The sequence below is a fragment of the Suricata suricatta genome, chromosome 7 (assembly GCF_006229205.1).
Source record: "Suricata suricatta isolate VVHF042 chromosome 7, meerkat_22Aug2017_6uvM2_HiC, whole genome shotgun sequence".
Taxonomy (NCBI): domain Eukaryota; kingdom Metazoa; phylum Chordata; class Mammalia; order Carnivora; family Herpestidae; genus Suricata; species Suricata suricatta.
The window spans coordinates 75,715,742-75,787,830 of NC_043706.1; the positions used below are offsets into that span (position 1 = coordinate 75,715,742).

The following is a 72,089-nucleotide window of genomic DNA, read 5'->3' on the forward strand; positions in this document are numbered from 1 at the left end:
GAGCCTGCTTCTGATTCTGTGTCTCCCTCTCCCTCTGTTCCTCTCCTACTTGCATTCTCTCTCTCTCTCTCTCTCTCTTTCTCTCTCTCTCTCTCTCTCTCTCTGTCTCAGTCTCTCTGTCAAAAATAAATAAACCTTTTTTAAAAAATTAAAAAAAATTGCAGAGTTCTAGAATCTCATTTTTCTATTAATCTAAGACTACATTTGTATTATTTTAATTAATTCCTCACCCCATTCCATTCCTTCCTGCCATTCTCTTTTTCCTTCGATATGTTACAGGGAACTATGTAACCTATAAACCTATATACTCACTCCTTAATATTACCAGAAACTCCTGAAGAACTTAAGACAGTAGCCCAATGACCTGTTCTTTTAGATGTTCAGAGACACACTTTCTTCACATTTCATCACCTCCTAAACTGATCAGATATGTACACTCCAAATTTCCCTCACCAGCATTCAGGGACAGGGAGTTGAAGAACACTGATAATGTGTATTGTTCACTTTCTATGTTCCAGTATGGAGCCAAAAACTTCACCTGTGTCACTTTCAATCCAGAAGAAACTCTTCTAGAATATTTTAGAGATACACGTGGAGTTTTTCCAATGGGAACCATCTCTCAGGAACACGGTGGAGCTTCATACATACTTCAATTGATTTTATGATTCTATATCATTCTAAATGTGTATTTCACTATAGATAGTAACACATATTGATGGAAGATCAGTGTTCAATTTTGCTACATGAAGATGCTGAAATAAGTATCTTGTTCCTATCAAGTACCAATGTAAAATTTAAGAAAAAAGAACGTATTCATTTGCTTTTTGTTAGAAGCATTCAGCTTATGCAGTTCACAGTGTTTATTAAAATAGAATGATAAATTTTTATTTTGTCATGAAAATAATATTTTCAAATATTTGCCAATTTGTCATTTAATAAAACTTTATTTCAAAATTAACTGCAAACATACTTTCACATAATAATAATGTATGCACTTCATTATAATGTTTTTTACTTCATCATAAAATTTTCAAACTATTTTTTCTTATTGTTCAAATAAAAATTATGTGTTTTTATAAGTTATGTTAAAAAGTAATTTTAACATAAATTCACATGGTTCAGACTATGTGTTTATAAATTCTTCAGATTTATATATTTTGCTAAATCTGCTAAGTTCCAATTTCATTAACATATTATGAACAGCATACTTATTTTAATTTACTGTAAAATCACTAAATCCTTTAATGAAATAATGCTTTTAAAAGGTATGGCAGGCTTTTGCTCTTTATTATGTAAATGATGGCTTTATGCATTTTTTTCCTATGTTAAAAATGACTACATTAATCCAATCTGTCCTCATTTCTCCAATAAAGTCCTAAGTGCTTTCTGGGGACAAACCGGTTGTTCAACAATCTTTTAGATCTTAAATCCTGAGTGTTTTAATGCTAGACTGTAAAATAAGGCAGAACTCAAAGGCATTTATGTTCTTCATGATAATCTAGAATTTTTATTTGATTCCAAGTAACTTTGGACAACAGACATGATGGGATGTTTTCTCTTTGATAAATAACAATTTAATTATATCACTGAAATAAAATATAGGGTGGGCTTAATACATTGTAAATATTATGAAAGTACTACTTTGCTATAATAATTTAGTGACCGAAGCTACATTGAATAACAATCTTACTAGTACTGTGTACAAAGTATTATACAGATTACTGACAAAGATATTGCCGCGGTTGCAAGGATGTTACCAGCTCAACAAACATCTAACAATACGATATTCTTCTAAGAGGAAAAGTAATAATGTTAGATTTACAGACGATCAAGAGTTATGTTTCCCAGTTGAAACATTGGAAATAAGAATCCAGATAGTCTGGTATCTTGATTCCTACTATCACAAGAAAAGGTTTCCTTTCTTGGGGCCTCTCATCCCCAGCAAACTAGTACACTAAGTTTACGTGAAGATAGGCTTTAGGATGCCACAGCAATGTAAAGAAACTCTTCTATCTGAAAATTACTGATTTGTAGGCCACTGCTTAAACATCTGACTTTTTTTTTTAAAACCTATTTACATACATTCAGCCCAAATCAGTAGATAAAATGTTTTGTCTATATTACAATAGGCATTGTTAACATTTCATCAGAAGGCCAATGCAAGACAATTGTTAATAGCCATTGCCCAGCATTTAGGAGATTTTAAAATATCATACAAATATACAGTTAGATTGTGAGAAATCTAATTTTGTGCATGATATTGGTGGTCTCTTTTACAGATGTGGAATGGCAGAAATGAATCAACAGGACAGTAATTAGAGTGCTACTCATCCAGGGCCTAATTTGCATCAGCAGGTTGGGCCTATTGCCTGCACTGTGGGTTCAGGCAGCCCAAATTCCTTGACACTTAATGCCAGATAGACCTGACTCAACAAGATGGGGAGGTGTAGGAATCATCTCGAGTGTAGGCATATGTCTGCAGCTTCTCCCAGATCCATGTTTCTTTTAGGTAAATTTAATATGTAATGGAAAATTAGAGGTTCTTGGAAACAGCCCACCTTGTCTAAATGAAACTATTGGTCTAGGGCTGAAAGATACATCATTACTCTGAAGAAATTGAACAGGTTGGGAATCTGGCCCTTTTTAAAGACATGTGATAGTGAAATGCATGGTCAGGACAACTTTGTAACCCTCAGAGGAATGTAGGTAAGTCTGAGGTTGGACCTTATAAAACTTAATTGAAATTTAAATTATATTTAAGTGAATGGGCCTAATAAGGGACTAGTTAATGAATGATACTAATGAATGATAATTCTAATGAGTATATTCATTAAGGAGAACACTGGAGTCTCTTGGGTTACGAAATGATATTAAAAGTGTCAAAGTGAATCAAAGTAACTGAAATGTTTTTAAATGAAGGTAGTATAACACATATGTGATGATATTTCACAGATATTTCTTAGAATATCAATAAGCACCAAGTTTAGTGCCATCAGCCCCATTGTCCCTTAATTTATTATATATGATTTAGATCTTGAAAGCACAACACACTATAAAATCTACATTGCGTACGCACAAATACAGTTTCAAAAATGAATCCTGGAATTTTTCACAAGTAACAAGAATTTCATCTTCACCAGGTCTTCATTAGCTGTGAGAGGAAAGTTGGTCCTGCCTGGTGAGCTCTGAGACACGGTGATTACTATTCGGGCTAGTGCAGGACAAACGAGTAGCAATTCTTCAGTGGAACCCGACCCCGGTGAGTGTTTGTAAATAATCTTTTCTCTTTCTTCTAAAGAGGCCTTATTCATCCTCCAGGACCCTGAGCCTTCCCCTGCGTATCACAGAGAGGTAAAGTGAAGCAACCAGCAGGCAGATTTGAGCTGTATAGACAGATAGTTAAATGCATCCTGGCTTGGCCCACAGTGCACATTCAGCTGTAGACCATACACTGCACAAAAGACGGCCCCAGTAGGCCGCTCATCCATCTAGAGAGCTAGAAATCACCAGATGAATGCTAGATCTCCACTTCAAACCATGCTGTGCAGGCCTCTGGGTCCTGCAGGAGCCACGCTTTATCTGTTTAAGGAGAAGACTGCTTGTAAGTAAAATCTGTCAGGGTCAAGTGGCCTCTGAAGCAATATTAATGCTTACGGGGAAAGGGCCTAATTCTGAGCACCCACGGCACCATTAAAGAATAGGAGACTGGAGCATAAAAAGGCAGCAAGCCACGCTCATCTTTATACTTCAGCAGATCTTGCTAACCAGGAGCAGGGGAGAGGCCTATTCCAAACCTACCCAGTCACAGCTGGGTCCTGGGTTGTCACCAAGGGCATCTAGATGAAGCATAGAAACAGTCATATGTCATCCAAGCCTCAGTCATAAGTGTGTCAGCTCCTCACTGTCTTTTTCTGTCTCAGCCACTGTCCAACTGGCCTCCTTAGTCACATGGACCAGACCTGGCAGTCCTACTTCAGCAAGCAGGGTACAGTGCTGCTCAAATAGGGTCCCACTGCTATGCACTCAGCTGAAAAAATGTTACCATGGGGTTGTTTTTCTTAGACCCACTTCCCTTCCTATGATTTACATCTCCATGGACTTGGTCGACATTAGGTGCTCAGAAACCAAGACACTGACTTCCCAATACTGACATGGTAAATCCAGACCTTCACTTGCATGTCTGTCTGTGATGATTCCTTGCTAAACACTGGTCTTATGAAATATCTAAAGGTCAATTTAGTAGCACTGACCCAATCTCTCAAGGAGGGGGGAAGGGAGGAGAGTTTCCTGAACATTTACGGTGAGTATTTGTATCAACAAGGTTTCTGGAAGAACTCAATTTTAGAAACTGACTTCATGTGCAAGAGTGCAGTGAGTGATACGGTTTACACTTGGTCACAGTTTTCTCACTTTATGACATTACTGTAACAGTTACAGGATAGAAACACACACACACACATTTATATTCACACTCACACACGGTATAATTTTACTGATCCAGACAATACTTCTTTTCAATTAAGAAAAAATGAAGACTCATTTGGCCACCCAGGCATGAAATCTACTTAAACCTGGAATATAAGAATGCAGTACCCTTCAAGTGAACAGCAATTGCACAGTGGTAACAATATACATTAAGATTGACACATGCTGTCTTAAGAGGTCTAGGAATAGCTAAAGACTAAAGAAAGTCAGAGATATCAGCCAGAAAAGTCAATATGCCTTCTCTCTTCCGTTCTGATTGTAATCCATCACCCGACAGAACAGTAATAGTCCAGAAGATAATAAATGTCCACATCTGAAAATGCAGGGCTAACAAATTGTTAAGTGTCAATGGATTCTGCTCAATACTCTGGATAGTCTTCAAATTCTTCCCGTTGCATTAACAGAAAAATAAACCTTCGTGGTTATTTCAAGGTCAAATTTGAATAGATTGGAAAAAGAATATTAAGGTATCTAAAGTCACGGGCAATGATTTTTTAAAAAGTGATCTCACTGGCACATATCCGCTGCTTGCGTTGCACTGTTCTCATGAAAGTCTACCTTTCAGTTTTGCTGAACTAGACAAATATAAATAACACACGGTAAACACAGATACACATCTCACACGACACAATACATTTTACAAAATAACTCTACTTTAGTACTGTTAAAAATGGACATCTCTGATACTTATGGACAAATACATTTCACATTATAATGAAAGTTGTGGTTACAAAGGCATTACTCATTTGATGGTGTTGTCCTGTGAGTACTTAAACTTCAAACTGTGTAGCCACAGGTTTCTCTTCCATTTCACTGAGACTCCAAAGAAGCTTCAGTCACATAAGCAGCAGGCTTTCCTCACTGTAAACCCCTGAAGAACTGAGTTTCAGTACCTATGCTATTGAAATGCGAGAGAACTATAACTGACCCTGGTGACAATCACCTTTCACTGAGCATGGTAAACTTAAAAAATATAACCGATGAGACGACAGACTCTTCTAGATTTTAAGCTTTAAAAAAAATGAAATTTCTTTTTTCTGTGCTGCCATGAAGGCGTCAGGCTCACAGAGCCTCGGCAGACGTGTCTGTGGACACAGACATGGTCACCTTGGCAATCTTGACCGTGCTCTTGATGCAGCTCTCTGCGGCCCTGTGAACACTGGCTGTGTTGTTGGCGTGTTTGTGCAGGCAGTCCGAGTCCCCCATGCTGTTATCGAGAGGCTGTGCAGTGCCTTCACACGAGGGGAACATACTCCGGAAAGCATGTCTCAGGTCCTTGCTCCTCAGAGCGTAGATGATGGGGTTCACGGTGGAATTCAGCAGGCACAGCATACTGCAGAAGGCGAACACCGTCTTAATAAGCTTGTTCATCTTCCCAAAGACATCGTACACCATAATGGCAAGCAGAGGGCCCCAGCAGATGATTAGGACCACAAGGATCAGAACGAGGGTCTTGGCCAGCCTAATGTCCATGCGGGCTTGGTCGGGCCGTGTCACCTGCACCTTGCCGTCCTCTGACGTGTGGATGATGATGCTCTTCTGGGTGCCGCGCTGAATCATGCGGACTGCGTGGCTGTGAGCCTTCCAGAGAATATACATGTACGCGTACACAATAAACAGCAGCAGCACACTGGTGACCCCGATCCAGAACATCAGGTAGGTTTCATCAATGAGTGGGAAGATGTCTGAGCAGACGGACTGCAGCTTCTTGCAGTTCCAGCCCAGGAGAGGCAGCACAGCAATCACAATCGCGATGGTCCACATCAGGCAAAATGCCACCACGGCCTTGGGCCTGGTGACAATCCTCTTATAAGCCAGGGGCCTGTGAATAGATATGTACCTGTCAATGGCCGTGAGGAAGAGGCTGCCCACTGAGGCTGTGAAGGAGGCGGTGACCCCACCCAGTTTGAAAAGAAACACATTGGGGCTATCTTTGCGGTGGAACACATGGAAGTCAACAAAGCTGTAGACAAAAATGACGCTGCCCAGGAGGTCGGCCACTGCCAGGCTGCCGATGAAGTGGTAGGAGGGCCGGCAGCGGAGGCTGCGGGAGTGGAGGATGACACACAGCACCAGCAGGTTCTCCAGAACCGTAAAGGTGCCCAGTGTGAGGGACAAGACAGCGATGGCCAGCTGCTGGCTGGGGTTCAGAATCATGAAGCACTCCATGTCCATGAAGTTCTCCCCACACTGGATGTTCTCCTCATTCTCCTTGTAGGATGAAAGGGACTTGTTGTAAAATTCAGTAATGTTCACCTGGTCTGCCGGGACTAACTGGGGGTTGTCTCCTGCAGTCATCTTTTCTTGGAAGGGACTTCCCCTAAAGGAAGTTAAAGGAAATTTCTGTGGGAAGTACCCTAATTTGGATGCCATGTCACCTTTGATATCTTCGTACTGAATGTCATTGGAGCCCACGTAGAGGAGGTCTGTCGTGATGGTGCGGAAGGTGGTGTCGGCAAGGCCATCCAGGATAGACTTCATAACCTCCGTCTTGGATTAGGCCAAATTCAAAATGAATGAGAAAGAGACTCGCAGCAGGGAATCCTAACAGGAGGGAAAACAAATAAGCTGAATGGTGAGCAGACTGGGAGAATAACAATAATTTAAAAAAAAAACCTACTGTAACTATCCCAAATGTGTACCATCGTGTTAGTTCATTTCTGTTTCTGAGCCTAGATAAAATCCTTGTCAGATTTAGTCAACAAAATGAGTCAGTCAGTCAGAAAAAGGCCACCCAAAGTTGATGATGTGGTAGCACACACCCGAAATGAATGTTTCTTTCATTATTTAAGCTGTCTGGATTTAAGTCACTGTGTGATCCTGTACAGACTTCCTGATAGTCAAGCTGAAGGAAATGTGTCTTGGGCATGGCATGCACCTCATAGTTAGGAAGCATTTACCACCCTGGCTTCTACTATCACAGACACACAGTGTCCTAATGCTGGTGGGGACGGCGGAGAGCAACATGTCACACAATGTCCGCTCTTGAAGACTCTACCATCTTATCATACAGGTAAGACTGAACATACAGCACAACTCAAGAGCAAGACGGTGTGGAATCAGGAACTGTGTTGTATGGTCTATGGGCTGAGTGTGAAAGAGGAAGAAGAGATATTGAGAACCAGAGGAATAGGTGACCATGGGGAAAGATCTGGATTCTGGCCTGTTTCCATTAGGCAAGTTTCCCCTCCCAGAGGAGACGTTTGGACCAAACTATGGCTGAGGTGAGTTTCAAAAATGTCCACACCAACCAAGAAAGATGTCATGAAGGGTGAACTTGCACTGAGGCTCATGAGAAGACCAAGATCTTTAACCCTGGAAAGCAGTGATGATGAAGAGCGCTTCCTGACAGTGTCCCCCCTGAGTGGTGCAGTGACACAAACATGCTGGGAGACAGGAACGAGGCCTCGATGGAGTCCCAGGCTTCCATGTAGATAGCACAGGAAATGAGAATGACTGAGAAAAGGAGGCAAAGTTTAAGAGCTCTTCAATTCTAAGCTAAGCAATTTGGTTTTGTTTCAAAACAAACAGCCAGAGAATTGATTTTACTATTTATAAATGTTTGTTTAAAATGCGGCTATTAGGCTCTTTTGCTTATAAAGATATTAGAAGTACTGAGTGATGCCTATAATAATTTTAAAGGAATCATAAAAAACAGCATTTCATTTCATAATTGTATTTTTCTTTTTTAAAAAACTTAGCACACTGTATTGGAAGGGGACATGGTTATTGTCTTGAAACAAATTAAAATGTTCTGAGTCCCCCCATTAAAACACAGAGATCCTACCTATGTGACTTAACGATTCATTTATTCACCCATTTGACAAATTATGGAGCACCCACTGTGTGCCAGGCAGCGTGGTAGGTAGGCATAGGGGCGAAGAGCAGTGAGAGAGTCTCTGTCACATGAAGTATGCTGTGCGGCAGAGGACAGACAGCTGACTCCGTAATTAGGATGAGGTGTGGTAGCAGCTGTGACTGGTGATATACAAGACACTGGGAGCAGCCAGTCTAAGGGGCTGAAGGAGGCTTCCCCAAGGAAAGGATGTTTATGCCAAGAGTACGTAGGATTAGTGTGACTGGAGACAGAACATGGAGGCAAATAAAAAAAAAGTTTAAACGCAGACCTTCAGTATCATGCTGTGGGTTTTTGTTGTTGTTATTCTGTTCAGTTAGTAATTTGGACTAGGGACAGTGGCTTAGTGTGGTCCACCTTTCTACATTCTGCCACACCTGAGTCCAGGCTCTCTCTTGAATCAACTCTGTTCTTTGAAAACTTCCATTTGCTCAACAACTCCCTTTACATATGAAAATTTTCACTGGTAATCTGAGGGACACAGGAAATAGCCACAATTTGTGAGAGAGCTGTTAATGGTCCTGGCATATCCTCAAATCTGACTTTTGCCTCTAAGCTCCCACTAAAACACAGCACTTACTGGCCCTGGAAGGCATGCTGCTTTTTGGATGATCACTGCACTCCTTCCTTCTTTCCTCTTAGCTTCCCTCTGTCTGAAAGACGCATTTCCAAGCTCTCTGTTACATTAAATTGCCTCCATTTCTGACACCTCCTTGGCTGGCCCTACCCACCAGACAGAACTAGTTCCCCGTCTTTCTTTCTATTACAGGCCACACTGTATCACTTAGTCATGAGCTTACATACTTATTTACATAAATAGAAAATGATTTCCAAGCACAGGAATGATGTCTTTTTTTCTTATGTGCTTCACCAGCCTGATACAAGATAGCAGATGAGAAAGAGAGGGCTGGTCTCCCTCAGAAATGTTCAGGTGAACCTAATCGTGGCAGTTAAATTTTAGTAACTGTTGTATTAAAGCAGTGATTTAATAATACTTCTTTGTCTTTTCTTAAAATTAGAGGAGAGAAAGGTAATTGATTCAGTGGATATTTGGCCTGGAAACCAAAACCTGAGCCCAACACTTCCTACTGGGAGCCAGTCCAGGACCCGCAGCCCCTAAGTCCTCTAGTCCCAAGGAACTAACACCCCTTTCCCACTGCCCAATTAAAAACTAATTTATTTGAAATTTTGATCATTTCTATGTATATATTACATTCATATGATTCCAAATTCTAAAGGCACAGAAGGGTAGACAGCAAAATCAGCCTCTCTTGTCCCCATGTCCTAGCCACCCAGTTTTCCTTCCTGGTGGCAAGAAGGTCCTTGTTAGTCTTTCCAAAGATATCCCATGCATATTCAAGCAGATTCATTTCCTCCTTGCTTTCTTTTTAACAAATACTAAGATGTTACACATACTTTACCGCTCCTTGCTTTTCCATTGACAAGTATACCTGAAGACAGTTCCACACTGGTCCACGAACCCTCCCTCCATTCAGCAGGTGCCTTACGTATCCACTAGGTGACTGTAACCAGCCTCCTTCTGATGCAGGCTCAGGTTACCGCTTCCTGTTGTTACAGATTGTGCTGCAGCAAATTACCTCCAGTCTGTGCTGCAGCAAATTACCTCCAGATGTGTCTTTTTTCACATTTCTTATGAAATTCTGAATAATTGTATTAAGTTGTCCAAGCTCATACCTTGAACTTACCTTGGACTCCTCTTCCTTGTTGGCCTTTACAATAAGAAGACCACTAAGTCTTGCTGATTTTCCCTTTTTAAGCACTTCTAGGGAGCTTATGTGCAGGTGGCATCCTGAGCTTCTTACCAAATTGCTTATCGTAACCATGCCACCTCCCCTGCCAGGTAAGGATCCAAACTGCTTATCTTTCACAACGGCCCTATGAGCCATTATTATCCCCGTTTCAGATGAAAGGCACAGAGAGGGTAAGTAATTCACCATTCATACAGCTAGTAGGTGGCAGAGCCAGAATGAACCCAGATGTCCTGGTTCTAGAACAATGCTGTCTAATAAACATGTAATGTGGGCCACATAGGCGATATCAAAGTTTCCACTATCTAGGTAAAAAAGGAAATGGTAAAAGGTGAAATTAATTTTAATTATATATCTTATTTAACCCCATGTATCCCAAACATTATCACTTCAACATGTGGTACCAGCCATGTTTGAGGTTCTTAATAGCCACATGTGGCTTGTGACTGCCATATCAGACAGTAGGTGACCAGAGCTGCTTTTAACCTTGATGCACCATCATCCCTTTAACCCAAGCCAGGGTGGCTACTATCTCCCTTCTTTTCCCCATTAGTTCCAACCAGTCAAAACACTAGTAATGAAGAAAATGTTGAATGAGGAGATAGAAGACCAAGATTACTGTGAGACTTATACTTGGGCAAGCAGTTAATCTCTCTAATCTTCAGCATTTCATCTGCAAAATGGGGATGAGGATGATGATGGTGTTGCCTAAATCACAGAAATGTCCTAAAAGTTAAATTTTAAAAAGGTAAAGCACTTAACATAGTGCCTGGCACAAAACTTAAGTCTTCAATAAATATCAATTATTATCATTACTTAGTACTATGACTCTTGCCATAAATTGTTTCAAGATAACACCTTGGGGCGCCTGGGTGGCTCAGTCGGTTAAACATCTGGCTTCGGCTCTGGTCATGATCTCACGGTTTGTGGGTTCAAGCCCCACATCAGGCTCTGTGTAGATAGCTAGCTCAGAGCCTGGGGCCTGCTTCAGATTCTGTATCTCCCTCTCTCTCTGACCCTCCCCTGCTCACGCGCTCTCTCTCTCTCTGGCTTTCAAAAATAAATAGAAAACATTAAAAAATTTTTTAAAAAAGACAACACATTGCCTTATTAGATCCTAGGTTGCTTATTCAATTTTCATTTAAAAAATTTTAACATGTACTTATTTTTGAGAGATAGAGAGACAGAGCATGAGCAGGGGAGGGCAGAGAGAGGGAGAGAGAGAGAAAGAGAGAGAGAGACAGAATCTGAAGCAGGCTTTAAGCTCTGAACTGTCAGCCCAGAGCCCAATGCAGGGCTTGAACTCACAAACTGCGAGATCATGACCTGAGCCAAAGTTGGCTGCTTAATCGACTGAGCCACCTAGGCACCCCTCAATTTTCATTTTTGTCTCAGCACTTAAAGCATGAAGGAAATAGCAGATGAACACAGGAGAGAGGAGGAAACTTTTTTTGGATATCTATTATACTCCAGGTATTCCAGAGATTTTACACATATTCTATCATTAAATTGTCATGACAACTCTATCAGGGCCTTATTTATAATCACCATTTCACAAATAAGGGAATGGAAATGATTAGATGTTAATGTTAATTGTCCAGATGATGAAGAGTTTGTAGCAGAATCCATATCTGTCAGACTCCAGAATTTTTGCTTTTGGTCTTTATGCACTGCTTTCAGAACTAACAGTAACCAGAATAAAGCCATTTTGCTTTCTGTATTATATTGAAGTCTTCTAGCTTCTTACAAACTCAAATTAAGGCATTTTGTCAATACTAATTAAGACTACCTTCTACTGAATCACTATTTCCTATCCCAGCTCATCTGGGTAAATCTGCCTGTTGGCATGGCCTCAAGGATTAAAATTTCAGTATTTGGAAGAGCTATAAAGCTTCTTCAGTGAAGACCAAGGACCACAGACCTTTCTTTCTTAATGCGAACCATGTGTGCCTGTGATTGACTCTGTATTAAGATCACCACACATGTGCTCACAGCTTTCCACTTTAATGCAACCAAGTACTTTCATTAAAACAAACTAACCTGTTAAATTTGAGCCAGAGCATGGTGTGGTTATGATATATAGAGTAATTTCTGTCCAATAACAGCCAACTTTAATGAAGGAATACAGTTTTAAAGTATACACGGAGTTTGTGCAGTTCAAGGATCTTAGGAATGTCAATGTACCACTGTGCACAGACTATTTTAACAGTTAATGGGATCATGATGGGAAAGTGGTCCTCTGCATTTCTTTTATTTCTACATTTGGATTATTACAGTAATTTTCACCTGATTATTTTTTGCATTGAGAATTTTCTTTGAGAGTTCACTAGTAATGTAGTTTAGGCTTTGGGGGGATGCAGCTGTCATTAATTCTGTTTTTGTTTGCTACTGGGAAAATCATAATTGGAAATTTCTAGCAAGATTCGTAGATGCACCTATTAAAGAAGCAGTTGGTTTTTATTACTATTATAGTAAAACAGTGATTGAGTGACATTTAAGGGGATTTTCCTAGGATTCTGTTTTTAAAAATATAATCAACTTGTTCTAGTAATTTAAGCTCTAAATCATACCTTTATAAAATATTTTTATATTTTAATAAATATAAAATAAATATAAAATATTTATTTTATAAATAAAATAAAATATTTTAATGTGTTGAATCTATTATTTAAAAAAAAAACGCTTCAAGTCTTTAGAATGACATCACCCATTCTGTTTGTCCAACTCACTACATCCACACTCGTGTCCCCATCTACCACCCCCAAACTTCTACACTAACTGGCAGGCTACAGTATCATCAAATAAATTTTCTGGGTACATCAGCAGCATGAAGTTTTCCAAAGTCTACCCAGAGTCACATGTTTGTTTCTACAGCCCTTCAGGGTATAAAATATCTGAGTTCTGATTAAGCTGAGTGCTGAGTAACAAAACAAGACTTCAAATAGAGTCCTTTCTATATCGATATAATTAATAGCAGGTTATTTTAGTCTTCATTGACCTACTGAAGACTTTCTTAGTTTTAAAGAGATGTTTTAATAATTTAGACATTTATTGCTGTTCTATCTGGAGTCCGGATCCTTGCAGCTCTGGCCTATGAAGCATCTCTTGAAGAAACAGGCAGTAGGCAATATTTGCTCCCTGCAGGATGTCATGTCTAGTTGGGCAGAAAACCTTCTAGACACATTACAAGGACCAGTGCTCCTGATATAATTATGGACTGTATCAGCCTCCCAGGCTCCTTCTCTAATATCCTAAGTATATAAATGCTTTAAGGAAATGACACCAAGCTCATAGTTTCTAGGCTGATAAGAGTCTGGTATATCAAGCACATGAGTCCCAGGCCCTTGCATAACCCTGTTGTTCTCCCTAATTTCTTTGTAGGCTTTGTGTTCTGCTCTGCCAGCCTTGTAAACGAGGCTTATGAATGGTTCAGGAGAATGAGGGTGCCAGCGGATGTATTTATTATTTTCCATTCATATCTGGGAACAAGTCTGGTTTCTACTAATTTGATTAAGAAAAAATTACTTGATAATATATTTCTCTAAGGTTGGTAAGGAAAATTTAGTTGACCCTTACAATTGCATTATGTCTAAGACATGTCCTCAGTGTACATGGCGAATCTCATGGGCCAACACCGTCACACCATGAATGATGCCTCTGCTATGGTTGAATGGGCAACCGAGTCTTTTCTAACTCTTACATAAGCACCAGAGTTTGGGGATTATTCAAGTAATTTGGTTACTTTTTGCATTATCTTCTACAGCAAAGAGAAATAAGGGATTGACTTAGTTATCCTGATAATTCAGGCAAAAATACATAATTCTTCCTCCTTGTATTAATGTCAGCTCCTCTTCCCATATATAAAAGAAAATTCCATTATGTACGTAATGCTCAGTTGGTTCTCAAAGCTTTAGCTTTTCATATATTTTCTAATGGGGAATAGAAGTTATTAAATGCACCATTTTCTCTGGTCTTTGTTAGTAAGAAAATAGATTTCATGAAAATATATCAATTCATATGAACTAAATAGACATTAAGGCATTTATAAGGCTATATTTCTGTTCAAATTTAACCTGAAGTATGCCTAATTATTTAACATTTAACAGCTTATTAAATTTAAAAGAATTTTAGGGCTTAAGAATTGATGCCTTTAAAACGACATCAGATTAAACATTCACTATGAGGCGATGATGCCATGAGAAAAGCTGATCGCAAAGGCAAGTTCACAATGTAAATGAAATGATTTGTTGGCTTTATAACCAATTCCATTTATCCACTTACCACTTAATTTTATTCTGCTATTTTTAAAGTTTACTTATCTATTTTAGTTTATTTTGAGAGAGAGAAAGAGAGAGTGTGTTGTTCATCAGTGGAGGAGGGGCAAAGAGAGAGAATGAGAAAGAGAATCCCAAGTAGGCTTTTCTTGATCTCAAGAACCGTGAGGTGATGACCTGAGCCAAAACCAAGAGTTGGACAGTTAACTGACTGAGACACTGGGCACTCCTCTTCTGCTGCTTTGATGTTTCCTCTAAGTGCCAGTATCCTTTTTCAGAGAGAGCTACCTTTTCTTTTTCTTTTTTTTCTCTTTATGTTTATTTATTATTGAGAGACAGAGAGAGACAGAGCATGAGCTGGGGAGGGGCAGAGAGAGGGGGAGACACAGAATCCAAAGCAGGCTCCAGGCTCTGAGCTGTCAGCACAGAGCCTGACATAGGGCTTGAACTTACAAACTGCAAGATCATGACTCAAGCTAAAGTTGAAGGCTTAACTGACTCAGCCACCCAGGTACCCCAACAGAGCTACCTTTTCTACATACCTGTAAAGTAAGTGATCAAGCATAATTGATACAGCCTTCCCTTAGAAGAGAACATGCAAAATTTTCAATTCGATAGAAGCCATGGTCCATATACAAATACTCCCTAAGACTGTCTTTATTTATCTTGCATGTGAAGTTTGGTCATTAAAAACCAAAAGTGACATATTGTTCCAGCCCATAAAATACGTAGAACCCAGGAGACAAATTATCTGACAGTTCATTACCAATGACAGAAATAGTTTAAAGCATGTTACTTGTTGTTCAATGGTGCAACTGATACCAGTTAGTGCACCAAGTATGGTGCAGCATACCTTTCAGTTTCTTCCTTCATCTTTCAATGAAAGAACATATTCTCTTAGAATCCATGAGCATCCAAATTAAGTCCAACAAAAATCAAGTCCTGTTTCTCCAAGTTCAAATCTCAGAGTTATCCAGTGATTTGGGTGATTAAATGAACAATAGAGAAAATTCCAATTCCCAAATATTTAAATAAGAAAAATTAGACTATTTGTGTGCTAAGAATATATAGTAATTTTTACATGGGGATTAGTATTATAATCCCCATTCTACATCTAAACAACCTGAGGCTTAGAGTACAGGTAACATGCTTTGCCCAAGGTTTCTACCTAGAAGGCAGAGCTAAACTCAACCCAGGTCTGTGTAACTAACTCCAAGTCCCTGTGCCTAACTTTGAGATCCAGGAACCATTTAATAAGACACTTTTCTTCGCTTCTAAGGAAGGTGGAAAAATTGACTTTGGGAAAAGGAGGTACTAGACAGTACTTGATCACTTTACACAATAAACAACTAAAATCTGAAGGAAGATCTGTTTACAGCAAAAGATTGCCCACAGCACTTGCAAATCATCCTTGCCCCGTGGTCTCCAGGGACAAGTATGATAATTAACTATAAGCTATAAATCCTAACCCTGGATTAGCACCTTATTTTCAGTGACTGTTGGCAAATAGTAAATAAAATCTAACTTGTCTTTTCATTATTTTTGAAAAATTAGATTTTTTTCCCTTTACTTAATTTTAAGGCTTGTGGACAGTAATGACAGTTTCCACAATACCAGCGAGGAAAAGAGAGGGCCATTTCTGTAGGTCTGAATGAGACATGATGGTTGTTAGTGACAAAAGTTAGAAATATTCATTCCCACATGGAGAAATTCAAACTCCCTTGAAACCACTCAATTTCCTACCTAGTTTTGGTAGGCCCAGGTGGAAGGTGACTCTCCATGGTCTTTCCTAGGATGCTGGCTAGATCAAGGCAGAAGAAATTCTGTAAACCTTAGTAAGGCTCCAACAAGGGAGTGCTTGTGACAGATTCCTGGTGCCAAAGATCACAAAGCAGCGTTACTACAGCAATGTGGCTGATGGTTACAAAGTTATAGGCCCTCGCGTGCTTCATGTAACACATTTTTATTGGGCACATACTCTGGGCCTAGGACTGTAGACATTAAACATGTATACATAAGTACATATATACGTGTGTACATATGTATATATATATTACACCTGTGTAATGGATATGGGTCAAGGAAGCAAGAGGAATGATTTTCCATCCCACCCCACTCCATCAAATAAAGGCCACCCATCTGTCCTTCTCCCCCCACAGATGACAGAATAGAATAGGATATGAAAACATGTAATAGGCATATGATACTTCGTCATCGAACAGTGTTGGATTGTGCATCTCAGTAATTGGGTGGTGTTATCCCCCTCCTATATATGCTTTGAGGTTTTCTCCCAGGAGGGAGGATGAACACCCCTGAGTCACCCTGTAGGAGTCTTTTTTTGGGTCTAAACCCTTCAAATCATGAATGTCTTGAGAATAGGGACCTGTGTTCTATGCTTTGCATGCCCTCTACCTGGCACAGCGCCTGGCACCGGGCAGGTACTCAACATCTAAATGCTCGATACATGCCAGTGTGCATCAGCAGCACAGCAGACCTATCATAGCATAGTGGTGCTTGACTGTGGATCGTTTTCCTTGGCATAAAGTCAGTAGGTTATTAGGGAATTAAAACTGAGTTTTGGTCTCATTACACACATCCACCTGAAAAAGGAAACAAACCAACAAAAAAACCCTGCCCAAATGTAAAGGTTACATAAAAGGCATCAATAATTATTCATCCCAGGATCTTTCATCCCAGTACTAAGCAGAAGTTACGTTGTTGGCAAGTAGAAACTAGAGGCAGAAATCAGGTATTCACCTTTATTCTGATTCTTGTTAAGCCCGGGTGTGTGTCATGAACCTCAATGTTTAGGCACGTAGCAATTTTGTGACATGCACATCCTTGAATGAATCCTACTTATATGCTGTAACTAGACCTTTAAAGACAATATATGAAATTATGACTATAATGCACTTTTTCCCTCCCTCAAATGCATGTTACTATACATTAATCTTCCCCAAGTGGGTTTCCCCATGTGCAAGTATGTTTTGCAAACTTGTCAAGAGAAGTTATGTGAAATTCTAACCACTAGATGGAGTGGCTTTTATAAGCCCTTGAGAATCAATTTGTTATTCTATTCATTGGACATAGTTCTTGCTTTGGTTGAGCAACTTCTCTTCTTGCTACAACATTTCATGTATTTTACAACTGAATTAATTAAAACATAAACAAGAAAATATGTTATAGAGGGTTAAAATGGGTTATTACTACTGCCTACAAAAACTACATTTTTAATTGCTTTTCTGGGGCAAAAGGGCACTGAGAAAATTTAATATATTGATAAAATTAATTGTGAAAATTTGGAATTCTGCCTCAAGAAAGTAATTAAAGATGAGAAAAGGAAAGTAGTTCTACTGAAAACAAATGATATGTTTATGCCAACAGATGCTAAATGTACAATGGGGATATCTCAGGAGCCCAAAATCAATTCTAATAACAAACCCAACTCATTTCTATTTTATAAAACATTTGGCTTTCCAATTTTCAAATACAAACTCACCAACCTAGGCCATAAATCTATGATGAGAAAGAACAGAAAATTATTTACCATTACAGGGCTAAAATGGAATATTTCACAAGGTAAGTGAATATTTGTTCAAATACTCATACAAATCAAGGATATGGGAGCTTCCTAAGTAATTCGTTTTCCTTCCTATCATTTTTTTCACTGGAATAAGTTCTTATTCTGTAAATCCAGGGTTCCCTTCAAATGCGATTTTATAAATTAGGTACTTATGTGTCACTTCCTTTAGCTGAAATGTTAAAAAAAATTAGTATGTACTAACCTGCAAAATACAAACATAAAAATGTTTTCAAGATGAAAATAATTATAGAGGTGCCTTAGTGGCTCATTTGGCTAAGCGTCAGACTCTGGTCATGATCTCACAGTTTGTGAGTTCAAAGCCCATATTGGGCTCTGTGCTGACAGCATGGAGCCTGCCTGGGATTCACTCTCCATCTCTCTCTGCCCCTTCTCTGTTTGCTTGCTCTCTTTCTGTCTCTCAAGAAAAAAATACAATAAAAGATGCAAATAATTATATACACACAGAACTGAACTAGGTTTCAGTAAAGACAAAAACTATGCTTTGAAAGTGTAGTTTTCAATTAAGAAGTGAGTGTGCAAATTGGATGTAAGTATAGGATTTTGATGTCACTGCAACTGTAAGGTAGTTCTTTGTACTCGTTCAAGGTCAAACTCTTCCTGGGATTTGTATGATGCAATTTTGCAGTTAGGCACAGAGCTAAGGAACTGCAAGGATTCAGAAAAAGTGAGGTGAAGATAAAGAATGAGGAAGTTAAATAGGTAAGAGTGGATGGACATGTAGGATACATCTCAAAAAACAGTGTGAGAAGTCATGCAGTGGTCTGCGAGTGCGCGCACAGTTACTTTACAGGTCAGGGATTCACCAGGGGTAGTCTCCCCACCCACAGTCCTTACAAAACCTGCAAATTCTCAGGTTCACCTCAGACCTACCGAATCAGAAACTTCAGGGTTCGGGGCACATGTGTGCTGTCACAAGGCCTTCTGGAGATTCTAACACACTCTAAAATGTAAAAGCCACTGTTAAAGATTACGGAGACATATGAGAAAGACTAAACGACGGAAATAAATAAAAATTAACCTTTAATAAGAATTGAGGCCAGACAGGAACAAGGAATACTCTAGGAGTGTAGGTTTTTAGATCATTGAAGTGAATTGCTAAGGGAGCCCACTTATCATAAAGTAGTCTCTCAAAGATGATGTTTAAAACCAAGGTATTTCTATGTGACTGAAATAGAATAATGTGGTCTAGCCTGAAAATAAACATATGAGTGGGGAACCTCTCAGGGTTTGTCAGTCTACAATTCTGGGCTTCTCTGCACTTCTTCAGCAAACTTTAATTTTTTTTTAATGTTTATTTATTTTTGAGAGAGAGAGAGAGAGACAGAGGCGTGAGTGGGAGAGGAGCAGAGAGAGAGGAAGACACAGAATCCAAAGCAGAGTCCAGGCTCCAAGCTGTCAGCACAGAGCCTAACACAAGGCTCGAACCCACACAAACCATGAGATCATGACCTTACCTGAAGTCGGACGGTTAGCTGACTGAACCACCCAGGTGCCCCTACTTCTTCAGCAAACTTATTGTTATATTTTTGTCTGACAAAGAAACATGGCTTCAAGATATGTACTTACCCAGCACGCAGACATAAATTAAGAACTCCACACCATTTTCTCCTAATTCTATTTACAAAGTCTACATATGCAAAGTTCTCTAGATGGCTAGCCATTCCCTTCAACGCCACAGGGAAGGACGAAACCAGTAAAAGTAGGTAACGTTTCAGCTTATTTTTTTTTTTGAAGCTGGAAATGTTTCTGTTCTTCTCTTCCCCAAACTGTAAAATAATGTATTGCAGGAGATGAACCCAGAAAACAACAAACTAAAATGGGAATCTTGCAGGAGATCTTAGTAATGCGGATCGGCTGCGAACTAACTTAACAGAATTAGATTATGCAATCCATACTGCTTATAGCTGGCGTATATCTTGCAAAATTACCTAAAAGCTGTAAATACATGGAAATGTATCCTGAAGTACTTAAATCTCTGACCTTGGCCAGACTGTTTCCTCTTTAATTATTTCATCAGTAAAAATGGATCACAGATTACTCATCCTTCCTTTCCTTAGCTGAGGACTAAAATCATTCAAAGGCTTTCCCTTTTCTGGTTGTTGTTTGTCAGAAGTTTGATATAATTTCCAAAAGTAGTTGCCTATCTTCTGAAGTCAAATTCCCACATATGCAAAAACACAAGACTTGAGACAGTCTTTTGCTTACTTTGGTTCTGTAGGAAATTGTTCAGCTTTCCTCCTTCTCCGCATGCATATCACTTGCTCACCACAACTTGTACAAATGCTAGAGAAAACATTTACAAATGCTGGTAGCAGTGCATTGAAATGAGTTGAAAATCTGGTCCACTGAACAAGCCACACTGGAATAAACCAAAACACACAGATAACAGTGGCATTAAATTAAGTCTCTTTTCTAAAGGATAAATCAAGTTGATGATTTTTAAGCACAGCTGAATTAAAAGCAAACAGGAGTGACATATGCATACTACACATGTTATCAGCTCAGTTGCAATATTAAAAACATCTTGTTTAGCCTCTTGACCAACAGAAGTCAGTGCTATAAAATTTCCTATAGTATGAATGTCCATATGTGCAAGGAGAAATTTGCTTTTTAAAAAGCACACTGGAATTTATCACCAATTTAAATGTAAAACTCCTGTAACATAACTCAATTTATAGAACTCATATTCCAATGTTCTCTGAATATATGGTCTAAAAGAACAGATGAAGAAATAATGAGGGAAGAAGGGAACCCTTCCATTTAAACATAAACTTTGAAAAACATTATTTCCTAATTATATTTTATTTTAATTATATTTAAATATACTACTGACATACACAGTTTGTGAAAGCACTTGCCAGTATATTCAACTACCACAACAGATTGCCTGGCACATCTCTGAAAAATGCCTCTGCCTTTCTTTAAAAAGCAATAGCATGGAATTTGCTAGTAGGAATAAAAAAAATAGATATTACATTGTCAAATTTAGGAAACTATACTGCACTTTATCTCCTGAAGTCAAAAAAAAATTTCAAATGCTTTTCAGAGTTGATAATGATGATAAAGAATCAAGCCAAAGATATCAAATTGCTAATCAATGAATCCAAACTCTACGCAATTCAGAATCCAAACTCCAGTGCAAGGGTAAGAGTCAGATACAATAAAATATTGTTCTCTTTGGGAAAAATGATTTGCCATCTAGGTTAGGAGAAATGGGAACTTAAATCCCTTGTTGCAATCACAAAAAATGCAAAATCTACCTTAATAAGCGTATTCAAAAATACAAGATTAATGCAACACCACAATAGGTTAAAAAAAGAGTTGGCTAAGAGACACTGATTCCCATCTAACCAGTCTCAACTCATGCATTCAAAAACAAAGAAAAGAAAACAAAGAAAAACTTCGAGAGCTTTCCTCAAGCGCAGGTGTGACAATTTCTCCAGCTGGGGCAAAAACGGAACCTGTAGGATTCCGGAACAACGGCTACGACTTTGCCGGGCCCATTTGCTCAGGTTTGGTGAGTAAACAGGTCTTCCTTCAAAAACCCATCCAAACACAACTGGGAACCCCATGCTCACTAAATTATGAAATTAACCTGGCCAAATGAAACTTTAAAGTAAAGTATATCCTAAAGTGATTCGCCAGTAAGCCATATGGAAAAATACTTTGAATATATGGAAAATATCAATGGAAACTAGCTCAAGACTGTATCTGCAATGGCAACCGTACTAGAAAAACTATTGCAAGGAGATGTGCGTTACTTTCCATGAAGCACCCTGTTCAGTGAAGAAATATGACCCAGGAAAGCTTTTAGTAAATATTTTCTGTTAAGAACTAGAGGTAATCACACTGATTACTTTATGTAATGGCTTTGACCTATTATCACTGATAGATCATAAATATACCTATTATCCGTTCAGGCCTGTTTGAGATGGAAGTTCTTCTAACGTCAAACTCTTTGAGTACTACCAAGAGAGGCACTGGAAAAGCACTACAAACGATCTTCCCTTTCCCCCACTCACATACTTCCATAGTTTTAATTTTTTTGTGATAGTACTACAATGTGCTGTGTTTTACAGATATAACGACATTCATGTGCATTTTGTAACAGAGTACTTGTACTTTTTCTCCCAACTTTCGTTTCTAAAAATAACAAACATCTAGCAAGATTGGTGAAAACTTTATTAAACACATCAGTCAGGGTTGACGAGAAAACTATAATCTAATGTAGTTATGTCCATCCTGGCATCTTTGCAAGATTCTTAGATCACATGAGACTGAAACAGATCTCCACTACCCTGGAAGATCAGAACAGCTTGTTCAGATTCCAGGTGGATACTCCTTCTCCCTGAGTCTTCTGTGTCCATCTGCACAGCTGCCTTCATTTTGGACATGTCACCCAAATTGGTGGATTTTATTTAAAATCTGAATTATATATTCAAATGTATAAAGGCAATAGGTCTAAATTTTTGTGTTGGTCATGATACACATCCACAACAAACTTTGTTCACATATATGTATACAAGTGTAATTACACATCCCAATCATCTAAAATTATGCAGTATTGGGGCTCCTGGGTGGCTCAGTCAGTTAAGCATCCTACTTCAGCTCAGGTTATGATCTCCCAGCTCATGAGTTCGAGCCCTGAGTTGGGCTCTGTGCTGACAGCTCAGAGCTTGGAGCCTGCATTGGATTCTGCGTCTCCCTCCCTTTCTCTGCCCGTCCCTCGTCCATACTTTGTCTCTCTTGCTCTCTCTCTCTCTCTCCCCAAAATACGTAAACATTAAATTTTTAAAAAAATCATATAGTATATAATTTCATGTTATATATACTCCAGGTGACATTTATTGCTTCTTTTAGTCCAGAAAATATCTGGGAGAAATCTGAGTTTCTCTATGTTCTATAGTTAAGCCAATCTAATCTAAGAATATACAGATTAGTGAATTCAATGATTATCAAAACACTAAATAACAATTCAGTGGCAAAGGGTATGTGCCCCCAACCCCTCGGAAACAGCATTCATGCAGTTGTTAAGAGAAAGTTAACAGTGTTCAGAGATCAGGATCAAGAAGGAGCTGAAGATGGGGGAGGGGATAAAGTTAAAATTTTACCAATTCCGTACATCAACTGGTTTTGATTTCCTCTTATTCTTTAACTTCTATCACTCTTCGGTCAAGAAAAGAAAAATGAGCAGACCTTGCAGTCCCTCAAAATACAGATGTGCAATATGTAAACTTGACCCCAGCAGTTTTTCACACAGTCTTGGGGCCAGGTCTTTTCAGAGAGACAGAATTATAAATAATTTAAACCCAAAGGCTGGATTCCCTCTAATTTGTCAGTTCAATTAGAAAATGATGAATACAAAAACAGAAGAGATAGATTGCACTGGTGAAGACACGGCATCCTTTTTTTTTTTTTCTTTTTCTTTTTGCAGGATAGAAAGCTCTCATCTGTGTCCTTTAGGCAACTGAGCTAATGTAATTACCCCAAGAAGAACAGGCAGCTACCTCAAGGACAGGCTCCATCTTCCTAACCAAATTCAAGATGCTCTAACTAAATCTCATTTTACTCATCATGTGTTGTTAGGTATCTCTAAATTCAATGTATTACTCTTTTTTTTTTTTCAGCATTCCTGGAGAGCTAATTATGGGAAATAATCCCTTTTCTTATTAGGCCAACTGTTTTCTGGGAAGAAACATTTGGTAAGCATGGTGAACTATCAACGGCTATTATAAGTTCCATTTCATAATAGTTTTATTCTTAAACAGCTAAGTATTCCAATTCTAATTCCAAACACTAATATGCAAGGCAACCAACGAGCCTGTCTGTCTAAATTTCCTGGTGGTTCATGTTAATTCTGAGTCAGAGCAAGGAAGAATGTCACAAGATTGTTTTGAAAGAGTTTTTCAGGCTTTGCCTTAGTAATTAATAAGCTGACACTGCATACGAAACGCTTATCAACACAATCAATGGGGCTGCTGCTTTCTTGAGAAAATAGGTAAACCGATGTGAGGAGTTTCCTTTTGGAATAGACTATAATATGCCACAGATATAGTGGTTCTTCCAGAGAATTTCATGCCCAGCAGTTTCATCTTGGTAACATTTAACAATTTCACTATTTTAACATTTTGAAATGCCAAAAGGAACACACTGATCCTGCAGCTAGGCTTATTAGAGGAGAACGATCTCACAGGCGACAGGGAGGCACATAGTCCACTGGGAAAAGGGTAACAGAAAAAGACAGAAAACAGCGGATAACAAACAAAGGCAAGCACTACTCCAACGTGAGATCAGATTTTCACCAAAATGTAAAACTTTACATGCCAAATTAAATAATATCACCTATGGTTTATGTAAGGGACTTGGCGTAACATTCTTTTTGTATGCACATATGTGGAGGCTATCTATTAAAACTGGGGGGTGTGAATATCTAATCTGCCTTCCTGACAATGAGTATGCAAGCATAGTAATTTTATTTTTGAAAGGTCAGTGCTGAGAATTTCTGCCCTGTGGCATCACTTTACCCCCACAGAGACTTAGGAGCACAATGAGACCTCTCCCCCTCAGACACTTGATACATACCTCATCCAGGATTGCTCCTTGCCTGGAGTGGGAGACATCTTTGGAACAAAAAGAGTCTGTTTACAGTAAGTTCTTTTGATAATCTAAAATGCGTTAGTTTTTTGGAAAACCATGTCCATCTTCTTGCCTCTTGCCCAACAGCAACCACTACTGTGACTACAAGTAACCGTTTGCAGCAGGCAACATTTAAAATTCTGGAGGTGCGTGGATTCTGTTCATGTATGGATATAACCAGGAAATTATTTGTCTCACTTAAGAAACTATGAGTGGCCTTTTATTTTGATAAAATTGCTTGTAACTGGGTTAGAGATCAGGGGAGCTAGAAGGAGTATAAGGGGCGGGGGGGGGGGGGAAGGGACAGAGAAAAATCAATCAGTATATCTTCCCTTGCAAACTGTCAGTAGGGTGGGATTAGAAAAGCAACACTTTAAATCAGATAAAGTCCTATGGGAACCTTAAAGGTTAGTTGCTCTGAGCTTCTCAATATTCTGCAAAATAGATTGATGGCAGTGGTCACTTCACTGATATTCAGTGTCCACTGAGTTTCTGCTAAGAAATTGCGTTTCCCCCTTTGTTGTAAAGATATTAACTTGGTAATAAAAATGAGGAGAAGTTATGGGACCCATAGAGATCTCCTTCAACACCTTTAAAACCAGTAAATCTGTTCTAATCTCTTATTAAATGCCAAAGGATGCTTAATATATCATGAAAGCAACAACAAAGACAAGAATCGCCTTTAATTTAAAGGGAAATAAAAAAGATGGGAGGCAAAAGGATTAAGAGATTACTAATTTTTTCTCGTTTGTTGAATTTAAAACTAAAATTAGAAACATGCATGTTGCTCTCAAACTTTCAGATGACCAAATGACAGCTTCTGGTGTCTATCACTGCAAACGTTTGCACTGGAGAGGTGATCCATTTATGAATGTGAGCCTTACCAAGAAATGTCTTCAAAAAACACAGCAACTTTTTTTTCATCTAATGGCTAGTTCGGAGTTAAATGGTTCTATCAATATCCAAATCTAGATATTAAATGTACATTTAGTTTTCCTCAGAGAAGAGTGGCTCCTGCAGCTAGCTATATTTTCTATAGCAAAAGTTTATTATTTGACATACATTTCTTTATATGGCATTTAATATTTTAGACAGTTTCTAGGTTTGGTGCAGAGATCGATGTATTATTTCTCCGGGAAGACTTAGGTGCTGGTATGGTTTATAGACATTCAGCACCACCTCAAGCGCCTATTTCTCAAACATGCACAATTACACATTTTCAACAAACATACATCAGTGCACACACATTCAATAACTAGTAAACGGTAGAAACCTCCAGAAGTAGCACAGACCACAGTTTGCAAGCTGGGGCTATGGAGCTTAGTAAACATCGACGCACGATTCGCTCACACGGAATAAGAACTCCACGAAGGACACTTGGGAACCACAGCGGTCAGTACCCGAAGGGGCGGGAGGCGGAAAAAAGTATTTCCAAACGCAATCCTGCCAGGTCTTACCCTTCGCATCCCCCGGTCCTCGGGGAGAAGCTCCCTCGGCACCTCTCGCCCGGCGCTGGGGCTGCTTCTCTGCTAGAACGGAACGTTCCGCCCGACTCCACGGAGCTCTGCCGGGAGCCGAGGCGCCCCGCCCGGGCCAGGGGAAGGCTCTGGCGCCGCGGGAGCCAAGAAGAGGCGGAGGCGGAAAAGAAGTGCAGAAGGAAGGGGTGGCCGAGGGAGGCGGCGCCGGCGCGGGGATGCGGGCGAGGCTGGGTGGGGTGGGGTGGAGCGGGGTGTGCCTCCGTCGGTCGGTCAGTAAGTCAGTCGGTCCACACTGCCCGCGCACCGTTGTCCCTTGCCTCCAGCGCCCGCCCGCGACAACGACCGGGACTGGGGACCCCTCCGCTCCCGCCGCCCGCGAGCCTCTCCCCTTCCCCGGGCTCTTCAATGGGTCCTCCCGCTCGCCCCGCCTGGCTCGGCGTGGGGCCGCAGGTCTCCGCCAGCCCGAGAGCCCGTCGCCTCGCCACTCTCGTGCGGTCCCTGCCTCTGCCTCCTCTGGCGCTCTGGCTCTGGCTCCCTCTCGCTCCAGTCCCATTTATGAAGCGCGGTCCCATCACGTGTTAATGAGCCTTTGTCCTGCCCTGGCAGCGGCGGCGGCACAGACCCCGCCGAGGGGACTGCGCGGGGAGGGACCCGCGCACCGCGCCGCGCGGCGCCCGTGGCTCCAAACTTTCCTGGCGCGGGGAACCTGCTGTGGCGCCGGCCCCGGGGCCAGAGGGGACATGCCTCTCCGTCCCGCGTCACCTACTTCTCCTCCTCCTCCTTCTCCTGCGCCGCCGCCGCCGCGGTCCCGGGGGCTCCCACTGCCAGGACCTGGCTCTCCTCCCGGATACCCTCACACTCCGGCCAAGCCTAGAAGGGGCTAGTGCCTGCGCCGCCCCCGACCCCGGGGCCATAAATCACGGGCGCCCCGGTTGCGCGCAGCGCCAACACCTTGCGCGAGGGTCACGTCTGGGGCAGCAGGCTGAGCCAGAAGGGAGAGGGGGCCAGGAGGGGAGAAGCCGAGGCGCGCCCGGCCGGGGGTGCGGCCACCGGCCCTTTCCGCATTCCCCAGGTCGCCCCCGCGGCGGGCAACAGTGAGCCAGGCCCGGGGGCGGGCGAAGCCTGAGGACCGCGCTGCGTAGCCCCGGAGCAGTTTGCTACCTGGCGGCGCCGCGCGGCCACCTGTCCTCCGCCCTCGGGGCACCGGCTGGCTTCGCGCTAGTCGCCTTGTCCAGCCCCCGCCGCCCCCGCCCGGCGCGGACCACTCTGGCGCGCCCCACCCGCACGCCCAGGCTACAAACAGTTGGGCTCCGTAGGCGGCTGGCTCTGCGCCTCCCCGCCTGGTGCGCCCCCTCCCCAGCCTCCTGGGGACCCCGCTCCTCGCACCTTCCCGCTCGAGGAGGACGCCCCCCCTCCAGGGCCCGGCGGGGGGCTCGCGGGGTTCGGGGGCAGCCGCCGCAGGCGCCTAGGGAACCGCGGTGCGCCCGGTGGCCGCGACAGGAATTAGGGTACATGCTCGTTAATTGGTTCCACTATCAGCCGCCGTCTGCCTCCCGTGTGCACGGATCAAACCTTAATTGGTCTTTACATTTATCATGGTGAATTGCGAAGCTACAAACAAGCCCTAGTCGCTGCTTCAGCAGAAAAGGCGCTCCTCCTCCCTCCCGGGCCCAGGCAGAGTTGTGGCTGCGGCGCTGGTGGTTATTTAGACATCTTTATCTCTCGTAAGTTGGGTCGAGGGAGAGCAGCACGGCTTCCACCTGATGGAGGGAGCCACGTCACACTGCTTCCCAAGAGCCCGGCCGAATGCACTTGGTTCGATTCCCAGTCCTTCTCTCGGTGGCTGCCTTAGCGTTCATTTGATGACATCTTGCCAGAGATCCAGCAAATTCTGCCCCAGTCCTCATCCCGCTGGCCCTCTGGTAACGACTTCCACTTTCCTCTCACCCCAGGCCAGAGACCAACAGCAGTTGTTACATCTGGACCCTATAATTGGACTACATGGTGAGGAAGGAGGGAAATTGATGGGGAGGAAGCCCCAGGTTGGTGGTCCCGGAACCCTGGAGACCAGTTAAGTGCCTTTTGGAAGCCTCCGGCCAATCCTTGACAGGTTTCCCGCGGAGTCTTTGAAAATTCCCCCGGATTGCTTTAGGTTAGAAAGAGTTATTTCCCATTTCTCCATCAGGGAAACGGCCATTTAAGAGTCCACAGCTGAAACGATCGATTTCTACTAGGTAGGTATATGGAAAAGATTACAAACAAAGGTCAATAGATGGAGGAATAACTGATATGTGGGTAGATGTGAGATGAACTGTGGGCATTATACCTGATGCCTGGTGCAGGCTATCTCCACAGCAGAGGAAAGCATCTTCAGGCCACCTCCACTGAGGAGACAGCTTCATCTAAAGATGCTTTTTCTTTTTCTTTTTCTTTTAGGGGTCATGGTTGTTTTTTTACCATCACCTACACCCTTGGCAGGAGGAAATATTCACCGTTTTGGCCACCTTGTGACTCCCAGCCTCTAATTTCCCAAATGGGTTGATGACTTGACACCAGCTTCAAAGCGTTGCCACTTCCGGGTAGCCCAGGTTCAAATGATTGCCAGCCATTAAAAGAAAGGATCTAGGTAGGTCTTCTCACTGTGATGAGCACATCTTTCAGGCTACAAGAAAACTGGAGAGCTCACGGACAACTTTCCAGCAGCAGGCTTTCACATGGGTGCTGCCACTGCACCCTGCAGATGTGATCTGTGCTCTTGGGGCAGCCCAGACTTTATCATCCCTCACACACACAATTCTGACACGTTCCCTGGGCTACCTCTTATAGGATGTTCTCCCACTCATCAACCTACCCCGTGGTGTTCAACATCAGATCTGCAGGTAGAAACCATTTACAACCTATGAAAGGTACTCCATGGCAATGTCATATCTCAACTCATTCACACTGAATTTTGTTTTTCCATAAAGAGGAGCAATCTAATTACCTCGAGGGTCTCTGAGTCATCCCGAATCCCTTTTGATTGAAGGTGGATTTTTTTTTTCACTGAATCCTATGACATTCCAAACGGAAACCTGGGATCCCAATAGCCTGGAGTCTATTTGTTGAATGGCTGGCTGAAGTGACCTGTGGACAGAGCCAATCATTAAGAATTTAATCAAATAGTGATTCCAACAGCTAAAACTATTTTGCCTGTTATTCTGTTGTTGTTCAGGGTGAGGAGGAAGGCTGGAGCCTGACAGCTGGTGAATTGTACTGACTTTCCATTTAGAACTCAAGGATAATGCTCAGTAATGGAGTCAAAATTTGACTTGTGACCTGGCATTTTATCACCACAACTGAATGCTTTGTAGAAACTGAGAGTTACTTCGTTGTTTGAAAAATGCAATCCGTGTGGGCATCCCTATATGTCTTTCAAATTTAAAATCCATACTTGGCCCATCAGGGTGTTAGACACCCCTCCCCTAGTCAAAGAGCAACTATCCTTTTCCCTCAGAGCTAGAAGAGGAGCAGACAGGAAACTGTGTGAAAGCAATACGCTTTTTCATGCCTCAGAGTTCACCCTTTGCCAAGATCACCTTTAAATGGGAGGAAGTGACTTAGTTTCCACATGTGGTTGGCCAGCCTCTGTACTCCTGAGAAAGTCAGCAAGAGTGGCAAATGCAAGCTGTCAGCACCCTTATTAGGAACATTATGTTGAGGACACACATGCATTCAATGCAAGACATTAGATGGTTCTTGGTCACCACAAACCCAGGTTGAATTGAACCTTTGACCCCCTGGAGAAAGACTCTGGCAGCCCTTCAACAGAGTTCACTGGTCCCTGCACTGCTACATGTGAGGCTGTCTCATTTTTTTAGTTCTTTATCCTTTTAAAATTAGAACAGGGCTATGATGAGCCAATTTACTGCCGTTCTGTGTAATTTAGGTTATTCACTCAGTGAAATGTAGAGGATGAGAACACAGTTAAGGCTGCATATTTCAACTTCAGAGAAAGCTCTCAATTTATTTCTGCCAAAATGTTAATAGTTTCACTGGTCATAGAACATTAGTCCTGCCTCCCTGAAATAGTTGTTGATCCTAAAGGAGTCGGTCATACTTTGAGGTTTCTTTCTTTCTTTCTTTCTTTTCTTTTCTTTTTCTTTTTTTCACTCCGGGTTGGTCGTGCCTCTCTCCCACTCCCCCCAGGAGTGGTCTGTTGGGACCGATGAGTAATGATTTCCTGGTTTGGGAACTGGTGAAGCAAAAACATCACTCTCTCTTAGACTCTTGAGAGTTCTTTCCAAGTTTGACCCTCATGTTTACTTTGGTATTTTCAGTGTGACGCTCATGCCACAGGGCTGGAACGCTCACTGATTAAAGACATTTTTGGAATGATATTATGACTGCACGATTTCATTCTAATTCCGAGCATTGCTTTAGAGTTTCGACAGCTATTATTGGCTGTCCTTTGAAGCATTAAAGCATTTTGTTTTTCAGTGGCTCTGCCTTGCTAGATGGGAATTTGCTTCCCCGTGTCCAGTCTAACGGGTAAGTGTCAGCAGGCCTGCGGACGAGGCTGGGGCTCTGTCATCCCATGCTTGAGATCTGAAGTGCGTGCTCACGAGATGCTCTACCAGGGATGCAAGTAGCCTAAAGAACCTCCTGCACCACTTCTGCATGTTTCTCAAGAGCTACAAGCTGGAGATGAAAAACAACATTCTTTTTTACTCTACCATCAAAAATGAAATCTGGTCTAGATAGAGAAACTGGTTGCCAGGGTAGGGAGTGAATGGGTGGGGAAGGAAGGACGATGGGTTTCCTTGACCTTGGGGGCCACTCCCTTATGTCAGGCACAAAGAAAATCACTGCCGCTTCTCAGTGATCTTCCCATGTAACTAAACACATGCTCATTAGGGCGGTTTTTTTTCACCTTCTCACCTTCTTTCATTAAACCCCACTCTTTAACATCCCAGCTGAGCAGCAGCAAAGAAGGCTGAGAAATGACAGGAAGGCATTTTTCCTTTGTTCATATGTTTTGTTTTGTTTTTCATCACCAAGCAGAGGATCGGTAATGAGGAGATGGATCATCCTTTCATTTCAAACCATGTGAGGAGTATGTCCTAACAGACAATAAACAAGCACATAGAGAAAATAAGGAGAGTGAGAAAACAGGTTACTACAGCTTTTGTTCCCCCTTGATTAAACTCTTGCAAAACAGTCATCAAAACTCTGTAATTAAAAAGGCTACACACATTCTATGTCTAAATGTTTCACTTAAAAAAAGATAGGGCAAGCAGCATTGTTATAATATCAAAATATGGCAAATAATGAAAAAAAATGGTGCTAAAAAGAGAGGTACTTCTTAAATAGTCACTGGGCCTGCCTTCTGAGTAAACTCTCTTCCAATGTTCTTCATGGTTTTCTCAACTTCAGGTAGGAACTTAATGAGGGAAATGTCTATCTATCTTGGGTTATAAGGATTAAAAGAAATACTAAACCCGAAACTCCAGCCTGGTGCCTGAAATTTAGGCTCTCTATAATTGAGAGTTGTTTTTATTTCTCCTTCTACTGCTGCTACACGGTAGCTACATCTGTATCAAATATCTCGAGAGGACCACAGTATGGCGACAGGGTCTCTCATTCTTAAACCTGTGGGTGGGTGGCTGATTTGTAAACAGAGTGCTCACATTTTGAGGGTTTCTTGGGGCTCAGCTGTGATTCTTTGCTGTGGCTCCCATTCTAAACAGATGCTGCCGATTATCTGCTTTACACAGTGGCCTGGATGTACTGATACCTTGAGATGTCCCCATTATCTACTCTCTGCAGTTCAGTAGCTTTCCCTTGAAATGCAGCTGCCAGTAAAAATGAGAATTGGCAAAAGCCAACGGGGTATATGATTAGTCTGTGGGTTTCTTGTCTCATCTGTTGTATCCAAAAGATGCTAAAGAAACAAGTAGAGCTCAGACTTTATGGTTTCAACAGCACTGAAGAATTGAAAGTATCATACTATTTGCAAATTCCTGTTTAAAGAACTAAAGATTTACCCAGGATATAGGTGGGATTTCAGAGGAGAACATCTGGGGATATTGATTGTAACCCCAGCTCTGGCACAAATGACCCAGGATGCAACTTACCATTTCTAGACCTTACTTTTCCATTTTGTGATATGGGAATAACACTAATCTAACATTTGTTGTTGTTGTTTGTTGTTGTTAATGTTTGTTTTTGAGAGAGAGAGACGGAGCAGGAGCAGAGCAGGGACAGAGAGACAGGGAGACACAGAATCTGAAGCAGGTTTCAGGCTCTGAGCTGTCAGTGCAGAGCTCACGGCGGGACCCAAACTTATGAAACTTGAGATCGTGACCTGAGCTGAAGTCGAAGACTCAACCGACTGAGCCACCCAGGTGCCCCTAACTGTTTTTTTATACAGTCTTTGAGAATGTCTAATAAGATAGTAAAAGTAGAAACACATTGGAAAAAGCTTTAAGAAAACTTCAATGAAGGATTTTATTACCATTAATAATTCATCTGATATAATGGTCCACTGATGTCTCAGTTGTATCAAATTACATAGAATATTTGAATTATTCTGCTCATTTCAAGAGAGAAAATAAAATGAAAAATAAAAAATAAATAAATTATGAACCTTAGAGCTTTGAAAGCATTGACTTTGCATCCAACGCCCAGGGAAGAGCATGTAGTATGCCAATAACCAAGTTGAAGACTCCTAAGCAAGAACACCAGATTATGTAGTAGATGATTATGTAGACAAAGGAATTTCCGTCTGGGACCTGATGGTATGTCTCCCTCAGATGGTGGATTGGCTGATCCACCTGGAGTTCTTGCTGCTGCATGCTACAAATTGTTGCCCACTGGGGGCTACTTTTCAACTCAAGAAGACAATTTTCTTGTACATAAAAATCTGGAAAACAGGCTATTTATTATTTCTTTAAAAATATCATTTCCTTCAAAACGTTGCTGAGAGTTAAGACTGCCCAGCTCCTATTTTCTGTATAGTATGTATTCAATAAAGTCAGGGTGACATCATCTCTGTGTAGTGCGTGCTTCTCAAGCATCAGAGGAACAACTGTAGGGGTAGAAATACCATTCTGGAAGCTAATGGAGAAGCTGTTAATAGTTTGTCACTTGTGATCTCATGTGTTGACTCAGCATGATAGTCTAGAAAACGAAATCATGTGACAATTTGTAGTGTCAAAATTATTAAAGAACATATAGGGAGGAAATGAACCATCAGAAAATATCATTTTAAAACAACTTCAGTTCTGAGGCACCTGGATGCTTCAGTCAGTTGAGCATAAGACTCTCGATTTCAGCTCAGGTCATGATCCCAGGGCTGTGGGATTGATCCCCATGTCAGGCTCTGAGCTGAGTGTGGAGCCTGCTTGGGTCTCTCTCTCTCTCTCTCTCTCTCTCTCTCTCTCTCTCTCTCTCTCTCTCTCTCCTTCCGTCTCTTTCTCCCCTACTGTGCCTCTCCCCCACTCACTCACACACAGTCTCTCTCTAAAATTTAAAAAAATGTTTAATAACTTCAGTTCTGAAATTTTCTGTCATGATCTGTTATAAGGAGAATCTTAATCTCAAGACCATGCCTCCAGTGGTCTGAAATATTCTCTCCTCTGTCACCTTCTTGAGGAAGGCTTTCTTTTTCCTTTCTGTAGTTCTTTCTCCTTTTAATAGATGTTAATAAGGAACCCATTGGGTGGGTGGGGTAGGAGATATAGAAAAAGAAGCAAAAGGAAAAAAGAAACAGGAAGAAAGTAGAAAATAAGAAATATTTCTCCAGAATATGTGTATCTCTTGGAGTCCCTTAGATACTAAAAATGAGAAGCTGGAGATGATATGTGACATTTGTGATCTGACACTTTGCCTAATATACGAAGCTCAGCTCTCAGAGGCAGGCCCCCCGGGGCTGACTTTGGAGAATTCCTGGCCCATTCGGAGAGGGTGGCTCCCTACTAATTCATTTCCCCTCTAAAAGACCTCAGAGAAATGAACTGGTCTGGGAATTACCCGGAAAGAGCGCCTCGAGACAAAGTGTGGACATTTAATTTTATTTAAAAGTGATTCAAAGATAATGCAATGTCAAGATGACAGTTTTTAGTGACATCACAATAATACATTGGGGCTAATGTGCTCAATTGATTGAGTCACTGAAACAAACCATAGGTTCAACTCTCAAGTTGATCATTTCGTTCTCGGGTTTTGTTGTTTTTGAGTAAAAAGAAGCACTTAAAAACTACTGTTTTAGTGAAACTAAAACATGCTCATCATAATGGATAAAACAAGTAAAATGTCAAAGTCTCCTCCTCCTGCCCCCAGCTGTCAACCCTTTACCCAGAGGGATTTGCTGTTAAGTGTGGTGTATATCCTTGTATACACTGTTTGTATATATAATTGGTTGAGAAAATTAAAGGACAAATTCCCAGAAATAGAATTTTGGACTGGAAGTTTTATGTGTTTCAAACACTGACAGAAAATACCAGGTGCATACTGAGCCCTTTAAATGGACACGATCAACCCATAATAAACACATGGCTAGAGTGAAGTGAAAACAGTGCGGCCCCGTCTCTAGGACAGCACTGCGCTAGCTCTAAGATGGTAGATCAGTACTGCCCCCCACCCCCCAGGGTTTTGGAAAGTTGTAGGAGAAGGGGTGCTCTGTTGTCACCATGGTTGGGAAGATGGAATAAGGGGCTGGGAGGCTAGACATGCTGCATTTCATACGGCAGTCTCACACAATTAAAAACTGCCCTGAGAGGCGCCTGGGTGGCTCAGTTGGTTGAGCATCCAGCTGCAGCCCAGGTCATGAGCTCGCGTTCATGGGTTTAAGCCCCACGTTGGGCTCTGTGCTGACAGCTCCGAGCCCGGAGCTGCTTCAAATTCTGTGTCTTCCTCTCTCTGTTCCTTCTCCGCTTGCATTCTGTCTCTCTGTGTCCTTCAAAAATAAATAAAAGTTAAAATAATTTTTTAAAAAAGGTCTTGAGTCTCATACAATTTACAAATGTTTCGTGGGCATTCACGTTAGTGAAGAATCTTTATTAGTCTGGGGCCAGAGCCTAACTACATTTTTTATGTGTAAATCCACCCAAAGTTTTTGTTATATTTTTCTTTGTCATGTTTTTAGTACACATTGGATTTTCCAGGAATACAACCATTATGTGAAAGGAGAGTTAAACCTTTTGAAAAATGGCATCACTGCGGCATTTAAGTCAGAAATCAACTTATCTTTATCGGTCTCTATGTATAACTAGTGCATTCACAGTAATTCTATGTCTGTGTCTATGCCACCTCTATGCCCAAGCTCAGACAGAATGATAGGTATGTATATTACATAAATTGCTTTCCTTTTGGTTCTTTTTATATTTTATTTAGGATATAATGTTAGGTTTTTTTTCCAAAAGCATGTGTGTATTAAATTACATTATTTGTGAATTTTATTTCATGTTAGTTAAGGTTATAGTACAAAATATTTGTCATTCAAAAAGGCATTTGTGTCTTATAAAGCTGAAATCCACTGTTTTGGAAACATTCATATTCCCTGATTGAAATGAGTCATGCTGGCTTGTGTGCCTTCCAGTTCTCAGACTTCTTTTGGGTTTTCAGGCTCTGGGATCCCTTCTTCACCCCCACAGACCCCAGAACCTACAGGTAGAGTGTAATTCCAATCTTACACAGCAGTTCCAGAGAACCAGCCCAGCCAGGGCGATTTTGTCCAGTGTTCACCAAAGGGACAGGCAATTTGTAGATGAAAGCGCTTCTCTCTATTCCAAGGAGAAAACATATTGGTTAACCTAGTGACAATGAAGCATACTGATGAGAAATAGAAACATGAAGGGGCACCTAGGTGCCTCAGTGGGCTAAGCATCTGACTCGAATTCAGCTTAGGTTCATGATCTCATAGTTAGTGAAATCGAGCCCTGAGCCTGCTTGGGATTCTCTCTCCCCGTCTCTGTCTCTGCCCCTCTCCTGCACACACTCTCTCTCAAAATAAATAAATGGACATTAAAAAGAAACAAAATGAAGGAAAAACTTGAAGATACTCATTTCCCTGAAGCCTGCCAAGTATCTAGAGAATGTGTGTCACTGGTCATCCAGGGGACAAGAAGCTACATGGTTTGGTAAAAATTCTTCCCACTACTAGAAGTAGGTTGGTAGTAAGATTTTCACATATAAGCAGAGAACATTTTTGCTACAGTTACTATTTTCAATTGGAACTACTGCCATAGATTTTTTTTCTTATTATAAAAGTAACATGCCTATTGTAAAAATTTAGAATTTAGAAAAGAATGAATAATAAAGTGAAAAGTACTTGTAATCATATTACCCAGATGATGATTAATAATGGGTGTGTATTGTCTAAACTGGTTACTTTACCTGTATACATAATTATGCATATATATTTTACAGGTGTGGGTTATTTACAGTCTGATTTCACTTTAAAGGGAATACATCATCTAAAAACACATCCTGGATATTTTTATAATTATATGTGTCAGTGCTACTAATCTACGATGCTACTGTTAGTTTTTTCCTTCATAATTGCTTAACGTCCATCTCATGCTCATCATACTTCTAAAAATATTTAACCATAATTTTCTTCTAATTTCTCTAATGGCACATTTGTAGTGCCGGCAAAAGCTTCTTTTTGTTTCTTATACTCCATTAGAACATAAGCTTTCATTTGATGGTGGGAATCCTGTAACCTCAAAGCCTAGAATAGAGCTTGCTAGATAGATGCTCAATAAAAGTAAATGGATTAGAATATGTATTCATTTATACCTCCAAATATAAAATATTACATGTATTATATAGAAACATGAGGAAATATTTTTTCTTTTATCTCACATAAGAAAAAACTTTGGGGGGGCCCCGAACAAATTCACATTGTATGGCACTGTCAGGATTTCATCAGAGAAATTTTAAAAAACCATGATATGGAAGGAGACTGGATATAGTCAGGGTAGCAGCACCTTGATGGAGATCCCGTAGGCTATAATCTGACCCTTAGCCCTGCATGATAAGAAATGCCATCTTGTCATTGGATCTTTAATTGATCTAGATCTTCTAAAAGATGCTGTCTTATGATAATCAAACTCACAGGAGATTGATGTACATAAGCTAAAATGATGATGAAGGGTGAGTGCTGATTCTTCTCATCAGGAGAATCTCCCTCAGTGGACAGGAAGTTAAATTACTAGCCAAAGGTAGTTGGTGGGCATGAGAAGGAGAAGGAAGGCCCCTGACCCTACCAGCAGCTGCCACGAAGCTAAGGGAGGCTGACACACCAGCTCCATTCCAAGAGCCTACTGACGGGGTGGAGCGGCGCCGTCAGCCACTCAAGGGCACCTCTCTCCGAACCACAGTGACGGGCTCAGTTCTTGTTCAGGCTTCGTGTAGTCACCCCACTTCTTGGTAACAGAAAGAAATATATATAAGTAAATTATGAAACATTAATAAAATAAATTCTCATGAACATAATTACCTCACTTCAGAGTCAGTAAATTTTCAATACTTTATTTATTTTAATGTTTTATTTATTTTTGAGAGAGAGGGAGAGACAGCGTGAGCAGGGGAGGGTCAGAGAGAGAGGGAGACACAGAATCTGAAGAGAGGCTCCAGATTCTGAGCTAGCCGTCAGCACGGAGCCCGATGTGGGGCTTGAACCCACGAACTGTGAGATCATGACCTGAGCCGAAGCTGGACGCTTAACCGACTGAGCCGCCCAGGCGCCCCAGTTTTCAATACTTTAAAAAATGTATATTCATACTGCTTTCTTGTCCCATACACTATCTCTCCCATCAGAGTAACGGACCTCCTGAAACTTGTATTACTGTGCTTTGCTTTTTTTCTTTTAAATAAAATTTATCACGTATCTATCAAAAAATACTGTTTCCAGTTTTTATAAAAATGATAAGGTACTGTAGATTGCTTATTTTACTTAGCCTTTTTGTAGACAAGATTCATTCAGGTATTTTTTATTAGCTGTATTTATTTTCACTTCTAAGTGGTCTGTCTTGTGTCAATATATGCAGGATACTTGTTGCAATAGCATTCTTGTGCATGTCTCTAGATCGGAGACATGAGTTTATCATGGATAAATATGCCTAAGAATGGAAATGCTAGGTTACGGTGAACAGGCATATCTGACTCAGGCTGTCGTTACTTCCAAAAACGCCTCTACCTTTTACTCTCCTGTCTTCCGTGTTGCATACTTCTGCTTGCTTCACATCACTATCGAAACTTGGTGTCATCAGACTTCTTATTTTTTTCAAACTTACTGGGTACAAAGTTGCATCTCATTTGGAAGCCAGACTGTCTCGGCTTGGTGTTTCTTATGGAGGAAGATTTTAAACTACTGATTCAATTTCTTTAATGGTTACAGACGTTTCTGGTTTTGTATTCCATCTTCGTTTGGGCTGCTTAAGTTGTATTCTTCTAAGAATTGTCAATATCAAACAAATTACCAAACATATTGGCATAAACTTTCCATATACTCTTTATTAAAATTTCTATTACATTTGTACTAAGTTTGCCTGCTATTTTCTAGCAGTATTTATATATGTCCTATCTCTATTTTCCTTGATCATTCCTGCAAGAGGTTCATTTGAGAGATAGTCAGAGGCCAGAAATTTTTAGAAAATTCCACGGAGCATCAATGTGCTGAATCATTGACATTTGCTTTGGTGCAGTTATTTTTATCCAAGAATTTTCAACTGGTCAACCAAATTATTATTATGCAATATGCTTACGCTATAAACACAAAATCTGTTATACTTTTGTTTGTTCTTTCTTATTTTTCTTTCTTCTTTCTCTTCCTTTTTCTTGTTCAATTTTTGATGTAAAAGAAATCTTTATTATTGGATAAAATAATTTTTGGATTTTTTAATTGTGAAGGAAATATTGAACATAAAAAAATTCTGGGGTATAAAATAAACATTTAAAATCTTCCTTTTTGTCCCATACTCACTATATTTAGAAACAATCATCGTTTGTTGTCTCTTGCTTATTTTTAAAGACATACATAGATTTATAATCTTACTTCTTATACAATCTTGATCAAATTTTAATGGGATTCTTCACCATGCTTTTTATTTAATAACAGATTGTAGAGATTTTTTCCTTATCAGCAATTATAACTCTATTTTTTGTCTCTAAGTATTTCATTAGTCTGCTCTTATCTGTATTATTTCTTCCTATTTACTTGACTTTGCTTTTCACCTTCTTTAAAATGAATGCTTAGCTTCTTAATTTTCAGTCTTTTATTTCTAAAATGAGCCTTTATTAATATTTTTTATTTTTAATATAAACCTTTAAAGCTCTACATGTCTATTAAAATACATGTTCAGTGTATCCCATAGGTATGAATACATTGCATTTTCATTTTTATTGTTGCCATATGCTTTAAAATAAATTTACATTTTTATTTTATTTTTGTACTGTGAGGTTTTAGAACATAGTTTCCTTACCAAATACACATATGAAGACATTTTAAAGTTGATCATTTTATTATGGATATTTAACTTAATTGTGTTGTGGTCAGAGAACATGATTATGTGATGCGAATTCTTTGAAATTTGCTAAAATTTGTCCTGAGGCTAAGAACATATTCAACATTTGTAAATGTAGTAAATGATGGATGCATTGTGTCACATAAGTCCAAGAGACCAAGCTTGTTAAATCTGTTGTCCAAATTTTCCATAGCTTTACTAATTTTTTGTCAGCTTCCTTGTTAATAATTGAGAGAGATGTATTGAAATTTTCACTACAATAATAGATTTATCAGTTTTTCCTCCAAGTTCTCTCACTTTAAAAAAATTTTATTTTATTGTGTCCAGGAAACTTAACATTAAATCTACCTTCCTAATGGAGTTTTCAGTACGTAATACAGTATTTATTGTTTAACTACAGGGACAGTGTTACACAGCAGATCTCTAGAATTTATTTACCTTACGTAACTGAAAGTTTATACCTTTCAGTTAGCAACTTCCTATTTCTTTTTCCTCCCGGGCTCCTGGCAATGACTCTTTCCACTCTCTTCTTCCAGATTGACTATAAGGCACCTCGTATAAGTGGAATCATGCAGTATTTGTCTTTCTGTGACTAGCTCTTTTAACTCATGTAATTTTCTCCTGGTTCATTCATATCATCACATATGGCAGGATTTCCTTCCTTTTTAAGGCTGAATAATATTATATTGTATATACAACATATTATATATCATATATACCATATATATTGCTTCAATGATGCTACAATGAACATGGGAGCCCTACTACCTCTTTGAGACCCTAATTTCAATTATTTTGGATAAATATCCAGAAGTGGGTTGCTGGGTCATATGATAGTTCTAAGCTTAATTTTTTGAAACCCTCTCTCATACAGTTTTCAATGTAGCTACACTGTTTTTCATTCTCACCAATTTCCAATTTTTCACACTCTTGCCAATAGTTGCTGTCTTTTTTTTCCTTTAATAATAGCTACCAACAGGTGTGCAGCAGTATCTCATTGAGGTTTCAGCTTGCTTTTCCCTAATGATTAGTGACATGGAACATCTTTTCATATACCTGATGGCCATTTGTATGTCTTCTTTTAAGAAATGTCTATTAGAATCCTTAGTCCTTTTTTAAATCCTTTTTTATTTCTTTCGGTCACTGTTGAAATGTAGGAGTTCCTTACATATTTTGCAAATTAACCCATTATTAGGTATATGGCTTGAAAATATTTTCTTTCATTCTATAAGTTGCCTTTTTACTCTGTCAATTGTTTCCCTTGCTGTGTGGAAGCTTTTCAAGTTGGTGTAGTCTCACTTGTCTATTTTTGCTTTGGTTGCATATGTTTTTGATGCCATATCCATGAACCCATTGCCAAGCCCAATGTCAAAAAGCTTTTCCTACATTTTCTTATAGGAGTTTTATAGTTTCAGGTCTTACACGTAAGCTTATGATCCATTTTGAGTTGACTTTTGTGTATGGTATAAGGCAAGGGTCCAATTTCATTCTTTTGGATTTGAATATCCAGTTCCAATACCATTTGTTGAAGAGACTGTCCTTTCTCCATTATGTGTTCTTCACATTATTGTTGAAATTAGTTTACTGTATCTGTGTGGATTTATTTCTGGGCTCTCCATTCTGTTCCCATTGGTTTTTATGTTTGTCTTTATGCCAGTACATACTGTTGTAGCTTTGTGATCAGAAGTGTGTTGCCTTCAGCTTTGTTCATCTCATAATTGTTTTGGCTTATAATTTGGGGTACTTTGTGGTTAGTTCCATGTGAGTTTTAGAATTGGAATGTCATTGGAATTTTACTAGGGATTACATTGAATCTGTAGATCATTTGGGGTAGTATGGACATTTTAACAATACTGTCTTCCAATTGGTGGACATGAGACATCTTTCCATTTGTGTCTTCTTTAATTCTTTTCATCATGTTTTGTAGATTTCAGTGAAGTTTAGTTAAATAAAAAATAAACTTAATTTAACTAAAGTTTATTCTTAAGTTGTTAAAAATAACTAAGTTATTAAATTATTCTTAGTTTATTCCTGAGTATTTTATTCTTTTTGATTCTATTGTAAATGAGATTATTTCCCTAATTTCCTTTTTCAGATCATTCATTATTTATATTTAGAAATACATTATTAGTATTTAGAAATGTTAAAATTCTGAAATTTTACTGAATTCATTTATTACTTCTAACAGTTTGTGTGTGTGTGCATGGAGTCTTTAGGGTACCTGTACATAAAACCATGTCATCTCCAAAAGGACAATTTTACTTTTTTCTTTCTAATTTGGATGCGTTTTATTTTATTTTTTCCTTGCCTAATTGCCATGGTTAGACTTCCAGTACTATGCTGAATAGAAGTGGTGAGAGTGGGAAGAATTGCTTTATTCCTGATAGTAGAGGAAAATCTTACAGTTTTTCACCATTTAGTATGATGTTAGCTGTGGCCTTTCATGAACTTTATTATGTTGAGATCATTTCCTTTTATTCCTAATTTTTTGAAAAATTGTATCATGAATTCTATTTAGAAACACTGTTTAACAGTGTTGAATTTTATTAAACATTTTTCTGAGACGATCCTGTAATTTTTTTCCTTCATCTCTTAATGTGGTTTATCACGTTAATTGTTTTTTGTATGATGAATGTATGATGATGTCCGATGCTTTCTCTTCCAGGAATAAATCCTGCTTGGTCATGGTATATTATCCTTTCATTATGTGGCTGAATTCAGTTGCTAATGGTTTGTTGAGGATTCTTACATCTATATCCATCAGGAACATTGGCCTATAGTTTTCTTTTCTTGTAGTATTTTTATCTGGGTTTGGTATCAGGGTGATTCTGGCCTTATAAAATAATTTTGGAAGTATTTATTCCTCTTCAATTTTTGGAAGAGTTTGAAAAGGATAGCATTAATTCTTCTTTAAATGTTTGGTAGAATTCACCAGTAAGGCCTCTAGTTTGAGACTTGTCTTTGTCGGGAGATTTCTGTTTACTTATTCAATCTCCTTGTTATTGATCTGTTTTGGCTTCCGGATTCTTCATTCAGCCTTGGCAGGCTATATGTTTCTAGTAGTTTATCCATTTCTTCTATGTTCTTCAGTTAGTTGGCATATCATTGTTTATTGTAGTTTCTTATGATCCTTTTTGTTTCTGTGGCATCCGTTGTAATGTCTCTTTCATTTCCGATTGTATATATTTGAGTCTTCTTTTTTCTTGGTTTAAAGGTTTATTGATTTTATTTATCTTTTCAAAAAACCAACTCCTAGTTTTGTTGATTTAATAAATTTTTTTGTTCTCTATTTATTTCTGCTCTAATCTTCATTATTTCCTCCCTTCTACTCACTTTAGGCTTATTCTTTTTTATCTAGTACCTTGAAGTATAAAGTTTCATTGTTTATTTTAGATTTTTCTTTTTTTGAATGTAGGAATTTATTGCTATAAACTTCCTTTATGACTGTTTGCAGTGTATCCCAACAGTTTTTACATGCTGTGTTTTTGTTTTTATTTGTCTATTTATTTCTTGTTTCACTTCATAGTGGTCAGAAAAGATACTTTGTATAATTTCAGTCTTCTTAAATTTGTTAACACTTGTTTTGTAATCTAACATGTGTCTATCCTGGAGAATGTTCCATATGTACGTGGGAAGAAAGTATATTCTGCTACTATTGGGTGGAATGTTCTACATATGTCTGTTAGGTCCTTTTGAGATATACTGTTGATCAAGTTCATTGTTTATTTGTTAGTTTTCTGTCTGGTTGTTCTCCCCATTATTAAAAGTGAGGTATTGAAGTCTTCTGCTTCATTATTATATTTTCTCTATTTCTCCCTTCAGATCTGTCAATGTTTGCTTTATATGTTAGGTGTTTGATGTTCAGTACAAATGTATTCATGATATTTATATTTTCCTGGTTAATTGACCCTTTAATCATTATATTATGTCTTTCTGTATCTCTTGTGACAATTCTACTTAAAGTTTATTTTGTCTGATGTAAGTATAGCCACCCTGGCTCTCTTTTGGCTACCATTTACATAGAATATTTTTTCCATCTCTCCACTTCCAGCCTATTTGTGTCCTTAAATCTAAAGTGAGTCTCTTTTAAATAGCATATAGTTGGATCTTGTTTTTCTAAATCCACTCAGCCATTCTACGTCTTTAGTCATAAGGAGCAGCCTTTTTCAGAAATCACGCACACCACTCTAACATCTATTCTTAAATTAACAAAGTCTAAAGTTAATTCATTTTTTACTATCATTTTGACAAATACGTAGATGTTAAAACAATTTATACTTAGTCTTAGAACATAGACTTAAAACACTACTCCCTTTGAATTTATATGCAGTTTTTATCAGTATTATATGGTTTTTGACTCTACTGATTAAACAGCATAATTATTAGTATTATCATTTTATATAGACAACATTATTTTATATGTAACAATATATTTACTGATATCTTTGTCCATTACTTATTCTGGAATCTCAGACCTTTCTGGTAATATTTTCTTTTGTCCTGAAATATATGTTCATTTAGATTTTACTTAGACTGAGTTCAAACCTTAGAGCTGTTATTTACTAGCTGTGTGAGACTAGACCTTAACCTTTCTGTAAAATGTGGATAATGATAGTGCTTACCACATGGGATTATTTTAAGGATCAATTAGCTAATAAACATAAGAAACCTGACATATAGAGAATGCTATTTAAGTGTTATGTGTATTTTTGAAGTTTTAAAGTTCCCTTCCTGAAAGTCTGCTAGTTTTTGCTTGTCTGGAAATATACTTATTGCACTTTCACTTTTGAAAGACAATTTTCTTGAGAGATAATTTAGTTGAGTACACACTTCACCTTAAAGGTAAATTACACTATCACTGGCTTCCATTATTGCTGTTAAGAAGGGTGCTTTGTCTAATTGTCATTTTCTTTTAAATGGTTTACCTTACTTATCTCTTCTCTCAGGTTACTTTTAAGACTGTCTATTTTTCTTTGATATTTGTGTTAGTCAGAGTTATCCAGAGAATGCAGAACCATATAGATACAAAATAGGAATTGGCTCACATGATTATGGAGGCTGAGAAGTCCCACAATCTGCCATCTGTAAGCTGGAGACCCAGTGTTGTAATTCAGTCTGAGTCCAAAAGTCTGAGAACCGGGAGGTGGAGGGCTGTGGTGGTGTAAATCTTGGTCCAAATTTGAAGGCTTAACAACCAGGAGCACAAATGTCTGAGGACAGAAGAAAATAGATGTCCCAATTCAAACAGGGAGAGTGATTAGCTTTTCCTCCACTTTTTTGATATATTCAGGTCCTCAATGGATTGGATGATATCCAACCACACTGAGGAGGGCCATCTGCTTTACGTGGTTCATGAATTCAGATGGTAAATTCTTCAGGAAACATCTTCACAGATATACTCAGAAATAATGTTTTACCAGTTATCTGGACATGCTTTAACCCAGTTAAGTTGACACATAAAGTTAATCATCACAATATGCTACACTTTCATTACAGTGCTTCTAGGTATAGATTTATCAATCAATCAATTAATCAATCATGCTTTCTCTTTTTGTGGATTCATGTCTTTCATCAAATCTGGATATTTCTCCAACATTATCACTTCAAATAGTGCCTCTTTTCTCTCTCTGCATGTGAGAGTCTGCTTAGATGCAAGTTAGGCCTTCCTAGTCTATCCTCCAAGTCTCCCTATTTCCCTCCTGTATTTTCCAGCTCCTTGCTTCTCTGTACTGAATTCTGGGTCATTTCCATAGATCTATATTGTGTCCACACATGATATCTTTGGCTAGGTTTAATTGAATGTTTTGCTCATTCAAATTTTTGTTTTTAATTATAATTTTCATTTCTTTCTTTTTTCTGATGATTATTTATTTTTGAGAGACAGAGTGTGAGCAGGGAGGCGGGGGGTGCAGAGAGAGAGGGAATACAAAACCAGTTCCAGGCTCAGAGCTGTTAGCACAGAACCCAATGTGGGGCTAAAACCCATGAACCATGAGATTGTGACCTGAACCAAAGTTAACACTTAACTGACTGAGCTACCCAGGTGCCCCTATAATTCTCATTTCTATACATTGTATTTAGATCTTTAAGGGGACTTGGCGGGTGTCTGGGTAGCTCAGTCAGTTAAGCATCCGACTTCAGCTAAGGTCATCTCACAGTTCATGAGTTTGAGCCCCAAGTTGGGCTCTGGGCTGACAGCTTGGAGCCTGAAGCCTGCTTCAGATTCTGTATCTCCCTCTTTCTCTGTCCCTCCTCTGCCTCTGTCTCTCTGTCTCTCAAAAATAAATAAATGTTTTAAAAACATTTTTTAAGGGTACCTGGATTTTGGTATGGTCTCTTGATCTTTGCTCATTTTTTATTCCATTTCCATTACTTCAACAAATTAACTATAATTATTTTACATTTGTTATCTAATAATTCTAAAGGTATGAGTTTTTGTTGGTTGATCATCTTTTATGTATTGTTTTTACTCACTTTTACTCACTGTACTTTGTTTCCTATGGTTTGGTGATTTTTAATCAGGAGCTTATATTTGGTAGAACTTAATCTGAGGAAATCGTGAGAACATAAATTAAAGATGATTTTTTTCAGAGAGGATTTGCTTTTGCTGGAAACCAGGGGAAGCTTCTGATTTAGATCTACCTAATCCTCTTCTAAGATCCTTGCTTCATATGAAAATCTTGAATTTTCACCTAACAGGATGTCTTGGGCTCAGTCTTCAGATATAAATGTATAATCTCAGCTATAAATGTATATGTAATATACGTGTATATGCGTATGTGTGTGTTTTCTTTCAACCTATGCTATGTAACTGGTGTTTTTTGTAGTTTTAGATATGGAAGGAGAGTGCAAGTGCAAGATATAACTGAACTATACAATGTGCTACCCATACCTCAGACTTGCGTAATTTCAGAATGACTTTGACTCTTATATTAAATTACATAATTAAAATTTTATTCAGTTGCACCTTATCTTTTTAAAATTTATTTATTTATTTTGAGAGAGAGAGAAAACACAAGCATGGCACAGACAGAGATGAAGAGAGAACCTCAAGCAGGTTCTGCACTGCCAGAGCAGAGCCCCACATGGGGCTTAATCTCATGAACCATGAGATCATGATCTGAGCTGAAATCAAGAGTCAGGTGCTTAACTGACTGAGCCACCCATGCACCCCTCAGTTACACTTTAAATAATTTTCAGTCTATCTCTTATTGTCTAAAATGATTTATTATTGGACTTTAATTTTGCAGAATGTCAAAATCCTTTCTCCAAAATCTTGACAATCTATAGTATTTCCAGAAGACCTTGAAATTTGAAAAAAGAATTAAGAAGTCTGCCATCACTACTAAAATGTCAGTTCAATCCACAAGTTCTATGAGTGCAGGGTTCTATATGTTTTGTTCATTTTTTAAAATCCTAGCATCTGAATAATACCTAATAAATTTTCAAGAGCACTTACTGAATTAATACTTTCTATAAAGAGTTAATTCCTTGTTTTGAGATTATAGAGAGACTCTTATTTCACCATACAACTACACACATGTTTCAAAGGTCAGAAACATTTTTGTACAGCTCTTCTTGTCTAACCCTAATCTACTAATCTACTCTACTAGTCCTAAAGAACTAGTATTCTTCTGGGTGACTATTACACAAGAATATTTTAGTTATTCATGTTTTTCTAAATGGGTATAATCTAGGCATCATGAGATCTGTTTTACAGCATTTTATTCTTGATACTGGGTTTATTTATTATTTACTTATTTATTTTTCATCCTTATTTGGCAAATCACATCTGTTGCTCTTGTTTCTCTTCTAAAGCAATGTGGAAAATGGAGTGTTGCTTCTGCTTGTTGGCACTGATAATATTTCAGTGTTCTGGGGGTTTAGTCCATTGGCGTTGTCACGTGTTTTCTTTTTCTTTTTAATTTTTTAATGTTTTTTATTTATTTTTGATACAGACAGAGACAGAGCATGAGAGGGGGAGGGGGAGAGAGAGAAGGAGACACAGAACCGGAAGCAGGCTCCAGGCTCTGAGCTAGCTGTCAGCACAGAGCCCGACGCGGGGCTCGAACCCACGAGTGTGAGATCTGACCTGAGCCGAAGTCGGAGGCTTAACCGACTCAGCCACCCAGGCACCCCTGTCACGTGTTTTCAAGACTGCTGTGCCCTAGAGTGTGTCAGGCAAGTTTCCTTCAGCCTATGTGATAACTTTTTACAGGTGTATGTCCACAAGGAGATGGCAAGTAACAGTAGAACGATAGCTTGACAATGTTCCAGGCTGTTCTGCATTGTGAAAGATACATGTTTAAAAAACTGGCTCTCCATCCCTTATGATAGGTTAATACCCCACAGAATGTCACTTACCCAATCAAAAAAAATCCACATAACAGTATTTATTGTTTCTAGAAGACATGGAAAATGAAAGGCACTCTTTCTGTGTTACTTTATTTACTCAACCACTTTTTAGGGGATGACCAATTGGATAAGCAAATGACTCCTGGTGTTGGCTTGGGTCATGTTCTCACAGTTCGTGCAATTGAGCCCCACATTAGGCTCTATGCTAACAGTGTGGAGCCTGTTTGGGACTCTCTCCCTCTGCCTGGCCCTCCCCGGCTCATGCTCTTTCTCTCTCTCTCAAAAATAAAGAAAATAAAACTTAAAAAAGTACACATAACAGTATTTATTGTTTCTAGAAGAAATGGAAGATAAAGGGCACTCCTTCAGTGTTATTTTATTTACTTTTACTCAATCGCAATCTTAAAATAATCATCATTTTAGGAACCAAAGTAGGTCTAAAAATTAATTAGAGAGAGCCCCTGGCCTTAAAGATCTTACAGAGTGGCAGGGAAAATAGACATGGATACATAAACTTAACATGTAACAGAAGCCCCAGAATAGGGTACATAGGGCTGTGGAAACACGGAAGAAAGGAAACTGACTTTTCCTGGAATGAGTTTTGGAGTAATGGGAGAAGATTAGGAAAGCCCACAGAGGAATGAGATTTGACCTTGGCCCTGAAGAATAAAAGGCAGTTCAACAGACATTCTAGTCATAGAAAACATCATCTATCAGGCTCAGAAGTATACATAAGGGTGATATATCTACCAAATGGGAAGTTTGGAGTATCTAAAGAGGGGAATGTGGAAGCAAGAAAGGAGATAAGGCTAAAAAAGGAAGTTTGGGAATTTTTCTTAGAAGGTATTGTGAGTTGGGCATAAGAAGTTTGGACTTAAGGACTTATCAGTTTCATCATATGGAGGAGGGAGTGAGAGCAGAAAAGCTAAAGACGCAGAGACCTGTTAGAATGCTTTGGGGAAAGCAATAGAAGGAGCAAGGGCATCTAGGACCTTTGCTTTCACCAGAGGTCAAAACCTCCAAAGCCTTGAGGGCTCTGCAGTAGCTTGAGTGAGTAAGGGTTTGGGAATGAGACAACAGAAAGTTGTGGGAACTACAATGATGGATTCTGTTCCCAAAGACATTCAAATTCAATGTAAAAAGTAACAACAATAACAACCTCTTTGTTAGACAAATAAAGCTCATCCACAGTGCAGATTTAGCCTGCAGGTACCCCTTGGTCAACACAGAAGGGCCTATTTATTCTTTCCGATGTCTTTGTGGAAGAGAGAGCTATTCTGATCTTCTCAGGTAGATCGTGCTGGTGTTCAGTCATTCTGAAAGGCAAAGGACTTCATTGCTTTTTCAGTTTCTGTTTCTTGTGGAAACTCACTTCCTTTTATTCCACTTTCTTGGCAGCCAGGGATCATTAGGGTTTTTTTCTCCCACTCTTGGAATTTTTCATATTCTTTACTCAGAATATTTCTTTCAATCAATACCATACAGGAAATTATAATAACCACAACTAGGATTTGCTTAGCACTTCACAGTTAAAATACACTTTTGTCCCCTTCTTCTGAGGTAAACAAAGCAGATTTCCAGAAAAAATATCCAAGACTTTGTTTAAAGTATTCACCCAAGTGATATGGCTGGAATATGGAAATGGAACCTCGGTCTACTCTCACAAATGGGTGTGCTCTTCTCTTGACACCTTGGTGCCTTGCATGGCCTATTTGCAAGTCAGATGACTCATCTGCATATTTGTTCTCTCTAAGTCCAGAGAGAACAACTATTGATTCAGGGCTTAGAAAACAATGGCATTTAAATAAAAGTGACTCTTTGGGACTTAAAAACATTAAATTAATTTCTTCTTTAAACCCACAATTTATCGAGTTGACAGTGTGTCAAAATAATGAATATTTAAAAGTTTGATTATTTTTTTAATATGGAAATGTCTTTCAGTACTACTTTAAAAACTCTTGAACTTTGAACTCATTCATTCGTTCATCCATCCATCAAACTTTTTTTTTTCTTTTTACCAGATACTGTGATAGGAATACAAAGAAGAATAAACCATGGTTTCTGTCAGCAACGTGGGCTCCAGGTCATTTCTGACTCACTCCCTGCAGAATTCTGCTGGTAACTTCTGAAGCCTTTTCCCCTTTATTTCTTTAACTCTAACCGGGGTGCCCCTCTGAATTAAGGGTTTGGACAGAAATGCACTCCAGTCTCTGACAGAACCTAACTCAAGTTTTACTTAATCATAAGCAAACCTTGGAAAGCATCTAGCACCCTCTGAAGGAGGATAAAGAGAGAAATATTATGTCGCCTGCACATGTACTTTTAAAGCAAAGAAAAGTAGGGGGGTAATCCAACTCAGAGAACTGCACTTTTCAGTAAACTTCTTTGAAAAATATCTGATTTTTCTTCTCATTAAGATTCAAGAGAGACTTGCATTTATATAACTTGAATAAACAATTATGAAAATCTGAAATAATGAAGGATTGCTTGAATTTGAAAAACATGACTGCCAAGTTTAAAAGAGATGGAAACAGCCAATAGAAGAATATTGTAAAAAATCAACTAGTGAGGAGAATGAATTTGCAAGACTCTCTCAGAACACAGAAGAAATGGATAAAAGATTAAAATGATGAGGGAGATCATTAAAAAATGAGGAAAAGACCACTGAGCTCCAACTAAGGAATACAGAATTCCCAAAGCAAAAAATGGAATAGACGGTCAAGAAACAAAGATCAAACAGTTAATGGAAGAATAATTGGCTGATCCAGAGAAACTCAATCTAAAAATCTAAACAGCAAAGCATGAATAATATTCCCAGGCAAATGCCATAGCAAAACAGTACTCAATAATATTTGGCCATTTTCAGTTATTAAGGGTGTGTACAAATCTTAAGGATTTGCACTCTCATCCCCACTCCCCCCCCCAATAAAACCAACAGACAACCCATCAAATTATTTACTGTGTTGTTATTATCCCTGCAGGACACAGGAACCACTCTGATGGTTTAGTGAAGAGCCTTTAATAAAGGCATCACTTACAGAGAGGGCTTAAGGGACAACAAAGGAAGGTTGGGCACCCAGAGATTAACAGCGATGGGAAATTGTTGATATCCCTTGGGCTGAAGGAGCAAGGGAAGAGACTGCAGTTAGCAGAATCCAGTAAGCTGGAACCTTGAAGGAGGGGCGGTATGTGGGTCCCAAAATTGCAAAGAGACACACTACTACCAGAGAAGCCCCACTGAGCAGGGGGAATGCAGACAATGTAACTTTGACCTCTCTCTCTCTCTCCCCTCCTACCCTTTGATCTCCTGCAAGTACCTCCCTTGGCCAAACTCAACCAGGAGCCAGCCAGAGTGCCAACATAGGTGGATAAGAACTGTAGTCTCCTAGGTCTCCTACTAGTTAGTGGGGTGGAAAACATGGCATGAATCCGGAGGCGAGGATAGGGATGTGGACAAGACGAATAATTGGTATATCCAGCAAGGATCAAGTAACTGGTTCAATTAAGAAATATCCAGTTAGCTTCAGGGGGGAAAAAGACTCTTTTACATGAATTCTAATTCCAGTAACTTTGTTGTTCAGTTATGAATAAAGTGAAGAAAATAGTCCAGGATAAGCACCGGATTAGAGAATTTTCTGGGGGATTCAGTACTATAGGACAGACTTAATCTCTGCTTTCAGGGACTTTACAGTCATGTTAAAATCAATTTGTAATAAGCTGTGCCATGTGCCAGGAGGAAACCATCTCTACCAACTTAGTTTAGACTGGACAAGGGCCTGCAAATTAACTGAAATAGAAAGATAAACGGGGGAAAATACACACCCAGGAGTTCCAGCTCCTGGGACAGCGAGGGTAAAGGTTTTTATTCCTGGTGAATAAAGACTGAAGGGGTGGGTGACTTTTAAGGGTTTTAAAGGGTGGAAGGTTCTGATGAGACTTGTTTAGACATACTTTTTTTTTTCTCAAGGTGAGTGCCTCTCTGACCAGAGACCTGGGACCAGGGGCAGATTTATGGCAACTAACTCTCCTAAGTCTCTGTTCTAGTCAGATAAGGGAAGTTCCGGTAAGAATTCCTTCTACATCTTCTGTAGCTCAGATGTATTCACTTTGAAGTAACCTCGATACCAGTGTGGTAGGCTGTTGGTCTCTACACTTAGCTATGGAAGTAGAAGTACAGGGCACCATCAGAACACCCAGCAGGGGACCAACCTCTTCCAGGATTATCTGTGGGGCTCCTGATCTTAGGTGAGACTCCAGGACTCAGCTCAGATGGAAGGAGGAGTAAATATTAATGAAGCAAAGCAGCTCAGAAAAAATACTGCTGGGTTGGCACTCAGTAGGTATTGGGCAACCATGATGTAAGAGTTAATTTAAATCATCTATTTAGGGGGGGCCTGGGTGGCTCAGTTAGATAAACATGGGACTTAGGCTCAGGGTAAGCTAGCCCTCTTGGGGCATCTTTTATAAGAACACTGATATCAACCATGAGAACTCCACCCTCATGACCTAATCGCCTCCCAAAGGCCCCACCACCTAGTACCATCACACAGGGCATTAGGTTTTTACATATGAATTTTGAGGAAAAACAAACATTCAGGCCACAGCAGAAACTGATGTCTTATCTATATTTCAGAAGACTTTACTGATCACTCATTAAAAAGATGGCATTGGGGACACAAAAACAAGTAACATGCATACAATCCCATGCCTTTGACTGACTGAGCAGTACCAGACGGAAGCCAGTAAGCCTAACACCAGACTTGTCTGTTGACAGTTGTGTGTTCAAGACTGCACAGGACAGTGCAGGTGCTGAGAGATGCCTCTTCTGCTCACTCAGGAGATGGCAAGAGGGTTGATTTGGTGTGCTGCATTTGGCCCCCAAATCATCTTGTCCTCAAAACGTGATGTTATGTTTAGAGTGACTGTAAATGACGTGGTATACTTCATTTTAATATCATCCTTGTAAATAAGAATCATATTCTTGGGGTGCCTGGGTGGCTCAGTGGGCTAAGCATACAACTCTGACTTCAGCTCAGGTCATGATCTCAAGGTTCCTGAGCTCAAGCCCTGCCCCCGGCACTGTGCTGACAGCTCAGAGCCTGGAGGCTGCTTCGGATTCTGTGTCTCCCTCTCTCTCTGCCCCTCCCTGGCTCATGCTCTGTCTCTCTCTCTCTTTCTCAAAAATAAATAAACTTTAAAAAAAGTTTAGGGACACCTGGGTATCTCAGTCTGTTAAGCATACAACTTCAGCTCAGGTTCCTGAGCTCTACTTCAGCTCATGGGTCCTGAGTCGGAGCTCTGCGATGGATTTCTGCTGACAGCTCAGAGCCTGGAGCCTGCTTTGGATTCTATGTCTCCCTCTCTAACTGCCTCTCCCCTGCTCACGCCCTGTTTCTCTCTCTCTCTCAAAAATAAATAAATATTTAAAAAAATTTAAGTTAAAAAATTAAAAAACTATATAAAAAAGAATTATATTCTTGAAGGTATGTCAGCAAGTTGGCATAACTAACTATCCTGTCTCCACTTTTTCTTCTCTTTTCACCACTAAGATTTATCACAGTTTAAGAGAAGTACTGCAGCTAATGTTAGGTTTCCCAGAAATTCGAATAAGTTATTGAGAGAATGTCTCCTCAAGATCTTTAAAAAAAAAAACCAACCCATTTATTCAAATGTAGAAAACATTGGGAGTTCTTCAAATAATTCTACATAAAAAGCATATCACAAATTGGCATGCATTTTAGTAGACATTCTTAACAATTCTTTATGAGACATACAAATTAAAAAAGCACAGAGTAAATAATCACAGAACCGTACTTGGTAATGAACTACATAAAACCTGAAATTTAGACCAAGTATTAATTAGAACTGTTCAAAGTTATTTCATCCTTGAAAAAATAAGACTTTTATTATATTTATAATTAAATTTATAATTAATACTCTATGCATGTCAGGTATGAAGTCATGTTTATACAATGTAATTGTAATCATTGTTATATTATTTCTCAAAAAAATAAAACTGCAAGAGGTTTCCATGTTTAATATACAGAATCTTAGTTCTTACATGCTGTCACTTTGTGGGAAAAACAACTGGTAGGATAAGAAATATGCTGATTTGGCTTATTTTTAACTTATGAAAATAGTGTGAGGTTTTGGTAGCTCTGAAAATAAAGTAATCTCTAATGAAACATATGCATGAAGGGAGCCATTAAGTTATACTTTATCTTCTTTATCTAGGCTTGTGATAAAATGTTCCCTACTGGTAAAAAAAAGGGGGAAAAAGTGCTGTGAATTGAAGAGCTGAGCTCTCTCTGTCAAGGGACTAATGATTCTTGTGTTAAAATGTAAATGGGGCAGTCTTGAGTGCTTTAAAATTTGTGAGGAAAGACTGCAGAATTGTCATTATGGTGTCATTACTGTGGCTTCCCACCGGAGCGATTATAAAGATGGGGGGGGGGAGGTGAACTGAACCGGAGTGCCAGGGGGCTTCCTGCGGAGTTGAGCTGGTCAGGCAGAGTCTGGCTGGTCCACCATGGGGACTGAGGATTCTGGAGAAAGCAATTGAGGAAGAGCAAGGGAATTCATTCTAGAAGGTCAGGCTGGAGAGAAAGGTAAAAGTGGGGCAGAGGTCCATGGCCATTGGCCAAGTGGGGAAGGGTGGGAATGAAAAGACTATGATTTGATGGGGGGGAGGCAGAGGTGAAACCAAACTGGACCAGTCTGAGACTAGGCTCAATATGAGAAGGGTTTTATTCTCTCAAAAGCAGAAACGTGCTAAAGGCAATAAATTGGACTGGGAAGTAAAAATGGAAGGAAACAGTGTAGCAGTCCATGCCCTTCTGAACTGTGTGTAAAAATGTGTGTCTCTGCATTTTTTTCTGGGGAGATCAGATCCTTAGCAGGCATCAGATTCTCCAAGGGAGCGCTGACTCCTCTCTACCCTCCCCTTTTTTCACCCACAAAACAAAACAAAACAAAACAAAATGAAACAAAATTACAAGGACAACAAGCCACAGACCTAGAAGAGAAACAATGAAACTTACTTAGGGAGTTCTTGTGATCTGAAAGTGAAATGTCAACAGGGACCACATGAAAGCATTTAGATTGCTTTAGATTTCTGCTAAGAGATTCGATTAATCCGAGATTATATTTGTGATTTCTGCCCACCAGCAACTATGTTGTTTATTCCTAAATTCCTTCACACTGCAGTGAAATTTAGTTGTGCATTTGAAATGAGTCTGTGTTAGAGTAATGGGTAGGATGAAATGAAGGCATGTCTTCTGAGAAGAAATGGGAGTCCATAGCTTAAAACTTAGACTTTCAATTAATTATTGCACCCCTTCAACCCCAGTCCCCTAGACCAGGTGTGGTGCCAATCATAGCCAACTTTTCCTACCAAAGTTCACCACCCACATTTCTTTAATCTTTTGCTTGTAAGATTCATATATATCTATATTTATATCTATATCTACATATATATACATATATATGTGTATATATATATATATATATATATAGAGAGAGAGAGAGAGAGAGAGAGAGAGAGAAACAGAGAAACAGAGACAGAGACAGAGAGACCCTTTCCCCCTCTGTCCACATTCTGGGTACCACATTTGAGCAAGATGTCATTCTCAATGTGGTGTTTCCTGTCCGTGTCGGACTGACTTTGCCAGGCAGCTCGCGGTCTGGCATCTACAAGTGTTCTTTGTGCAAGGTTAGATGCATACTACTCTCAGCAGGCAAGTAGCACCAGAGGCCACAGAGAAATGGAAATGGTGGGCACTGAACTTGGTGACTCGGCTCCTTTTAGATCAGTTAAGGATTTATTCATCATCTAGCTGGAGGGGAAATGCATACGTGTTCTCAATAGTTATGAGTTAAATGCCAAAATATAGGCACACATTGCTGGCAGTCCTTTTAATGATAGGATGAAAAGCTTTCAGAGATGAGAAGGTAATGGTGGGGAGCAAGGCTGTGACAAAAATAGAGACTTCATAATTTGTCTCTCCTCCACACTCCTGAATTAGAATGTATGGGAAATTGACTCTGGGGTAAAGCTATTTCTGCTCTTCTCTGCTCTCATCCATTTGAAAATGGATGAAACGCTGAAAAATTATGAACCCAGAAATCTTAATGTACCATGATATGACAGAATATAAAAGAAATGAACAGAGATGTCTAAAAAATATTTACCTTAATGCAAATCTGATATATTCAGTAAATTTGATAAGACTAGAAATTAATCAGCCTATTATTCTGGAAACAAAACTAGTTAGGTTACGGATACAGTATATAATGTAGAAAAGAGGCCTTTTCCTCTTCTCAGGGAATACTGTTATTCAAAATAAGTTTTTAAACTTTTAAAGATGAAAATTGACACAAGAATTTTATGTACACATATCTTTCACATGGTAAGAATTTACAGGAAAAACTTAATGTACTTCCTAAAGTTTATATTTTTTCAAAGGATATTGAATTCAGTACATTTGTTTTCAGTGGCATCATGTTTTTTCCAAAATCATTTTGTTATGTATGTATTCTCTCTATTTTATATTTTTACAATATATAATTATATATTTGTTTTTGTCTTCACAATGATTTTAAAATGATTTTCTATTATGAGCAATTCTACTCTTCATATACTCATTGGTAACATTTTAAACACACTTTTAAATTAAGCAGTTTATTTAAAGGGGGCCTCATATGAGAAGAACAATTTTTCAATTTCAATTTCTCATACATACAGTATCTCCTACTGTTGCAGTCTGAAGTTTGAAAGTCTTTAATAATGTCAGTCCAAAAGTATATATTAAAATAATACATTCCCAAAATCAGGTAGCTTGAGTAAAATAGATGAAAAGCATTTACCATATTTGTTTAGATTCTTAAAATAAATATATTTTGTACATTATCTACTGAAAAGGCCTCAAAACAGTGACAAATCCAATAGTGACAAACACCTCTCGTACCCAGAATTTGTTCTCTAAATAATCATTTTCCAACAAGAATAAACCAAGACTTAGTGGAGAAATGGCTGATGTCAGGTCCAGGGCAAGAAGGGCCTACATATCCTATGTGAGAGCTGGGAAGCTGTTTAATTCTATTGCAGTCATTTCTGCAAAGCCAGGAGCCAACTTGAAGAGGCCTCCCCCCCACCCATGCAAATATGGGATCACTGGAGTATCAAGTACATGAGGTAGTAAAAACAAAATACATTAAATATACTTAAATTCTCAAGTTCATAATGACATTGGGAAAAAATGTTATTGGCCAATTTGGAGAAGAACCAGGGAATCAATCTATAATTTTTGAAAACCAGTAAATAAAGGGGAGGAGTCAAGCATTTATTCTACTTTTCCTCTATAAACTGTACCACAGGATAATGAATTGTTTGAAGAATGTTAAGTTTCTTTTTATGAAATTATAACCAATAATTATAGAAAGAATAATAAAATATCATCATTTTACAATGATGATTTTATAATCCCTAATCAAATAATAGATCTGGTCAATGATTATCATGAGCTGCTAATATCACACAAGAGACAACAAGATATTGTGTGCCTCCTGATGGAAGTCCATACCACCAACCATGAGGTATTCCTGCCAAAAACAGAATCCAATCAGCCTCTACATGTAGCTACCAAATTATAGGACATACATAGAATAGAGGGATGTGGAATGTAATTAGCAAATCCAGAAACACTACAGGACAAACAAATATACCAGAGCTCTTTTTAATAAATAAATTGCAAGGAAAAAAGAAGGAGAGAGGCACCTATAAAATAAATAAGAATTGAGACATCAACCAATTACAATGTATGGTCTTTATTTGATACTGGCTCAAATGGAAATTTGAAAAATTTTAAAATTGGGGGGTAAAAGAAAAATTTGAACACTAACAGGTTATTTGGTGATAGTAGATAATTATTATTAATTTGTTTAGGTATGATATGGTGTTTTATATTACATTTTTTAAAAAGACATCTTATCCTTTGAAGCAAAGGTCAACTTTGCTTCAAAACAATCCAAGAGGCCAGCAGAGATTGGAGATATGAGTGGGGAAATAGACAGAACATGTCTGACAATGAGTTGGTGATAATTGAAACGGGTGCTTGTCCATGAGGATTCATTATTTTACTTCCTTTACTCTTGTATATGTTAGAAATTTTCCATAATTAAAAGTTGAGCAAGTATTTTAAAGAATTTCTTAAAAATTGTCCTAGTATCTTTTTTTTTTTTAACCTATGTAGATTGAAGTAAGAAGAAAAGCATGACCCAAGTAACAAGATCTCTAAGAGCACTGGGTGTTGTATGGAAACCAACTTGGCAATAAAGTATTAATAAAAAAAAAAAAAGAGAGAGAGAGAGAGAGAGAGAGAGAGAGAGAGAGAGAGAAAACTCAGAAACCTGACTTGTTTTAATTAGTTAAGTCAAAACTAAACTATTTCTGAAACTCTTCTTCTTCTGCCAAGACTTCTGTCAGTCATTGTCAACCTGACAGTTAGGGAATGTATCCATTTTGACACTTTTCCCAAGGGGGATAAACTCTGTTGCAAATAGCAAGGTGGACTGCCAAGACATGGACTACTCCTGGGTAGTTTCTCACGAGGTTTTTAAGAGTAGGGACAATACTTTAATAATGTATGTATACTTAATAAATGTCCACTTACTTACAAGCCTTCAGAAGAAAAGTTTCAGAAGGAATTGTAAATGTGCAAACTGAACTCAAAATTTTAAGATGTCAGAAAGGGAAACTTAATGTATTTATTTATTCATATATCTAACCATAAACTTTCTTTGCATACCTATCTTTTGGTAAACAAGATAAAATCTCTGTCCTCATAGAATTCAGTCTTAAAATGAAAAGGAAATTGATGATTAAATTTGCTGTTATAAATATTATAATAGTGTTTGCTGTTTTAGCATTTCACTTTAGCACCTAACAATATGTGGCATGTAAAGAGTCTAAGTAAATATTTTATAGAGTGTAGGTGGGTGAACAGTGTTATGAAGGGATGTGGTGGAAAATAAAGTAGAAGAGAGAAATGAAGGTCAGCCTCAAGAAGTGCCGGGAATGCCTTGCTAGAGAAAGAATCTTTGTCTTGAAGACTAGGGCTTATTTGTTTGTTAACACACATTATTTTTTAAAGAAGTTTCACATTCACAACAAAACAGAGAGGAAGGCCCAGGGATTTCCCATGTACTCCCTACCTATATATGTGCACAGCCTCCCCTTCTATCAATATCACAGGGGTACATTTGCCACAATTGATGAAGCTACATTAGTATTACCCAAAGTTCATAGTTTACATTAGAGTTAACTCTTGGCATTGTAAATTCTACAAGTTCTGACAAATGTATAATGACATGTATCTACCATTATAGGATTATACAGAGTATAGGCATACCTTGAAGATACTCCAGATTCTGTTCCAAACCACCACAATAAGCGAATATTGGAATTAACCACCACCATAAGTGGATGTTGGAATTAAATGAGTCAAATGAATTTTTTGGCTTCCCAGTGCATATAAAATTGTGTCTACACTGTACTGTAGCCTATTCAGTATGCAATAGTCTTACATCTAAAAAAAAAACAACCCCAGTGTACATGCTTTAATTAAAAATGCTGGGGTGCCTGGGTGTCTTGATTGATTACGCTTCCAACTCTTGGTTTGGGCTCCAGTCGTAATCTCGTGATTCATGGATTTGGACCTCACATTGGGTTCCTCACTAACAGTGAAGAGCCTGCCTCTCTCTCTCCCCCTCCCCAACTCATGCTTGAGCTCTCTCGGAATAAATAAAAAAAAAAAAACCTTAAAAAATACTTCTTTGTTAAAAAGTACTGTCATCTGAGCTTTTAGAAAATCATCATCCTGTTGCTGGTGGAGTCTTGCCCTGATGTTGGTGGCTGCTGACTGATGGAGGTGGTGGTTCCTGAAGATGTTGGGTGCCAAGGCAATTTCTTAAAATAAAACAATAATGAAGTTTGTGGCATCGTGACTCTTCCTTACATAAACAATTTCTTTGTAGCGTGGGATGACATTTGATTGAATGTCACTAGCAGTAGAACTTCTTTAAAAATTAGAGCACCCAGGTGACTGAGTCAATTAAGCATCTGACTTCAGCTCAGGTCATGATCTCACCTTTGGTGAGTTGAAGCCCATGTCAGGATCTGTGCTGACAACTCAGAGCCTGGAGCCCACTTCAGATTCTGTCTCCCTCTCTCTCTGCCCTTCTCCTACTCGCACCTTCTGTCTCTCACTCTGTCAAAAAATAATAAACATTAAAAAATAATAATAATATTTTAAAAAATAGAAATTGGAGTCTATTCTCTGAAACTGCTTCATCAACTAACATTATGTCATATTCTAAGTCTATGTTATCATTTTGACAGTATTCACAGCATCTTCACCCAGAGTAGATTCTATTTCAAGAAACCACTCTCTTTGTTCATTTATAGGAAGCAATGCCTCATCCCTACAAGTTTGATCATGAGGTGGTAGCAATTCAGTCACATCTTCAGGCTCTACTTCTAATTCTAGTTCTCTTGCTATTTCTACCATGTCTTCAGTTACTTCCTCTGCTTGAGACTTGAACCTGTCAAAGTCATCCATGAGGGTTGGAATAAATTTCTTCCAAACTCTGTTAGTGTTGATATTTGAACCTCTTCCCATAAGTCATGAATGTTCTTAATGGCATATAGAATGGTGGATTCTCTCCAGAAAGGACTTATCTTGCCCAAATCCATCAGAAGAATCAATATCTATGGAAGCTATAGCCTTACAAAATGTATTTCCTAAATAATAACACATGAAAGTCAAAATTCCTCTTTGATCAATAGGCTACAGGATGGATACTATGTTACCAGGCATCAAAATAATATGAATTTCATTGTACATCTCTAACAGAGCTTTGGGGTAACAAGTGCATTTTTTTTGAGAGAGAGAGAGAGAGAGAGAGAGAGACAGTGCACATGCACTTAGCCAGTGGGGGAGGGGTAGAGGGAAAGAGAAAGAGAATCTTAAGCAGGCTCTACACTCAGCCTGAGCTTGATGCAGGGCTCAATATCACAACTGTGAAATCATGACCTGAATCAAAATCAAGAGTCAGACACTTAATTGACTAAGCCACCCAGGTGCCCCTGGTGCACTGTTAATGAGGAGTAATATTTGGAAGGAAATCTCTTCTGAGCATCCCTTAATGGTGGGTTAAAGTATTCATTAAGCCATGTTGTAAACAGATGTGTTGTCATCCAGGCTTTGTTGTTCTATTTACAGAGCACAGGCAGAGTATATTTAATAAATTTAATCCTTGTGGGTTCTAGAATTTTCCAAATAGTAAATGAGCATTGGCTCCAACTTTAAGTTACCAGCTGCATTAACACCTAACAAGAGTCAACCTGTCCTTTGAAGTTTGAAGCCAGGCATTGACTTCTCTTTTTTAGCTACGAAAGTCCTAGAGGGCATACACTTCCAACATAACACTGTTTCATCTGCATCAACAATCTGTTGTTTAGTCTCAGCTAGATCTTATGAATAACTCACTGCAACTTCTACATCAGCATTTGCTGCTTCACCTTTGCTAGCTTCAAACTTTTCTTCTACAGCCTCCTTGGCTCTCTCAGCCTTCACAGAAGAGAGTTAGGGACTTGTTCTGGATTAGGCTTTGGGTCAAGGGAATGTTGTGGCTGGTTTGATCTTTTATTCAGACCACTAGAACTTTCCCACATTAGCAACAAGACTGTTTCACTTTCTTATCAGTCATGTATTCATTATAGTAGCACTTTTAATTTCCTTCAAGAAGTTTTCTTAGCTTTCATAACTTGGCTAACTGTTTGATGCAATGCCTTGATCTATCTTGGCTTTCCACATGCCTCACTAAGCTTAATCATTTCTAGCTTTTGATTTCAGGTGAGAAACATGGGACTCTTTCTTCCACTTGAACACTTAAAACCTATTATAGGGTTATTAATTGGCTTAATTTCAAAATTATGCCTCAGGGAAGAGGGAGACCTGAGGAGACAGACAGGGATGAGGACCAGGTGGTTGGTAAAGCAGTCAGAACACATACAACAGTTGTTGATTACTTTCACTATCATATATGGGAGCAGTCCATGGCACCCCAAAGCAATTACAATAAACATCAAAGATCGGATCAGGGCTGCATGGGTGACTCAGTCAGTTGAGTGTCCAACTCTTGATTTCCACTCGGATCATGATCCCAGAGTCATAGGATCCAGCCCTGCACTGAGTATGAAGCCTATTTAAAATTTTTTTCTCTCTCTCTCTCTCTCTTTCCCTCTCCCCAGCTCACACCCTTATTTTCTTTAAAAAAAAAAAAAAAGGAAAAGAAAAAAGAAACAAAAAGATCACTGATCAAAGATAACCATAACATAATAATTATGAAAAAATCTGAAATGTTATGAGAATTATCAAAATGTGACACAGAGACACAAAGTGAGCAGATACCATTGGAAAAATGGTGCCAATAGACTTGCTCAACACAGGATGCCACAAACCTCTAACTTGTAAAACCATAGTATCTGTGAAACTTAATAAAGTGAAACACAATAAAACAGGTCTGTTTGTAGTTTCACTGCCCTAAAAGTCCTCTATACTCTGTCTATTCAGCTCTTCCTCCCCTAACTGCTAACACTGATTTTTTTTTACTGGTTCCATAGTGTTGACTTTTCCAGAATGTCATATAGTTGGATTTGTAAAATATATAGCCTTTTCAGAATGACTTCTTTCACTTAGTAATATGCTACTTCTAAGTTTTGGCAATTAAAAAAATTTTAATATTTATTTTTGAGAGAGAGAAAGAGACAAGACAGAGTGTGAGCAGGGGAGGGGCAAAGACAGAGGGAGACACATAATCTGAAGTAGGCTCCAGGCTCTGAGCTGTCAGCACAGAGCTCGACACAGGGCTTGAATTCATGAACTGTCATCTGATCATGACCTAATCATCTGAAGTCAGACACTCAACTAACTGAGCCACCTGTCACCCCTAAGTTTTGGCAATTTTGAATAAAACTGCCATAAATATCTATGTGCAGGTTTTTGTGCAGGACATAAGCTTTCAATTGATTCTAGGATGTTTAATTAAGGAGAGCAATTGTTGGATCATGTGGTAAGAGTATGTTTACTTTGTAAGAAACCACCAAACTCTTCCATAGTGGCTGTACCATTTTTCATTCCCTTTAGCAAATATTGATAGTTCCTGTTGCTCTTCATCCTCATCAACATTTGGTGTTGTCAGTGTTTGGATCTTTGCCCTGTTAATAGGTCTATAATGGCATTTGATTGTTGTTTAAGTTTGCAGCTCATATGATGATATATGATGCTAACTATCTTTTCATATTATTTGCCATCTGTATTTCTTTTTTGGTGAGATGTCTGTTAAGATCTTTTGCCAACTTTTTAATCAAATTATTTTTTTTATTGTTGAATTTTAAGAATTCTTTGTGTAGGGACACTTGGGTGTCTCAGTTGATTAGGCATCTGACTTTGGCTCAGGTCATGATCTTGCAGTTTGTGGGTTCAAGCCCCCTGTTGGGCTCTGTGCTTACAGCTCGGAGCCCAGAGCCTGCTTCAGATTCTGTGTCTCCCTCTCTCTCTGTCTCTCCCTGCTCATACTCTGTGTGTGTGTCTCTCTCTCAAGAATAAATAAACATTAAAAAAAAAAGACAGAAAAATTTCCTTTGTGAGTCTTTAAATAAATTCTTTGTGTGTTTTGGATAACAGTCTTTTATCAAATGTGTCTCTTGCAAATATTTTTCCCTCAAAGCGTGGCTTGTCTCCTTATTCTTTTGACATTGTTCTTCACAGAGAAGCTTTTAATTTTAATGCAGTCCTGCTTATGAGTTCATTTCACATGTGTATTATGCCTTTTGTGTTTGTTTTTCATTTTTTATTTTATTTCATTTTATTTTTTAGAGAGAGTGCAAGTGGGGAAGAGGAGCAGAAGGAGAGCAAGAGACAGAGAGAATCCCAAGTCTGATATTGGGCTCAATTCCATGACCATGAGATCAGGACCTGAGCCAAAGTCAGACGCTTTACTGACTGAGCCACCCAGGGGCCCCAAGAGAAATGTTTAAATAGTCTTTTATTTAATGCTCCAGGATAAGAATATACTCTTTATAATATAAAAGGGACTAATTGCCAATATGGAGCATTAAAGCAACTAATTTCTTTGTCCCCATCTTCCCAGATAATTGTTTATATATTTTACTATCTTCAAAACAGAGATGAACCTTACATTTTTCAATTGTCATACTGGGCTGAAGCATATTATTATAAATCTAAACTATGTAATTGATTTAATGAAGAAACAATTACATATGAGATTTTTAACTCAAGACAATAAAAATATTTTTAAAACTTAAATAAAGGAAAACAATTCATATGATGATTCAAATATGATTATTTTTATAGTAACCGTTTCAAATAACATGGGATTTTTATTTTTTTAAAAATGCAAGCTGTAAAAGATTATTCATTCCAATAAAATTATTTTAATTAATAGCATAGGGTTGTTGGTGCTACTCAAAAATTACAATAGAAGGAATAACTAACTCCGTTACATCAAGAAGAGGAAAAGACAGATAATAACATTAAATACAATTCACATGACACCTTGTATCCGGATTGCAAAACTTGAAGTTCACATTTACAGTGACTGTAGGTACAATACAGATAAAGCAAGTTTGTTAACGTGTCCGATTCTTTTCACTAAGATTTGGGAACAAAAAGAAAAAGCAATATTCATTCACTTAATATTTACTAGGTCCCTACCACAACTAAATAAATGAAGAGACAGTATTATAACAGATACAAAGATGTGTTAGCCAGAGCTCCACTCTCAAGAAGCAAACATTCTGTTAGGGTAGATAAGAACCCTACCAAAATGACTTAGAGTTAAAATAGAAAATAAACTGGAGATAAAAGAGGCACAAATTAGTTTCTAGAGATTTTAGGGAAGAAAAGAATTATTTCCAGCTGGGAAAATCATGAAATGATTCATTAGAGAGAAAATATTTGTGCTAAATCTTAGGAAGCAAAGAAACACTACTATTTCCCACAACCCTTTCATGCAACCCTGGCTTGTTTCCTAAATCTCAAATACATTGGTGTGAGGAGGTGGGGGTCCTGTTTGTGCAGACCATTCTTGCTTTCGTGCCGTTAGCACTCCTCCACCTTATAAAAGCTCTGTTCCTTGGACTTTCCACCCTCTCCCTCTCCTCCTTGCTGTCAACCAATAGCCTCTGGTCACTTTCTGTTAATAACTGCTGACCTTGGCTCCTAGAATGTCTTCTTCCTCTTCACTCTGACCTCCTATTAGTTTTGCTTTATTCAACACATATCAGACCAGGGTCCAACTAAAACTTGTGCGAGTCTGGGGGACCAACTCTGCCATCATCTCTACCATTGATCTGCATATTATTTTGACAAATTCTGGCAGATGATGGTAAAACATCTTGTGAAAGAGGTGCTAACTTGCATAAAGCCGCCACATTGGCCACTGGCACTGTTGCATATGGATAATTCATTCAATACCTTGGCCCCTTTGGTTTTTTACTTCATCCCCACCCATTACCTTGACCAGAGTCACAGCTGTGTGATCTCAGCTATTTGATCCCAGAGTTACACCCTGAATTTTATCACCCCAAGAGGACAGACTACCTCACAATGAATCTAGAGACCCTGCTTTACTATATTATACTACTGTCTTCTTAGCTCACTTACTCAAGTATTTGAGTACTCAAGTATTTCATCCTATTCTCTAGGGCTGAGAATCACTGCCATTTTTGGGGCATCTGAGGCTGGCTCACTCCACCCTGAATTGTGAGCTGAAGTGGCAGCAGAGTGGACCCTTTCAGCCCCCATGTGGGTTCCTGTTGAGACTCGACAGCACTTTCCAAACAAGTACCGAAGGAGCTATCAAGGCATACATCTTAACAACAACAACTTCTGTAGAGTAGGCAGGCAGTATGAGATAGATAATAAAGGCAAGATCAGTAAGCTGCAATAAGGTAGATTTTTATTATATTTGACCCAAAGTCAGTCCAAAACATTTAACATAGCAAAGAGCAGTACATGGAACCTTTTAAAATAACTTACAAATTTCAGAACAGAACAAAATAAAGTGAAATCCTGAGTGTACAGAAAGGCAACATTCACAGCATTAAGTTGATGAGGGGAAAATTCAAGGCAATATTATATCACTGAGTCATTGTAACTGCAGTGTCTAACATAGCTTTAATTCTAAATTTTTAAGTATCAAGTTCAAAGAGAGAGTCTCTAAAAATTATATACATGTTTATGTGCTACAGTAAGTTACTTATTTTTCTGATCTTATTTAAGAGTTACTGTTTACAACATTCTAGAGTAATCTTTAGCTTGGTACCACATGTTTAGGGCAGAATAAAATTGCCAAGGGCATGCCAGGATGGCTCAATCAGTTACATGTCTGACTCTTGATTTCAGATCAGTTCATGATCTCATGGTCATGAGATCTAGCTCTGTGTCAGTCTATGCACTGGGTGAGGAGCCTACTTATGATCTCTCCTGTTCTCTCTGCTTCTTTCTCTCTCTCAAAAAAAAAAAAAATACTGCCAAGGAGGTGTGGGCTTTATAGGGTAAAGAAACTTCAAATTGAACTGGAGTTGTAACAAACATTAAGGCAGGAAAGACAGCAGGATGTGTCTCATAATTGAGTAAGCTAGAATTCTCAGATTTCTACACAGTCTGTGTAGAGAAGTAACTTCTGTCAGGGAATCTAGAGCTCTTCCTGACTAGTAGAACTTCTGTGATATGGAGGTCCAGAGGATTCTAATTTACATTGGCTTTCAGGGGATGTTAATGAAGAGAATCAAGAAGAGCCAGAGTCAAAGAGCAACTCAGCGCAGGTCGGCCTGCCCACCACTGATCACCAAGTACGATGGGAGTTGGACAGCTGCTCCGAATGCGGCCTCTGGGCTAGTGTGTACCTGCGACATGACATCATCTGGAGCACAGAAGACCCCGTTGGTGTCAGACTCCAGCTCTATGTTGTCTTATTCCTGCAGGCATTTGCCACTCTCCACAGGAGTGTGCTTGACCCAAGTAGGACAGGCTAAAGTGTCATGGAACAAATGTCTGTGGGAGCAGTCCTCAAACAATGACAGCTGAGAGATGGTAGACAAATGCATCTCTGTGGGACCTTGTTGAGGTGGGCTATACTCTGCAGGATTGAGTCCCCACCTACCTTCTGGAGGGCTCTCTAGAGTGGTTAGGGTAAAATTAGCAGAAGCTTATGATAATTACACTCATCCTCTCCCTTCTCTGGGTAATTATTATTCAACTTTGCAAATATGGAAACTAAGGCTTAAAAAGATAAAATGACTTCATTTTTTAAATGACTTTATTGAAGTGTAATTCATGTACCATGCACTTCACCCACTTAAAGTGTACAACTCGATGGTTTTTAGTGTATTCTCGGAGTTCTACATCTATCACCATAATCTACTTTTGAACCATTTTTGTCAGCCCAAATGGACTTCGTTTTTGCAAGGGTAATAAAAAGATATTAATCTATGTATGAGGTCCTGTGCCAGGCACTAGACCATGCAGGTAGACAAGAAAGACATGTTCCAACTCTCATGCAATTTAAATTCCAGTGGGAAGGACAGGCAAACATATGAAAATAGGTTAACAAGATAACTGTTGACTTCGGTATGTACTGTCAAGGAAATAGATAGGGTGAACGAGAAAAAGAAAAATAAAACAAAACTTTGCATCATAAGATTAAGGACAGCCTCTTTGAGAAGATATCATATAAGTAAGATAAAAAGATATTGGAGAGTCATCAAGCAGGTGCAGAAGGCGATAAATACACTCTGGACTCAGGAAACAGCAAGCTCAGAGGCCCTGAGGGCTGGGTGGGCAGTGATCTGCATTGATTCTGGAGAAATGGGAAGAAAGCAGTTCCTGCGAGGCTGTATACACCCTAAGAGGGTGTTTGGATTTTACTCTAAATACACTGAGATGCCACTGAAACATCTTAATCATCCGGTGTCATGATCTAATTTTTGCTTTTAAGACATTTGCCTGCCCCATGGAGAGTGGATGCTAGGCAGGCAAGACTGGCAACAGGAGGACTGGATAGGAGCCTATTGCAATTGTCCCTGCAAGAGATGATGTTGACTTGGACTTGGTGGTAGCAGAGGAGAGAGAAAGGAGTAGACAGAGTCAAATATATTTCAGCAGGAAGTGAGAAAAGCAGTGCAGTATGTAGAGTTTCCTGAGAAGAAGAGAAACTGGGTGGTAAGCTGGAGTCAAGGGAAGGATGTTAGGTAATGAGAGGTGCTGGAGCATGTTTGTGATTTGGGTGAGAATAATGCAGTGCACCAGGCCAGGAGCCAGCAGGGGAGAGCAGGAATGGGTAGGGTCCCCAGTAATGCAGTGGGTTGGTGGTAGAGCCTAATGGACTCCAACTACACCTATGGGTTGTCAGTGTTCTCTGATGACTCCTCAGGGATCCTCAGACCCATTCCGAGGGAGACTGAGCACATAGAGTTATAGTAGGGCCAGTAGACTGAGCAAGTAGGGGTCCTACTCCTGCTTTAACCAGAGCAGTTTATTTTATATTTGGGGCTTATGCTTACACTGTCATTTGAAGAAAGGGATCTGGGCTCAATGAACTTTGCGAATTATAGCACTATACTCTGCTATTTGCCAGGAAGTAATTTGTTTGGCAAATAGCTCTATAATTTTGAAGACATTCAAAGTCACACTCAGAGGAAAGAGTCAAATCATTCATTATCTTAGAAATTAGCCAGGACTGGTGGAAATTCAAATGTATGGCAAAGTACTCTTACAGATGCAAGAGACCAGACTCTAGTCCGTGGGTTTATTGGGTGGACTCAGGCTGAAAAGGCTGCTGGTGCCTCGGGCCAGGGGTGCGGGTAGGCTTGAAGGTGAGGGGCAACTTCTACATGCAGGCCATGGAATCCACATTGGAGATGCATAATCTCATCCAGGAAATTTCTGACTCCCTGACAGCTCTTTTAGGAGCACTTGGATGGGTTCAGTCGGTTAAGCATCTGACTTTCGTTCAAGTCATGATCTTGTGGTTCATGGATTTGAGCCCTGCATTGGGCTCTGTACTGACTGCTCAGATCTTGGAGCCTGCTTCAGATTCTGTGTCTCCCTTTCTCTCTGCCCCTCCCCTGTTCGCACTCTGTCTCTTTCTCAAAAATAAACAAACAAAAATTTTTTTTCAAAAAAAAAAAAAAGAGGAGGTGACAGCTCTTTCCAGAGTCATCATTTCTAGACATTACTGAATTGACTTCTACTCAAGTTCTTCTGTAAAAGTGAGTCAAACATGTGCAGGGCAGTGGGAGTAGTGCCATCACTTCCTAGAACATCCTGACATCGACTTGGACCCTGGGGAAGGACTCTGCTCTGTCCACTCTGACGCCCTTCTCACCCTCATTCTCTCAAAGCACTTCGTCTTGGCTCTGCATGAATTATGAAAGCATCTTGGTTGGCCTTTTATTTAACACCATGAAATAGTCTGGCAACTTACACAAATAATCTGCACATACACAGATACGTTCCAGCATGGGAGAAATAAACGGAAAAGAAATCTCCTAGTTTATAGACAAAAGTTTTATTCATGCTCATAAATTGTATTATTTAGCAAAGAAATGTTTAATAATTTAGGCAGTGAATATTTAAGGAACATATCATTTGCCAAACACTGTAAGGAACTGACATAATGAAAAAGAATATGATTTCTACTGTCTTCTGGAAGAAATAAATAATTATAATAGTATGTAGTGCATGCTGTAATGGTATTAATTATAGAGCTATGGATGTAGTCAAGCTAGTGAATAGCTGTCACAGCCACTCAGTAATACCTTCATAGAAGAGTTGTTGACAGAGCAGGTCCATGGAGGATGCGTAGGAGTTTGCTAGGTAGAGATGTGGCAGAAGCGTTTTCTAGATTTATCAGGAAGTGTACACAGCCATGGAGACCCTAAAGGAGTTGATGAATCTGAGACCCCAGTAGTTCAGTATGCCCTGGGTGTGAGACAGGCCCAGAAACAGAGAGCATGAGGTGAGGAAAAGAATATGGATCTAGGTCATTGCTGTCTATGCTAGGAGTTCCATTGAATATTTCCAAGCAAAGAGAGAAGCATGACACATACGTGCTTTATTTACTGTCTACATATAGATATTATCAAGACATTTACATTTACCTTGATAATCCTTTTGGCTACCATTGAATTTGAGTTCCTCTTCTAATGATAAAGATAGATTTGCATTGACTGTTCTGCAGTCACCAGTTCGTCTCCTTTTGTAGTCACATCTGTGACTGTCAAATGTGGGACCAAGATGAGGTTTTAGTCCATAGAGGAGAAAATCATCATGCAGGAGGGACCCCCCACCTTTGAAGGCTCTAGCAGTATCTCTCACCAGGGGTTAACTGACTATGGATAATATCACAAACAATGCATTCCTATTGCCACTGGACTTTTAAAAAATACCCATTCTGCAATTTCCACATCAAAGCTTATAAGAAATCAGCTGTAAGTGGGTTTCACACCATTTAAGAAGCTCCTGACATTTTCGAAGTTCCCCTGGGGTTTGCAGTGAGAGTCTTTCTAGGAATACTGATCTCTAGGAAACGAGAGGAGAATGCCTTGCAAATTTTTGTTTAAGTAAAATAACAAATGTAACACTTGATATTCAAATTCTTTGAAAGAACTGCATTTAAAAAAAGAAAAGAAAAGAATAACAGTGGTCGCTTCTGCAACTTGCATTTTGCTTTTGATTTTGTGGCAATGTGCATGCTGAGTGGGGGTTTGATGAAGAGGGGTTGAGCATAATGAGCAGAAAATTGCAAGTGATCGATCTGTTACATACATTAGCTCAGTGCCTAAGTGAAGAGAAAGATGATGAAATTATCCTTTGAATTCAAAACCATGCTAATCATCAATCTAGGTAATTTTTCCAGTGGTATGTTTTGTTTGTTTAATTATCCAAACGGCCATCCAGTGACTTCAAATCCATTTCTAACTTCACAACCCCCTGCTTTGTCCTTATTTGGTAGATAAGTATTTCATCTTTCTTTTTAAATGATGATGTGCTTTTCATATGCTAACTTATTACTTCTCTGTCAGTGTATGATTGAGGAGGCAGAGGGTCGACGATGTTTACCAAGTTCTTGAGCTAGAAAAAAATACAGGAGATCATATAATTCATCTTTGGTTTGTATCCACAGAATAGGTTTGTTAGTTTGGTAACTGTTTTCCACAGACAGGGCCATGGGTGTGTCTGTGCTGTTCATCACTGTATATCTAGCACTTAGCACACTGCCTGACTCATGGTATAGCCTCAGTAAACCTTTGTTGAATGAATGAAGAAATGGATAATGAATGAATGAATGAATGGTAACTTGCCATTCCTCGTCTCTGTACCCTTCAACTGCTCCACATATTATCACTGACAAGAGATGTTCATTCATTGATTTTCTTCATATAGTGTCTTCATAAGGTGGTTATATAAGTTATAGTCCAAACCAGGACACTTTTGAGAATGAAAGTGATGCTGTTAGTAATTACACCAGGACAACCAGGCATAAACTGGAACCAACTGAAGCAAATCAGGACATATGATCACACTACACATAGAGGATTATGAAGACACTGGAGGACCAGAGAACATATTTCTTGTCTGTAGCTGTTGTCTTATCTATTTTCTTGACACCTTACTTGGCTTGATATAATTGATCTGACCTTTTGAGCTGATTATTAAGTGTTCCTTAAACTCAATAGTTTCTATTTTTCCATTTTCCCATTTGAATTTTTCATTCAAATGGCAGGAAAAAGCTCTATGAGGAGCCCAATGCTGAGCTGTGTTTAACACAGAGTCAGCTCAGTAAGTGTTTGCTTTAAATAAAAAGAAGAAAGTTCTAGTTTCAAAATGGTAGAATGTAGATTAGTAAACACTTCTCCCACACAAAATCCACACAAATGCTTAAAAAAATATATATATAAATTATATGGGTATAATAAAAATTGAAGGGAACCTTTATTTAACAAGAAACTAATGAAGCTTGAAAAATGTAAAGCATA

The 72,089-nt window shown here is 39.1% G+C and overlaps 1 protein-coding gene and 1 long non-coding RNA gene across 3 annotated transcripts; one reads left to right on the forward strand and one right to left on the reverse strand.

Annotated features, from left to right (window-relative positions):
• Nucleotides 1–1,478: 1,478 nt before the first annotated feature.
• CNR1 (cannabinoid receptor 1) lies at nt 1,479–26,684 on the reverse strand. 2 transcript variants are annotated; one of them, XM_029945390.1, is made up of 2 exons: nt 26,082–26,684; nt 1,479–7,029 (listed from the first exon to the last, which is right to left on the reverse strand). In XM_029945390.1, the coding sequence occupies exon 2, from the start codon at nt 6,964–6,966 to the stop codon at nt 5,548–5,550; it is 1,419 nt and encodes a 472-aa protein (XP_029801250.1). In that variant the 5' UTR covers nt 6,967–7,029; nt 26,082–26,684; the 3' UTR covers nt 1,479–5,547. The 2 variants fall into 2 exon arrangements, with proteins under 2 accessions (XP_029801250.1, XP_029801251.1); XM_029945391.1 differs by lacking the exon at nt 26,082–26,684 and adding an exon at nt 20,194–20,250.
• On the forward strand, nt 25,947–30,640 carry LOC115296913. The gene is made up of 3 exons (XR_003911137.1): nt 25,947–26,016; nt 28,539–28,728; nt 30,579–30,640. It is a non-coding gene; the product is annotated as an uncharacterized LOC115296913 (long non-coding RNA).
• The last annotated feature ends 41,449 nt before the right edge of the window (nt 30,641–72,089 follow it).

Coding starts and splice junctions, on each gene's coding strand:
- CNR1 (XM_029945390.1), bottom strand. CDS start 6,966: ATGAAGTCTATCCTGGATGGCCTTGCCGACACCACCTTCCGCACCATC.